The 64,028-nt window shown below is 34.4% G+C and overlaps 2 protein-coding genes and 2 long non-coding RNA genes across 4 annotated transcripts; 1 reads left to right on the plus strand and 3 right to left on the minus strand.

The window, feature by feature from the left end:
* The first annotated feature begins 2,347 nt into the window (after nt 1-2,347).
* Nucleotides 2,348-5,510, plus strand: LOC138338744 (uncharacterized). The gene is made up of 7 exons (XM_069289831.1): nt 2,348-2,439; nt 2,490-2,789; nt 2,883-3,176; nt 3,393-3,580; nt 4,063-4,126; nt 4,794-4,854; nt 5,289-5,510. Exons 1-7 carry the CDS (start codon nt 2,348-2,350, stop codon nt 5,508-5,510), a joined length of 1,221 nt encoding a protein of 406 aa, XP_069145932.1.
* A 17,805-nt stretch (nt 5,511-23,315) lies between these two features.
* LOC104649559 (uncharacterized) lies at nt 23,316-23,984 on the minus strand. The gene is made up of 2 exons (XM_010329022.1): nt 23,643-23,984; nt 23,316-23,576 (listed from the first exon to the last, which is right to left on the minus strand). Exons 1-2 carry the CDS (start codon nt 23,982-23,984, stop codon nt 23,316-23,318), a joined length of 603 nt encoding a protein of 200 aa, XP_010327324.1.
* Nucleotides 23,985-37,699: 13,715 nt separating this feature from the next.
* LOC104649512 (uncharacterized) lies at nt 37,700-40,606 on the minus strand. Its single transcript, XR_743417.3, has 2 exons — nt 39,867-40,606; nt 37,700-39,652 (listed from the first exon to the last, which is right to left on the minus strand). It is a non-coding gene; the product is annotated as an uncharacterized lncRNA (long non-coding RNA).
* A 5,207-nt stretch (nt 40,607-45,813) lies between these two features.
* Nucleotides 45,814-49,375, minus strand: LOC104649511 (uncharacterized). Its single transcript, XR_743416.4, has 2 exons — nt 48,798-49,375; nt 45,814-48,482 (listed from the first exon to the last, which is right to left on the minus strand). It is a non-coding gene; the product is annotated as an uncharacterized lncRNA (long non-coding RNA).
* Nucleotides 49,376-64,028: the final 14,653 nt, after the last annotated feature.

Below are 64,028 nucleotides of genomic sequence, written 5' to 3' on the forward strand. Positions count from 1 at the left end.
TTAAATAGTACGGTTTTTACTGTACAAAAAGGGATTTCTTCATAATTCCAGATTTATGATCTTTGATGAAAAAGCAATTGTTTTCTATGAATAATTATGCGTGTATTATTGAGTTCTTGACTTGTAAGGATGTATTTTCGTGTGAAGCATGTGTATTATCAATTTATTGGTTTCAAATGGGTTATACCCCACTTAATGACACGTAAGCATAGTGATTGGAAAATTAGACGAGAATGAATTCTTAAATGACCCTTTTTCCTTACCCTACATTATGCAGTGATCTTGTATGTGATTTGATGAGTTGTTCTTTATTATTCTATTGAGTATTTCACTAAGTATTGTTATAAATATTGTAAGATGAAAAAAGTCATTGGAAGTAAGAGGTAAGTCTTCTAAATGTGATTAATCTCCAATGTTTATGTTAGGCTATAAGTTTATGATGCTATGTTTTGGAAGTATGTATGATGTTTCTATGTGAATATGCTGGGTTATGACCATGCTAAATGTGAGATCATGATAGGAATACAAAAATACAAGATATGATATTCTCTTTTATGCTTTACACAAGATGACTATGTTATGTTTATCTCACATAAGATGAGTTATAATGAAAGAAAATTCTCATCTAATCACAACGAGCTCATGATCATGCTTATACAAGGAGTTAATCTCCTATGGACTATGATAAGTTTATGATAAAAGACAACTTAAAGGTTATTTCAAGAAAGGGACTTAAGCTAAGCACCGATGAACTAGATATGAGAGATGTTCCTTCCCGCTAACTTGAATCTCATGAGATTGAGGCTACCATGTAATGTGGAACTATGGGTCTCTAATACATCTCCTAGTTTTTTAACTATGTTGCCATCATAGGATAGTAGCTAGTGGATCCACCTAGAAATCTATGTCATGTTAGGTTCTACTTTGGCGGTAGACAACTTTTTTCGGGGTGCATTTTTATGACACCGGATTCCATGTTTAGATCACATAGTCAATGTCGGTTAAGGCGTATGTTCCCCCATGTAAAATGAAAGACGAGTAATGAACATTGGCTTGGGTGACTTGAGAAGTCTAGTTAGTAAAGGTAGGGGTATGGGACTCAACCTAGACATTGCACAAGTTGATTTGAAGGAAAGTCCTAGGAGATTGTTCTAATGAAATATGAAAACATGAAAAGGATATGTTTATGATACATGATGATACTCTTATATGATGTTGGTCATTATGAGGAATATGTTATTGGGTTATATTGATTTATAAAGGGATGACTAATTATGTTACAAGTTATATGAAGCAAATCTTTACTTATGATCTCCTATCTTATCTAGTTAGTTTGTGGGTTATGGGGCTTCACATGACCATTGCACTTGTAGGTTAGGGATAAGACCATTGGTAAGTTTCTTTGTATTCTATTTTATATGATCTATTGAACATGAAAAGTTAACATGACTCTATGATAATATGTCTTTAATTATAATCATGCTTTATGTTTATGGAATCCTTGAATTTCATTTGTTTTATGGTATGTGCATTGAAGACGTTCACATGACTTAGCATGTTTCCTTATGTAAAGATAAATGATCCTTTTTCATGCATGTACTTATATGTTATGTGCATATACCCATACTTAGTACATGTGGCGTACTAACCTCATTACTTTATATTACTACAACTATAGGTTGCGGCCATTGAAGTTAATGAGGTCGATTTGAAGAAGCTTGGAAATCTTCCTCCAAGTCTTGGTAGGTCCTCTTGTTCGGATAATGTCATTTATTTTCCCACTTATGAAGACTTTGGTAGATATTAGGAATATACCATTTCCATCACGTTTCTTTGGATTCTTTTGTATTAAGGCCTACATGGAATATTGACTATGTGTTGGCTAAGTCCAGATTTGTGCTCTCTAGATGGTTTTATAAATGTGAGACTATTTCTTGGAATATCGTATGGTTTATGAATGATAAGTATGAAGTCTAAGTATAATTCAAGTAGAATGTAAAAGTTTTTAATTTTCAGCAAATTTTAATTGATGACATGTCATGACGAATGCTAAGAGGTTTGTCTGAGTCCTCTGAAAGGACGACGACGCCGGTCTCAACAAGGGTGTACTGTTCGGGTGTGAAAAGCTTTGTAACAGAGCATGAGCTTAAATATCCTTAGGATAAATTCTCACTAAACCACTTTACCTAGTGTCTTGTTCATAGTTCTAAAGCGTACCACGATTGTGGATGAGAGGCTATATGATGGCTAGAAAACATTTCTTTTCTTGATACTCCTATGTCGTGCATTTAGAGTTTTGACAGTATTTTTCATTTAGCATATAATTCCTCTCTTGTGGTTATAGGCAATGAACATAAGAAGGACAGCCGCGAGAAGAGTAGGAGAAGAGATCGTGAATGTGGGAGTTCATCCACAAGGCAATCAAAATGCTCCTCAAGTGTAAGTTGCTGCAAATGATCAAGTTCCGCTGAATCCTTCGACTATGACAGATGGTGGGGTGAGGGCAGCCTGCTTCAAATGGACCAAGACATCACTCCCCAAGCTCAAGACATCACGGCTCAAGCTAACAGGGAGGTTGTTCCTCGAGAGAACCAACAAGCTGGTACTATGGCTAGACGTTTGAGAGACTTCACGAGGATGAATCCTTCTATTTACTTTGGATCAAAAGTTGATGAAGACCCCCAAGATTTCCTTGATGTGATATACAAGATCTTGCTTTCTATGGGGGTGAGTACTACTGAGAAGGTTGAGTTTGCTGAATATAAACTTAAGGACGTGGCTCAAACATGGTACAATCAGTGGAAGAATTATCGGGCTTTAGAAGATAGTCCCGTGACTTAGGAGATTTTTAAAAAGGCCTTTCTTGAAATATTATTTCCAAGGGGAAAAAGAGAATCTAAGGTAGAGGAGTTCATAAACCTTCGTCAACGAGGCATTAGTGTTAAGGAATACTCATTGAAATTCATTTACCTTTCCAAATATGCTTCTTCTTTGGTTTCCAATGCTAGGGATGAAATGAGCCATTTTGTAACGGGTGTGTCCGAAGAGCTTAAAGAAGAATGTCGTGCATCAATTCTTCATGGCAATATTGGTCTTTCTATGTTGATGGTTCATGCTCAACTGGTTGAGGAAAGTCGTCTAAACCAGAGGAATAGGGAAGCTAAGAGGGAAAAGTGGTTTGTAAGTGGTTTTTCTAAGAGTAGGCTTGATTTTCAAGAAAATACTAAGTTTAACAAGAGGTTTTGAAATCATATTCCTTCTAATTTCTCCAAGAATCACAATAATGGAGGTTCTAATCCTAAACCTCAAAAGGGGAGAAATGTTTATCCACCAATAGATAGACCAACTTGTGCTAAGTGCTGTAAGAAACATGCGGGTGAATGTCTTGTTAGGACTAATAGTTGCTATGGTTGTGGCAAGGGTGTCCGTATGGTGAAAAATTGTCCTAATGTGAGAATCCGAGGAAAGAGGAATGGTCAAGCTCAACCAAGATATCATAGTTTTGAAGCTTTAAAAAGGAACCGTTTCTGTGCACTCAAGACTAGAGGTGAAAAAGAAAGCTCTCCCGACGTTGTGACAGGTATGTTAGAAGTTTTCTCTGTTAATGTCTATGCATTACATGATGAAGGTGCTAATATTTCTTTTGTTACACCTTTGGTAGATAGGAAGTTTGATGTACTTCCTGATGTTTTGATTGAACCCTTTTAAGTTTGTACCCCGATGGGTGACTCTGTAGTTGGAAAAAGAGTCCATAGAAAATGTCTTGTGATGCTGCCCAATGGAGTTACTCTTGCTTATTTTTTAGACTTTACTTGTTTGATTTTGTTATCATATTGGGTATGGATTGGCTTCATATTTGTTTTGCTTTCATAGATCGTAGAACAAGGGTAATGAAATTTCAATTTCCTAATGAACCTATTTTAGAGTTGAAAGGGGGAAATTCTCTGCCAAGGGGTCAAATCATTTCTTGTTTGAAGGCTTATAAGATGGTAGTCAAGGTTTGTCTATATCATGTGGTAAGAATTAAGGACCTAAAATGTAAATTTCCTTCTATTGAGTCAGTCCCTGTAGTGAGAGAATTCCCAGAGGTTTTTCCTATTGACCTTCCAGGAGTTCCACCCGAATGGTAAATTGACTTTTGCATTGATATGTTACAGGATACGAATTCCATTTCAATTCCTCAATATAGGATGGCTTCGGTGGAATTGAAAGAGTTGAAGCTCAAACACAAAGATTTACATGACAAGGGTTTCATTCAACCTTGTATTTCTTAGTGGGGTGCTCCGATCTTGTTTGTTAAGAATAAAGATGTATCCTATAGAATGTGCATTGATTATCTCCAACGCAATAAGGTCACTATAATGAATAAGTGTCCTATACCTAGGATTGATGATCTATTTGATCCACTCCAAGGTACTAATTACATTTCCAAGATTGACTTAACATCGGGATATCACCAACTTAAGGTGAGAGTTGAAGATGTTGCCAAGATAGATTTCCGAACTTGATATGGTCACTATGAATTCCTAGTTATGTCTTAAGGGTTAACGAATGCCCCGGCGGCGTTCATGTACCTAATAAATAGAGTGTTCCGAGATTACCTTGACTCGTTTGTGATTGTGTTCATTGATGATATTCTGATATACTCCAAGACTGAAGATGAGCATGAGAGTCACTTATGGTTGGCCTTGCAAGTCCTCAAAGAATACAAACTTTATCCAAAATTTCTCAAGTGTTAATTTTGTTAAGGTTGGTTGATTTTATTGTCCTTATTATCTCTGGTGATGGTGTAGGGTTGATCCAAAGAAGACGGATGCGGTCAGAAATATGCCTAGACCTTTGACTCTCACAAACGTAAGGAGTTTCTCTGGTCTATCCTGCTATTATAGAAAATTTTGTTGATGGATATTTGTCCATTGCTTCTCCTTTGACAGCTTTAACCCAAAAGAAGGTGAAGTTTGAGTGGTCTGAAGATTGATATAAAGGTTTTAAGTAGTTGAAATGTAAGCTTACCTCCGCTGCCGTTGACCTTATCGGAGGGCTATAAAAGCTTTGTAGTGTATTGTGATGCTTCCCGAGTGGTCTAGGGATGTGTCCTCATGAAACATGGAAAGGTGACTTGTTATGATTTTAGGCAACTCAAAGTTCATGAGAAGAATTACCCAACTCACTATCTAGAGCTAGCCGTTGTAGTTTTTGCCTTGAAAATACGAAGGCATTACTAGTATGGTGTGCATGTTAATGTGCTTACTGACCATAAAAGTCTTAAATATGTCTTTACACAAAAGGAGTTGAACCTCCACCACGGCAAGGCCAATGTGGAATTGTTGAAGAATTATGACATGAGTGTCCTTTACCACCCCGGCAAGGCCAATGTGGTTGCAGATGCTTTGAGTCGAATGACTATGGGTAGTGTGTCTCATGTGGAGGAAGAGAAGAAAGAACGTGTGAAAGATGATTATAGGTTGGGTCGGTTAGGTGTGCGGTTAGAAGATTCTCCAAATGGTTGATTCTTGGTCCATAGTAACTCCGACTCATCATTAGTGGTGGAGGTGAAATCTAAGCAGCATCTTGATCCATTATTGATGGAGATGAAGTTATCGGTACTTGGTAAGCTCAATAAGTCATTCTCCCAATGGGGGGATGGTGTTATTAGGTACCCAGGGATATTATGTGTACCCCATGTTGAGGATTTGAGTAATGTAATTCTAGAAGAAGATCAGGTGTCACGACCGGAGTCTAGACCCTAGGCGAGACTAGCGTCATTGACATCTCAGAGGTCGCAGACAAGCCTACATACGTCATCGTTACTTCATCAAGGTTAATTTAAGTGGAAAAGTTTAAATTTTTTGTTACTTAACATTCGTATAATACATTCTACTTAAACTCATAAACGTTCACAATCAACCTTCTAATATTAAGATCATCAAATAAAAGAAATAGTTCCATATTGCATTAAGTGTATACTTGCCGAAATGGCACCAATACAATGTCTGAAATAAGATGACAAAGAAACTCAAGTAGAACATACTCCACCAAGTCAAACCTATATGTAAGCTAGAATATAATGGGCAAGCGTCCTCGAAATCATGAGGGCCTACAAAATCCGGATGAATGCTCCACGTCTAGATAGCTACAATGTCGTACTGTAAGCTGTAACGTCCACCTGTTCCTGCACCTAGAAGTAGATATTGTATAGGATTAGTATACACTTGTACTAAGCATGGGTATATGCAAGTACACACCAAGGACATGCATGAGTAAGAAAAGTCATGCCATAAGAGTAACATGGATCATCATACTTATCATTTTGCAACCAACACATAACATATTGCACATATCATATCACGTAGTTTAGATCATTCTTTTATATGCTATGAGACGTTGGAATCATGGACTTGACATTAGTACTTCCTAAAATGAGGCACAACATATGGGACCTCAACTAGGGAGACTTCTTTAATAAACACAGAGTCTACTTCATTCATTCATACATACTTTATTTTTATTCTTGCATATACTAGTGCAACCACCAATAAAACCTAAGATTTAGTTTAAGACTCTCATCGGGTTCGTTGTGCAGTGACCAATAATAACCTAGTGTTATTACTTAAGTATAGTTCACCTCTTGATTATCCTATCCTAACACCTTTGGTATCCATCATTTCATTATGTGCATTCGTTGAGACTGACCTCATTCTTTCTTTGGGAATTTGAACCTTAAACAACATAGATCATGTGCGTATCATGAAATCCAATGTGTAATTCCCACACCGAAAAGAGGTGTAATCACTGGCCAAAGTGAACCAAAACATGCTAGCGTATATAGGGTACTGAACCCTGCTAGATCCCTATATTGGCAGTATAGGTTCAAAGACTAAGAGATGTAAGGAGACCCATACCCGGCATGCCGGCATGCCGGAAAGTTTCATCTCATTAGAGTCACATGAACCTCCGCCCTTCCCGAAGGAAGGCATCACCGCTCATAGCTAGCGTATCAGTGCTCAGTATAAAGTTCCATTACATTACACTCACACATCATGGAAGCTGGCTTCTAGCATAAGGACGTCGTACCTCATTAGATTATTTCTCATCTCATCATTAGTATTAATTATACATTAACTTCAATACTTTCATTATAGTGTTCATAGAGACTAGTCTCTTCATTAACTTTACACTCTCAGAGGTGAGTATGTTTTGGTAACATTTACTTAGGCTCATTTGAGATTTCTCTCTTCTTTCACATTAGCCTCTTATGATATTGTCACCTCATTCATTAACTTTAACACATTTGCTTCTCATAATTACTCACCCCTTCAGGTGAATAGTAATTTATCCATATGCAAATGCACTAGGACATTTAGTGTACTTCACACTCTTACTTAACCCTTCTAGGGTTACATCATTTTATCACATACATCTTAGGCTCACTTACTTTTAAACATATGCTAGACTTATGAGTCCACAAATACAAGCCATGATGCTTTATTCATAGTTTGTCTAAGTGACACATGTTTACCCAAGATTATGTGCTACAAGACTAATGCGTCTTGTAGATATGCCAATATATTGATTTCGATCTTTAGAGAAAACACTCATTAAATGTTTTTTTACGTATGAATTATGCGTCAATACGAAATTGGGTAAGAGAACCCAATTTCTAATCCATCGAACAAAACTTAATTGTATTTTAAACTTGATAATTGCATTTATCATATATGGGAGACCCTAGTTCAATTCCCATCAACCCCATAATATTTCTTTCTTGTTCTCCTCTCCTTTTTCGTTTTAAGACAACGAGGTTGTGGGTTCAATCCCACACAAGCTCATTATTTTTTTCTTTAAATTTATCTCTTAGCTTTCTCACCTATCCAAAAGGTTGTTGGTTCAATCCTCACTCTCCACATTTATTTTCTCCTTTTATTTTCTCCTAACTCTCTTATCCATTCAAGAGGTTGTGGGTTCAATCCCCACTCTCAATATTTTATTTTCTCCTTTATTTTTCTCCTAACACTCTCATCCCTTCAAGAGGTTGTGGTTTGAATCACCACTCTCCACATTTTATTTTCTCCATTATTTTTCTCTAAATCTCTCATCCATTCAAGAGGTTGTGGGTTCAATCTCCACTCTCCACTCTCCACATTTTATTTTCTCATTTATTTTTCTCCTAACTCTCTCATCCCTTCAAGAGGTTGTGGGTTCAATCCCCACTCACCACATATATTTTTTCTTTCATATTTCTCACTTAATTTTTGTAAATTTTTCATTTGGTGATGTCATGGGTTCAATCTCCATTGATCTCACATTTAAAAAAAAATTACACGAAGTTCATTTTTTTAAAAGTTGGCCGAGACTACAATTTCCAGCAAGTTGGAAATTTTGTCTCCTCCAATCCATTTTTGTCTTAATCTTTTGTTGATTTTTTTGTAGCTTTAATGTAATGATTTTTTGCCTCAAACCTTAGTGATTTCACTTATTTTACATTCATTTTTCATTGAATTTTATACCACTTTGATTGGCCGAACCCAACCTACCTAATGCTGCAAATTTATTCACTATTTTCAGCTCCTTGTTATCATCATTTGTACATTACATATTAGAACGTTTCATGAATCATTTGAGCATTTTTAAGTATACTTTTCATGTTTATATTGAGAGAAGAATTACAATTAAATCCAGCAACATTACACTACTTTTGTACATCATGATTTACACAAACATTTGTACAAACATAACTTTTCACATACTTTCAGCTTGCATAAATTAACATGCTCACAATTCCAAACACATAATCATAAACACATTATCCGAAAATCACACTTCATAATTAAACTACAAGAAAACGTACCAACAACATTATCTCTAACCTATTTCATATTGAAATCAGAAGGATACTAGGGACAAGGTGTTCGACAAAAACCGGAACAACCCTAATTTCAAAATTCGTTGAATTAGCGGAAGGGAAATTCTCTTGGAGAAAGGAGTTCAGGAGAGAAACCATACCTTATATCAATGTTGTTCAAAACTTTAACTTTTTGGCTAAAAATTCTCCAAATTCACGTCCAATCACGACACTCGCACCTTACCCGACTAGCGTATTACATTTTACTTTCTCGTTTGTGTTTTGTGTGCAAGTTCTTCAAGTGTAAAGAACTTTTATTTTCTGATTTTTTTTCTCACGTTTGGCAGCCAGAAAGAAAGTGTGAAATGACAAAGAGATAGACGTGAAAGAGAGAGATATAAACGTGAAAGAGGTTGGTGGCTTACGATTAGGTGAAGTAGTTTAGACTTAGTCAACGAGGACTCTTTCAAACTTTGAAAATCTGATTTAATTAGTTTAGTGAAAAAACCATAATGCCATTATAAAATAAGATTATAAACCTCAATATAACCAACTTAAATGTTGCTTCCTTCGTGGTTCGAACACGTGATGTCCCCATCGCGAAAACGGGTCCCTCTGGGTTGACCCGACCCAAACCGCCCCATTAATTAATTAATTAATAATAATAACCTGATTTTCATTTTTTTAGATCAGCAATTTAAAAATTAATTAAATAAATTGATTCACCAATATAAAAAATCAAGTTAAATCATTGCTCCCACCTAGGTTCGAACCTAGGATGAGAAAGATTTTGGTCAATGGGTAATTTTCGGCCCTTTCTACCAAAAATGCCCCTCCACCTTTTTTATTAAATAATTAATTAAATATCAAGGGTAATTAAGATTATACCCTTATCATGGAAAAATACCATTTTACCCCTAGATCCTCCAAACTTATGATTTCCCCTTTTTAAGTCTGGTAAAGACTCATCCGAATAAATCTTCATATTAGGGAGCCCTACATGGATGGACCCAACCTTTCTTAGCTTAATGAACTCCCCGAGTTAGTTGGATTGGATTTAGCAAGGGTTCATAGGTCTTGTTCTACGCGTATCAATCCGTGTAAACCCAGTCTAATCGTAGGCATTCTAGACACATTAAACATTACTTAGCATATCAATTTTTAGGGTTGTTATATCATGGTTCTCGCTATTCTATACATCCGGGTCCACCAAAATGTATCATGACCTTAGACAGGTCTATTGGTGGGATAGTTTAAAGAGGGACATCGCAGAGTTTGTTGCTAAGTTTCCAAACTACCAACAAGTTAAAGCTTAGCATCTCAAACTGGGTGTGTTAACCCAAATAGTTGATGTTCCTACGTGGAAGTGGGAATCCATCAATATGGACATTGTTGTTGGGTTGCCTCGAACCTGAAAGCAAAATGATTCTATATGAGTTATGGTGGATAGGTTGACCAAATATGCCCATTTTATTCCTGTTAAGTCCACTTACACAGCTGAATGTTATGAAAGGATCTACATTAATGAGATTGTGAGTCTTCATGGGATTGCTTTATCCATCATCTCGGATAGAGGTGCCCAATTCACTTCTCATTTTCGGAAGGCTTTTAAAAAGAATTTAGATACTCAAGTGAATCTTAGTACCACTTGTAATCCTTAGAGAGATGGTCAAGCGGAATGTACCATTCAGACCCTTGAGGGAATCTTAAGAGCCTGTGTTATTTATTTCAAGGGAAGTTGGGATGATCACTTTACTTTGATCAAGTTCTCGTACAATAAAAGCTATCATTCGAGCATTTACATGGAACCTTTTGATGCTATATGGTAAAAGGTGTAGATCTCCGATTGGATGGCTTGAGGTTGGTGAGTCCTGAATCCTTGGTTCCAGAGATTATTTATGAATCTATAAAGAAGGTTCGAATCATAAGAGATTGATTGAAGGCAACCTATAGTTGGCAAAAGTCTTATACTGATAATAGAAGAAGATATCTTGAGTTTGAAATAAGTGATCATGCCTACTTTAAGATTTCGCCTACAAAATGGGTGATGAGGTTTGGTAAGAAGTGGAAGTTAAGTCCCCGGTATGTTGGAACCTATGAGGTTTTGCAACGAATTGGAAAGTTTGCCTATGAGTTGAAACTATATAGTGAACTAGCTTCAGTTCATTCGATGTTTCATGTGTCTATGATAAAGAAATACATAGGTGACCCAGTGTCTATATTAACTATTGAAGGTTTAGGGTTTTATGAGAATCTCTCTGGTTCTGGTTGAGATCCTAGTTTACCAAGTCACGAAGTTGAGAAACAAGGAGGATACCTCTGTAAAAGTTCTATGGAGGGACCATCTTGTTGAGGGTGCAACATGGGAGGCTGAAGCCAACATGATGTCCCGCTACCCTCATCTGTTTACTCCTTAAGGTTAAACATTCATCTTAATTGAGAAAGTATTGCATGATCATGAATTTGACTTGTTTTCTAAATAGGTGAAGGTTTGGTAAAAGATAGTAGCAACTAGAGTTTTAAGAAAATGTCTTCATACTCTATTCTTGCACTTATGTGAAACATGTATGCCAATGTTTTGTTGATATTTTGTTGTTTTGTTGCCATCTTGAGAAGAACGATAACATGATGACTCTTTGATTCATTTTGAGCTTATGATAAGGTTGAGAAGGAAATTCCCCATTTTGTTGTAAATATGTATCTCTTATATGTTGTGTATCATGAATTTAGTGCTATTTGTAATGTTATTGTCACATCACGGGAGCATCCCCTAGAAGTAACATGGTGTACTTGACGTCTCGGAGGTCTTGTACAACCCCATAGTTATCATTCATCGCATTGACATAGTAAATTTAGCGATAATTTTAAAACATTTCATAGAACATCGTATTTTATAAACTCAACCTCATCTATCCATAAAATATATGTCAAAATACATATTTAGTCTTGAAGTCTCATTCTCATCTTAGACTCAAAACCATTAGAATACATTAGGGACACAACCCTTAAAACGTAAGACATAACTATACAATCTTTAAACATTTTACATTATGAAATGAGTAGGAAATCCTTCGAACATAAGGACCCCTTTATTTTAAGCATCCATAACCTACACTTTGTGTAAAAAGTAGAGGAGAATTGGATTAGTACAAGAATTCACTAAGTATAGCAACCATGCCAAAACATGCATTGAAAAGTGAGATTTTCTTCATATAATACTTCATGCCTTTTTGAGTAAATCTTTATATAACCTTTAAAATATAGTATATATATCATTCACATACTTAAATAAACATATTCAACGGCCAAACATCACATAGGATCACATATAGAATTTATTGTAGTCTTAATGCACATTACAGTAAGCCCTTTTTCTCTTAACAGTGAACCATCTTCTCTTTTGTTCATTAACTTACCAAGTAACCCTTTTGTGATACTTGGTGAAATGCATTACCTTAATCCCACAAGAAAACATACATATCATCTAATCAAGACAACACATACCACAATAGAAGTATAGTACAACATAGACATAGTTAAGTTAAAACTATAAGGACATTGCAGTGAACTCCTAGTCATTATGCACATATACTTATTTCACTTCACATAGAACCTTATAAAACCTAACTCATGCCCCAATCTAAGTCTACTAGTGCAATATACATGTAAGGCCCCATAACCTAACACCTAATTAATAAACCTATTATTAGACCACAAGCCTTTACATCCATGTCATATATCAACATAGTAAGAGGAGACCACTTCATTTATGTTAAGAAAGAACTTCATCATACAGTCAACAAGATCAACATCATGCATAAAGACTCATATCATGCACATCTTCATTAAAATTAGACAAATACTACAATGTCATGCATAAAGAACACATGAAAGTGACATGCATTAGAAAGCCTTCCTATAACATCCTATGGATCTACTTTTGCAATGTCTAGGCGGGTTCATTATTTCCACCTATCGTAAGTAACCTCCCTTAAGTCATTCTAGTTAGGGTCCTAGTCATTTACTTCCATTTTCCATTTTACTATAGCCTTAACCGACATAGACCATGTGATGCTAAACATGGAATTCGGTGTCATAAAACCCCACATCGAAAAGAGTTGGTTTACCGGCCAAAGTAGAACCAAATGTGACATGGCTTTCTAGGTGGATCTACTAGCTAGTATCCTATGGTGGCAAGATTAGTCATTATAGGTATTCACTTAGGTAAACCCTATTTATGCCCATTAAGGCATTGTGGTTATCCACCTTATGAGATTTATGGTGACCTACCTTCCCACATTGGGAAGGGACACAGACTCATATTTAAGTTCACTCGGTGCTAAGCAAAGTTCCCCCTTTATTAAAAAAGCATTTATTATATTTTTACTTCATAAAACATATGTTTATGAGAGTCATCCCCTCATATGCTTAACTCATAGTTCATAGATGAAAGTTCATCAACATAAATCATGTAAAGAAACCCTTCACATGAACATAGCATATGTAAAGCATCATCTAATTTAGGGTATACATGAATACACCATTCAAGACCCCTCTCTTGACTAGATCTTCATATGTGTGTGTGTGTATACATATATGTAAGCAAACCTTTCACATAACACCTTAAGTCACATATGTTCATACATTCATATATTCATAAATATGTAAACCAAAACTAGAACTATCCTATAAAAGTAAAAATGTGCAATGCATAGGCAAAGTACCATACCCGTCCCCATACTAGTACACCTATCAAGTCATCCTAGTAAGAAATACATAACATACTTCACATACATATACTTTACATGCATAGAAGTAGACACTAGTGTATATGAGAACAACCTCTAACTAGACACTATGAACATTCACTACATTGTAAGCATGCATAATGTGTGAGTGTGAGTGTACATTGGTCAACATACTCACACTATGGCTATCAACAATACATTGAGGCAACCACGCTCTTAGACCATAATAATCTATCAAGCATAAACCACACAACACAAAATAACATAGGAGACAAGTCAACTTCATATTACACTAAAGACTCCTAACTTGTGCTATTCATGAGTTCACATAGGGGTACATAGGTAAGGGATTATTAACCATTTTACACATCAATGGAAACACCTATAATTTACCCTAACATGGATATACACATGGTCATACAATAGCCATACACCCTAGATCACAACTAGAATATGAAAGTAAGCATAATCTTCTCATAGCATCATCATAAGCACATTTTCATATATTCATCAATTTGCCTTCAAGGCCGGTCAACACATATATAATGACAATAAAGTATACCACACAATGCCATACAAGCTTCAACAATATTACTATAAACAAATAGAGAAGTAGAAGAGTACAGGAATCCTTACCAATTCTTTAGACTTTGGTCATCATTGACCATTACTACTCTTTTATCAATATATCAAGTATAGGGATGTACCTTAAGGTATCATAATCATAAATGAAGTTAAGCATAAGCTAGTACAAGGTCATGTTACAACTAGTAAAATACATTAACATACTAGAAGTTAGAAAGACATAGACCATCAACCAATTTCACTTGCTTGAGTACAAGTCATATTTCGTCAATATCACCAATCTAGGGCAGTAGCTTCAAGAAATCATAGCTTAGACGAGATGCTACTACATTTGCCAATAAACTCTAGATCATTCTAACATGCTTCATATTAGGAATTCATGCAGGATAGATTTACATATGTTAATCCTATTAAAAATTTCATGCATTAATACACATTATATCCATTACATATAATTCATAATCATATTACATCAAAGGAAGTATCTAACCATAATTTAAACATAATTAAATCTCATAATAAGCATGCTAAAATCATCAATCTATAAGCTAAAACATGTAGTCAATCTTACCAAGATTGCTTTGATTCGATCAGTAAGGGTTCATACTCACAATTTAATCAGAATATCAACTTAACACAGTATCTACAATGATATTTACCAATTTAAAATCTTATAACAATTACCATGAATCCAAACTTAGAGTGAACACATAGAACATAGGCTACTTTTGTTCAAATCTTCATACATACATTCATATGGATAATTCATTAACGATTCACAATCAATATACATACTAGAAAGTAGAAATAATAATATTAACATAATTGAATCACAAATCCATATGCATAAGATCAAGATCATAAAGTCGTACATAGGCTAAAATAGAGTTTGTGAAAGAGCATGGGTTTATCATGCAATCACATTGAAAATCACGTCCAAACAATTATATAATAATCAATACATTCATATTATTCTTTTGAAATCAATTTAAGATAGTACCCATGGATAGGTTGAAGAAGGAGAACTTTGATCATGCAAACTTGTTTGAAAGCATTGAGATTAACTCTCTAGATGGAAGGATAACTCTAGATAAAGGATCAGCATACCTTTATCTAGTTAAAAACCTCTTAAAATTTATTATTTATCCATGGAAATCCAATATCCAAGATTTTCTTGAGCTTCACCAACAATGGTGGTGTCTAGGGAGAATATTTTAGAAGGAAAAGGTTCAATTAGTGGGAGAGGATTGGAATGGGTTCTTCACGTGTTAGATGACTTATATCCACCCAAAAGTATATAAATAAACATATTAGAATCAGGTTAGGACGTGGGGTGAATTTCCCATTTACCCCTTAAATGAAACAGACGCATGCACCAGTTTACAAGCCACCATCGACGGAGCAATCGACTGGCCGTAGGTCAGTCTATTGGCCGTCCTTGGACTTCCGTTGACTGGTCCTTTAGCCAAATGTTTGTTTGAGACATTCCCAAGATAAGTACCAATCTACGATACCTCACCTAAGGGACATTGGTTGACCAACTGGCCGTCGTTTGGTCCGTCGATTGACACTGCGAAGGTAGTGTCTCGACCAGCCTTGAGTCCTTTTTGTGGGGCCTTTTGCGGGGCCTTTAAGAAGTTGTACCCGGACGTTTCCAATGTAAATACAACCCTTAAATAGTTGTAGACATTTCCAACTTACATACAAACCAAAATAATTTTTAGACCTTCCACATAAGTTTCACCCTAATAAACACTTGCAACTCGTCCAAACATACTAGGCCCCATGAAGAAACGCCTGGGACGTTCTTGGTCGTTTGATCTCCAAACTTCTCGAGACTCCATATACAATATCTAAATATAATTTTAAATAAATTTAATACTTAAGAATCTCATGACATACAATCTATAAACACACATGGACACATGAGGCACATAGGTGACTAGTCGTTGAACGTTTTCGTCGTCCCTTGACGTTCGACTTCCAAATCACTTCAAACTTTACACACTGCCTCTAAATCATATTATATGTAATTTTAGGAAAATATAAATTTAAGACAAACATGTTAGGCTCTAGACACCCTATCTTATTTATGGGTCTTACAATATCCCCCACTTGGGAATATTCGTCCTCGAATGACACTTAGGACTCTTTAACCACAACAAGGAAATAATTGCATCATATAAAATTACATAAAATTTATGACATCAATACATTTTAGAACTTAATGCACACAAGAAAGCAAAACAATTACTCACTCACTCTTTAATGCATTAAACACAAAGGCTCTTATCATGCTCATAGGAGGAACATCCTTCTCCTAATCATAAAATGGTCATTACACCTCAATTAAGTAAGAGATCATCTTGATAGTACACACATAGGCATATATCAAAAATACTCAAAACAAGTAGGCACTAATACTTCAATACACATAGACTTGAGTTAATTGCATCAACGAAGATCTTCATTAATTAGACCGAGTGCCATGAAGGTCATACTCAACAATACCATGTTTAGTGGTGTCCATGGACGAATGTCCTCATCCTCAACACACTTACATATATATATTATGAGTTCACACCTAAGCAAGGTATAAGGTCAATTTCTTCTGAAAACGAGATTTCTCAAATTTTGAACCTAGGCATGCTCGTGTTTCCTTCCTAGTGAAGATTAAATGGTACACCAAGTACATCATAACAAATTGGAAGAAATTTCGCAAAACATAAATTTCTAACGTAAAACTCACCTTCACAGTAAACATATTTCGAGAAGAATCACACAAAATATAGGCACACACATGAGCACTTATCTAAACATGCTTTCACTTTTCAAGAATGAGCCTACAATTATGCTTCCCAAACAATACAAGTCACATAATTTTCAAGAGATCCAATACATTTATTTGAAAGAGACTAAAATTTTAATTATAAGGCTAAACATTTCACCTCATAATCGAGTATTATCATGCTTCTTATCTCATCTAATGAAGTCAAATGCACAACTAGGATATCATGATGTAAATCAACACAAGAAAAAATGGATTTTATCAAAAAATTCTTTCATGCACTTTGGAATCTCTACAATATCATCAAGGTAATGCCAGTCAATACATACTAAACATATAAAGTTGATGCAATTCATACTTTATGCAAGACTCTATTCATGAACAAGCTTACTAAGAATTCATTATATTCAAGTTCAAGTTAGAATAGAAAATCAATTGTAGAAAATATCTACAACCTTAGTACTACATCACCATCCCCTACTTAGGGTAGACCCAATTTAAGAGCAACTTAACCCAACCTTAAGAGGATCTTAACTAAACAACCTTCATTTTCATCACTTAAAATTGATTACAATTTTAGAAGGAATTTATAGTAAGTCAACCAAGGTATTCTAAACCTTATCACCTAGGCAATTTATCCTCAATTATCAAGTTTGGTCATACCATTTAACCACATAAGGTTTTCATACAAAATAATGGATACCAAGGTCATATATCATTAAGGACTCTTTCTTTTCTTTCAACATTAAAGTAAGGTAACTTCTAGGTCAATCAAACCCACATCATCACCCTACAAATATAAGAGTACTACCCTTAATTCTAGGGAAACATCAATTCCGCCACATCAAGGGACTCTCAACTCAATAAGAAGTTAGAAACAATTCTACGACTCATCATGCCATAAGTCTCTCATTCTTCATTTAAAATAGAAAGTCTGATTTTACATTCATTATCATGTCCATATGTACCAATTGTATACACATTTTGACAACATCTAATCAAAGAACAGTTCCGTTGATTTCCCAAAAGTTTCAGAGTAAACTGCCTATCATTACAATGAGCATGTTTTCAAATTCCAAAAATGCAACATTTAGACAATTGATGGGAAAAGCATGACAACATGAGATACAAACTTTACCAAGAAAAGCATGCTATTATCTCATCTTGGATCAATGTTTATACAAAGAACTCTAATCCATACTAAGAAACTTATTATGGACCACATGTATACACAAGGAAATATGGAACACATTTAAGTACAAAATCTTAGGGTAGCATGCTTCCTTAGGTAGTCACTAAGAATTTCAAGTTCAAATCGTAGCTTAAGTCTACTATCATGCAAAACCATAGAGGAACAAATCATTCGAAAAAAATTTATTTTAACCATATTAACTCTTAACATGTTTTAACTATATCATGACATACATTTTTCAACATAACATTCTATTTCACATAAGTTTTCATGTATAGCCATAAATGACATCAAATCATCAAAACATGCCAAAATTCACATTCACATATACTCATTCAAACCATAAAACCAAGATAAGCATTTAAACTCAACTTTTCTCCCTCAAGCATAGGGAAAAACCTCATCCAAGCAATTAAATTTAAAATACTACGGGACAAGAAAACATAAGAGAGAGATCTTATAGAGTTGAGTTCTATGGCACGATATTCGAATGATGAAAAAGGGAAACTCTATCATCATATAGCCTCTCGTACCATTTGATGTGTCGCGACTCACCACCAATGATACAAGACTCTACTAGACGTGGCAATATGAGACTTCTTGGACCCTAAACCACTTTTAAAACCATGTGCTCTAATGTTGTACATCCACGGAGAACCCCCTAGAAGAAACATGGAATACTTGACCTCTCGGAGGTCTTGTACAAGCCCATAGTTATCATTCATCGCATTGACAAAGTAAATTTAATAGAAAATTTAAAACTTTTCATAGCACATCATATGCTTGAAACTCAACCTCATCTATCAATAAAATATAAGTCATAATACATATTAAGATTCTAAGTGTCTTTGTCATCTTAGAATCAACAATATTTAGAATACATTAGGGACACAACCCTTAAAATGTAAGGCATAACTAGACAATCTTTAAACATTTTACATTAAGAGATGAGTAGGGAATCCTTGCAACTTATGGACCCCTTTCCTTGAGCTTGGGAATCACACATCAAGCTCCTCAATCATAGACATACTTTAAGCAACCATAACCTACACTTTGTGTAAAAAGTAGAGGAGAATGGGATTAGTACAAGAATGCACTAAGCAGGGCAACAATGTTAAAACATTCATTGAAAAAGGACATTTTTTTGAAATCATACTTCATACCTTTTTGAGTAAATCTTAATAAAACCTTTAAAAATAGTATTTATATCATTCACATACTTCATATAAACATATTAAAAGGACAAACAACACGTAAGATCACATATAGAATTTATTGCATTCTTAAGGCACATTACAATAAGCCTTTTTTCTCTTAATAGTGAACCATCTTCTCTTTTGTTCATTAAGTTCCCAAGTAACCCTTTAGTGATATTTGGTGCAATGCATCACCTTAATATCACAAGAAAACATACATATCATCTACACAAGACAACACATAACATCATAGAAGTATAGTACAACATAGACATAGTTAAGTAAAAACTATAAGGACATAGTTAAGTAAAAACTATATGTCTACTAGTGCAATGTACATGTAAGGCCCCATAACCTCACACACACTTACTAAACCTATCATGAGACCACAAGACTTTACGTCCAAGTCATATATCAACATAGTAAGAAGAGGTTTATGTCAAGCATGACCTTCATCATATAGTTAATGATATTCTCAAACTATACATCCCTAAAGAAGTATAAGTGGTCGTATCAAGTAAAGAACCCAAATGTTAGGTTGGGGTTGATCCCACGAGGAAAATGGTTTAAAGTTTATTTTAATCTACGATTAGTTCTAATAGTCAAGTCTTTTCCAGAAATAAACAATTAAAGGTAGGATTTTGTGTAACAAAAGTAATTAATTAAATCTAAGTAAACAAGTAGCTAGTTCAAATATTTAATGTTTATCAAATAATGAGAGAAACAAGGGTTTAAGTGTTTCCCATAGGTTCATAACACGGTAACCGCAATTATAACAACTCTTTACTGGTATCTTGCATGCAAAGTCGTAATTTATCATTCCCTAATTCCTTGGTCCGACAACTAGTGATTTTCACTCCGCACCTTGGTCCGGCTACGTGTGTGTACTTTACTAAAACTTACCTTTTAGCTCATATTAAGAATCATAATCGATGTATCGTTTAGTTATTACTTCTCACCAATCGACACTAGCCTATTACATAGTGTATACTAAATCTATGTTGATAATTCCTTTCTTATTATCTACCTCCTTGGTTTATAAAGTAGCAACAAAGCGATTTTGAACATTGGACACCGTTAAAAAGACTTCTAAATGAAAGAATTATCAAAACATGGAAGACATTATTCTAGAATTTTTATTTTAGCTATTCTACTTTGTTAGTTACCCATGGTTCCCATAGTAGTAATAATCAATTATAGAAAAATGATGTATTTTCCAAAATCCAAAGTTCAAAAACCAACAACACAAATCTCAAAATTAACAAAGAGTCTCACACCAAAAATGAGGTTTTTAGTCCTATTTATAATAAAAGAGTCCTAAAACTAAAGGGGAACCAAAATAAGGAAAACTTCTATCCAAAATGCATCTCGAGTCGACGACCGCACCGATGGACCGTCGAGGGAATGATGGACTGTTGATGCCTCCGTCGGTCAATACTTGAACTCTTTTTTAGCTGCTATCTTTTCCAACATTCTGTTACAATTGAAGGACCAAAATAACAGTCTGTCGATGGCCTTCGTTGCTCCATACTTATAATCTTTTAAAAATCAGATAAATACTACATTCTATTAACAACAATGGTTTGCCAAGACAGTCCGTCGATAAGATGATGGACCGTTATCCCTTCCGTAGCCCCACACTTTGTCAAAATTACCCGATCTTTCCTTAGCAGCATAACTCTTCAAAGTACGGTTGCCACTTACAGACCGTTGATGAGTCGACGGACCGTCGATGGCTCCGTAGATCATTATTTCTGCAATTTTGAGCACAGTCTTTAGCGTCTTCATTCTGGACAGTTTTCCTGCAAACACACTATAAAAATACATTAAAAGTACTTCAAAGAGGCCTTAGACACACACAAAACTTAAGGAGAAACCATTTAAAGTACCGCGAAACCACGGTAAAGCAACACCCTCAACTTAAATTTGTTGTTTGTCCTCATGCGACATACTATGACTCATCACAAAAACCATTGTACAAAAATATCCTTAGTTTAGTTTTCGCAATCATCTCAGTATCAATCCCGATTATTTTCATTATGTTTAGCATGATATCACTATTAGGATCTCTCATGTAGATCATACCATGACACAAACTCACCACGCACCGACACCTCTCCTCTTTTATTTGTAACTAAGGTGCCAAATTTCCAGTATTGCAATTTGTGTCCTTTCTTTAAAAACAATATACTCTTTTTTCACAAACTTATTTCAGTTTGAGTATAAGGATTATTTTTTCAACACTCACTCTAACAGCAACTTCTCATCTCATTGGTACTTTGTCGCCATAGGCTTACCCTTATATTCACTGCTTTAAGTTCACCATATTAGACTCTCAGTATCACAATAGGACTTTCTTAGCTTTTCACGTAGGTTCAGGGTCAGGTAGGGTATATTTGGATGCATTTTAATGATTTTTTCTCTCCTTGACATAACGTCTAAGCGTCCTATCTTTTTGTCATTTATTCCGTCCTATTGTTAATTTTTTTATATTCATTTGCCTTGATTTTCTCCTTTATTTCTTCTTTTGTGTAAATGACTCTTCTTTTAATTTTTTTTATTTTCTTTTCGAATTTTCACTTGATTTGAACTTTACTTGAGTCACTTTTCTTTTCTTCTTTATCTCTCTTTATTCTTTCAACCCCACTTTCGGGAGGTTTCCTTATAATGCCACCCTCAACTCATGGCTTTGCCATGAGTCAAGGTACACAATACCCAAGGTTGGGTCAGGGCCAAGACGAGGTTGTTCCACCCTCAACTTATGCTTTTGGTATAAGCTGAGGTACACATGTCCAAGGAGGGACCAGGGCCAACACATTGTTCACATAAAAGATAAATTTGGGTGGAAAAAAAAGGTCCATTTTAAGCTTAAATCATTTGGATCAAGAAGGGATTAATTTGATTTTGTTTTCTTTTATTTGTGCTAAATATTTGCTAACTTTGAAAAGGGCCTACGATCCTTTTCTAATTGTCTATCATTGATTACTTTTAGCAGGACTAACCGGGCAAGTTCTAGATCCATACCAACGGTGGAATATTCAACTTTCGTGAGACTTACTTAATACCTCATTACCTTACCTGATTATCAAACACCTAGTTCGAGCTTTTAGATTCAGGTTCATGCAATGGTGTATCTCTATGCTATGTCTAGAGCTACAGATTCATCATTCACCATGCCTAATCGTGCTTCAGATGTCATAACTATATAATGTACAAGAGATACCAGTGTGTCGTTTCAACATTAAAATAACCAGTCTCTTGGAGAAAAAGAACACAGGCAAGAAAACAACAAAAGAGGATCGTGAGTTTGGCTATTCAGACTTCACCCTAGCACTCTTTTTCAATTTACCCCACCCCCAACAAAAGATCATGAAATTGTTTCCAATGCATAAAAAATATAAAATAGGTTGGTAGGTGAAGCAAGCCTGGGATCTACGGACACTACCGATGGTCCGTCGACTTGATGACGGTCCGTCGATTGGTCCGTCAATTAGTGCACAAGACCAATTTCTATAGATTTCTGGAGATTTGGTCTCTGCACATTGAACACCTAATAAGCTAATCTTTTGTATTTTCTGGACACTTTTTAAACACGGTCCCTAGTTTAATCTCTACCCAACACTTCTAAAAAACTAAATAAGAGAAAATTCATATGTGACATTAAGGTAGAAAAACAGAAATAATGCAGCTACGCTTATAAAATCACAAAAAACCTATTGTTGGATAAAGGATACATATTAGGTTGCCTCCCAATCAGCGCCTTATTTAACGTCGCGACACGATGCAGGACTCTTGATTACTCAAACTTAAGAGATATGGTATGTCTCGATCACTTCATTCTCCTTCTCAGCATGCCCAAGGTAGAACTTGATTTGTTGACCGTTCACATCGAACCTTACACCCTCCTGATTCTCCAACTAAACTGCTCTATGAGAGAAAATTTGGGTGATTAAGATAGACCAGTTCATTTGGACTTGAGTTTGCCCGAAAACAAGTGCAACCTAGAGTTGAACAAAAGAACCATATCCCCAACCACAAAATCTCGCTTCTCAAACTTTTTGTCATGGCACTTCTTAATCTTTTCTTTGTAGAGGGATGAACTTTCATATACCTTCAATCCAAACTCATCAAGATCATTTAACCCATTCAACCTTTGTTCCGCTGCTTCATTCCAATCCATCTTCAGTTTCTTCATTGCCCACTTGTCCTTATGCTCTAACTGAACCTACAAGTGACAAGCCTTCTCATATACTAGTTAGTATGGAGACATACCTATGGGCGTCCTTTAAACTGTCTGGTCCACCCAAAGATCATCATCAATCCTCTTTGACCAATCCGTTCTACTAACATTCATAGTTTTTATAAGAATCTGCTTGATTTCCCTGTTAGACACCTCTACTTGCCCACTAGTCTGAGGATGGTATAGCGTGGCCACATTGTGACGAACCTCATATTTCTCGAACAACCCGTTGAACAACTTGTTGCAGAAGTGTGATCCCCCATTACTAATAATGGCCATTGGGGTGCCAAATCTATAAAATATGTTCTTTTTCAAGAACGCGGTGACACTCATCCCTTCATTATTTGCAACTTCTATGGATTCCACCCATTTTAACACATAATCAGCCACCATAAGAATATAGTTCATTCCATGAAAACACAAAAAGGGGTCCATAAATTCAATACCCCACACGTCAAACAACTCAATTAGAAAAATGGGATTTAAAGGAAGTTCTTGCCGTCTAGAAACACCTCCATCTCATTGGCACGTATCACATGCCTTGGCGAACTCATGAGCGTCTTGGTGGATTGTTGGACAATAGTAGCCACATTGAAATATTTTATGGGCTTTCTGAATACCACTATGATGTGGACCCACAGGCGAGGAGTGTCATGCTTCCAAAAACTAATCATCACGACTTCCGGCACACAAGCCGAATAATCCCATCGAAAAAACTCCTATATAAATATGGCTTATCCTAAAAGAAATTTGTCACATCATGCATGAATTTTTTCCTTTGATGAGAGGACAAGTCCGATGGGACGATATCACTAGCCAAGTAATTTGCAAAATTAATGAACCATGGAATCAAGTCTTGAGAAGTGGCCAATACACGCTCTTCAGGAAAAGTATCATCAATTTCAGCCTTTTCACCCAATTCTTGCATATCTTCATCCTCTAGTTGGGACAAGTGATCAGCAACTTGATTTTCGGTCCCTTTTCTACCTTTCACTTCAAACCAAAATTCTTGCATCAGTAATACCCAACGAATCAACCTTGGTTTTTCATCCTTCTTTTCCATCAAATATCTCAAGGCAGAATGATTTTTATGCACTATAAGTCTTGTTCCAAGAAAATAAGAGTGAAATTTCTCGAAAGCAAAGACCACCACAAGGAGATCTAATTTCGTCACAGTGTAGTTATTTTGGGTTTCATTAAGGGCTTTAATGGCATAGTAAATGGGGTGAAGGATTTTATCCCTTCTTTGACCCAAAACTACACCAAGCTCAACCCCACTAGCATCACACATCACCTCAAATGGCTTACTCCAATCCGGGGAAATAATAATGGGCGCAGACACCAATTTCTCCTTCAACTCACCAAACAATTTACAGTCTTTGTAGAGTAACTTGCACAGAGGATGTGCAATTTTTTAAAAATCCTTGATGAACCTCTAGTATAAACCCACATACCCAAGGAAACTCCTCATACCTTTTACAGACATGGGTGTAGGAAGTCTCTCTATCACCTCGACTTTAGCTCAACCTCTATACCCTTCTCCGAGATGTAATGGCCCAATATAATACCCTCTTTCACCATAAAGTGACTTTTTTCCCAATTTAGCACAAGGTTGCAGTCTTCACCTCTTTTGAGAACTTTGGATAAGTGATTCAAACACTGATAAAACAAGTCACCAATAACAGAAAAATTATCCATAAATACCTCAATGATATCCTCACCCATATCACAGAATACGAACATCATACATCTCTGAAAAATAGCCGATGCAGTACACAACCCGAAGGGTATCCTCTTGGACACGAAATTTCCATAAGGATAAGTAGAAGTGGTTTTATCTTGATCTTTTGGTGCAATAGAGATTTGGTTGTAACCGAATAACCATAAAGAAAACAATACCACTTCTTTTCTGCCAGCCTATCCAACATTTGATCCATGAAAGCCTTTTTCAGTCCATGCATTCAATTTCAAGTAATCATACACTTTCCATCCGGTCTCCGGCCTCATTGAAACTATTATGCCTCGTATTTTTTTATACGTAGTGCGCATCATGATCTAGTAGACGTAAGTCCGGGGAATGAGATTTTTTTTTAAGTACCAAGTGATTAAAGAAATATTTGGCAAGGATGTTATTTTCAAATGTGATATTAAGTATGAGTTGGCTAATGTAAGTGCCATTAACTTTAAGTGAGGGATTAATTAGTGACTAATTAGGATTAATTTAATCCAATGATCCCCACCACTCATAATTGGTGGCTGATTAGGATTAATTTAATCCAGTGGGCCCCACCACTCAAGGCAACAATTAAAAAAAGGGATCAGATTGTAAGTTGGCCTTAGTGGACAGGTGTAGAGGGGGGTTGCCTCCACTTCATACTATTAAATGAGGTGAGAAATCCCATCCGCGCAGCTGACATGCAGTGGGAAAAATTCTAGCCCTGCGACGCGGGGCTGTCACGAACCATTTTGTCTCAAAATTTTCAAGAAATAAGATTTGAAAATTCTTTTGCAACGCGCACATGTGTTTGTACGAATTTCATGCTTTTATCTATCTCTACAATTATTCATTAGTTAAGGTGCTTTTGGGAACGAAGCTTGGACTATAGGATCTTTCAACCAAGTTGAAGTATGTCCTCATTTGACTCGGGTCGTGACAGTATCAAGTTCTACCAAGTCTACTATAGTAATATCTGTTGGGCAACATTATAGGACAATTCTTGTAGACTCTTTTAGCAATAACCGAGTCACCCATCGGGGTAGTAACCAAAAACGGTTCAATTAAGATATCGAGCAATGTATCAAACTTCATGTCTAATAAAGGAGTCACAATGATAATGTTGCACCAAGATCAAGTAAAGCATAAATATTAATAGTAAATACTTGTAACAGACCGGTGACAACATCAGGAGATTCTTCGTGATCCTCCCCTAGAACGGAGAGCATAGAAGCGGTTCTTTCTTAGAATATAAGAATTAGAACCACTTGCTTAAGCTTGATCACTTCCCTTCTATTGACCCCTTACATTTTGACAATCCCTCATCTTGTGTCCACTCTTACCATATCTAAAGCAATTATTTGTTCCAACTAAGCATTCACCTACGTGCTTCTTACCACATTTGGTACAAGTAGGTTTCTTGCTTGGGGAATTGCCACCTCTTCCCTTTTATGTCTTAGGGTTAGACACCCTATCATCATGAGCCTTGGGAAAGTTAGCAGGAATTTGATTGGAGAACCTCTTCTTGAATCTAGGCTTGTCTTGAATTTCCAACCATCCTTTAGAAGAACCACCTTCATTAGACTTGGCCTTCCTTGCATCCTTAATCTTCCTCTTAACCCTACTCTCTTCCACTTGTTGACAATGCACCATCAACCGAGAAATATCCATATTGTCATGAAGCATCGTCGAATGACACTCTTCAACCAAATCATCGGACACTCCCATAACAAAGAGGCTCATTTCATCCCTCGGATTTGCAACCAAAGAAAAGGTATACTTATACAACTTAGTGAACTTCAAAGAGTATTAAAGTACACTCATACCTCCTTGAAAAAGTTCAATAAATTCATCAAATTTTTTAGCCTCCCTTTTCTCCCTTGGAAGAAGTTACCAACCAAAGCTCTTCTAAACACCTCCCAACTAATGAGACCCGCTCTCAAAGCCTTATTGTCCCTCCATTAAGAATACCAAGTTTGAGCCACATCCTTGAGACGATAAGTGTTCATACCAGCCTTCTCATTTGAACTCAACCCCATAGCATATAAAATGTTGTATATCTCACCAAGGAAGTCTTGGGGGTCTTCATCTTCCTTTGAACCATAGAACATTGGATGGATCATCCTAGTAATGTCCCTCAACCAAGAAGTCATGGTACTAGCATTTTGGTTCACACAGGGTCTAACTTCTCGGTCTGCTTGGTCCATCATGGCTTGAGCTTGAGAAGCTATGGTTGGGATTGAGTAGCCAAAACTTTAGACAAAGTCAAAAAATCTTACCTTATCTCTCCATCTATCGTAACTGGAGGAATGACCAAGCTTGGCCACCCAAAGGAACTTGTTCTTGAGGAGGTGCTTTATTGTATTATGGAGGAGCTCCCGCATTAGCAATTTCTTCTTAGACTCTTCTAGCGGATGCCCTTCTAGTAGCCATAGCTTATAACCACAATAAAAGGATTACATGACAAGGACACATAGAGTTAAGACTCTTGAGGTACAACATAGGATTACCAAGAAGATTAGAGAATTTCCTAAGCATCATATAGCCTCTCATTCATAAGTGTGGCACGCTTCACAATTATCAATAAGATTCTACATAGACGTGGTTTAGTGAAACATCAATCCTAGGTTTACTTAATCTCATGCTCTAATACGAAGTTTGTCACAACCAGTGAGCACTCCCTAGACGTAACTGACGGCTTCGTCCTCATAGAGGACTTAAACTTGCCCTTGGCATTCTTTATTACATGTCGTAGGTCAAAAATGCGGAAAATTTAAATGTTTTACATAGTGATGTGTACTTAGAATTCTCACATATCATATATGAATTTTACATAGACTCCTCGTTTAGTAAGTATACATAGACTTCTCATTCAGCATAAACATACATATAAGAGTCTAATATCTTGTCTCACATATAAACTATCTAAACTGATTACAACATTTGGTCATAGCCATTACAAATACAATATGCCGTTACAGGCTTACATTAATAGTCTCAAATGATAAAGGAAGGAAACAAATGTCTTTAGACATAACAACACTACTAGGCTAGATAGATGGCACCATCCTCGAACATTGAGGACTCACCAATAACTTGGGAAAGATGTCCAAGTCTTCTTGCAAATGACCTCAAATCACTTTAAAGGTCCGAACCTACATATTAGTAGAAATACAAAGGATATGGGTTTGTACAACCATTTGTACTAAATATGGATATATGCACATAAAACCATTTGAATGCATGCATGGAAAGGACCATTTCCTTAAAAACATGCTATATAATTTTTGAAAGCCTTCATGCACACAAGAGCATATAAAAGTAAATAAGCAATACATCATTTAAGACAAGTTCATATCCACCACAAGACACATTATCATAAAGCTATATCAACATGAATAACATCATCATTATCACAACATGAATAACCTCAACATAAAGTCATAACCACAATTCATATAGTAGCGTTCATAAGATCAACATACAAGACCCTTACCAACAATCCCATTCCAAGACTACAAGTGTAATGCTCATGTGAATCCCCATAACCTCACATAATCAAGTAAACAAGACAAGGAATCATAATTAATGCCTTGCTTCATATAACCCAATCATCATGTGTAATCATCTTCATATATAGCAACTTATACCACTATCATGTTCATCAATGAACCAACATCATATAAGAGACACATCATAGAAGATCAACATATTTTCATTTCATGATATCATAAATGCGTAGTAACATAAGAACAACCTCCAAGGACTCCCCTCAAGGCCAACTTGTGCAATGGATACCTACATTAAGTAGAACCCCTTAAGTAACCCTAGTTAGTGTTCAACTTCATTACTTCAATCATTCATTTTACGTTTGAGAGCAATTGCCTTAATCGATAATAGACCATGTGACCTAAATATGGAATCAGTGTCATGAAATCCTACACCAAAAGAAGGTGCTCTACTTGCCAAGGTAGACAAAAACCCTTGGAATTATTCATAGGTAATCACAATTCATGATAATCAATCATTAATTTCAAGTTTCGAAGAAAACCCATTTGTAGAGAAAAAACCTTCGAATTGGGTGATTTAAAAATCAACTTTAAATGGAGCTCTTGAGGAAAGGAATCCCAAGAGTAAACGAATACATACCTTATAGAGACTTTAGTCACAAATTTGAGAAGAAACTTGGGGATTTATGTCTTCTTCAAGCTTCTTGGTTTCTACAATAGAGGTTGAACAGAGAGAGAAAGTAGAGAGAGGTAAGTGCTTTTGGGTTTTTATTTGAGTGATTGAATGTGAGGTAAAACTAACTGAAAATCAATATATAACCCTCCCCTAAAAATACCCAAAATACCCCTCACTTAAGTTTACCTTTAAGTGAAGTCAAACTTGAATTCTAAATTTCAGATTTTTGTCGGGAAACAAGTTCGTGTAGCGGAGTTGTTCCCATAAGATTTCTGAAATTGATTTCTGAGACAGAGGAGTATTCTACATGGTCCGCGATATGGACCATAAATTTGTCCCATGTGGAACCATGTTTGCGACGTGTACTACTTTCATCACACTGTAGTTTCTTGTTGCGTTAGGCAACTTATTTGGCCAAAGGTGGGGTCTCTTCAAGGACCCCTAGAGTGGTCCTTCAGGGGTTGTACCTGGACGTTTTGACCCTATATACATCATTTTACCTATTTAAAGTATTTTTACAAGTTTTATACTTCATACAACACACTAAATACTTCATAAGACCTAAGGACGTTTCTAGTTCAATTGTAGTAGTTTTTTGACGTAATGGTCGTCCCTTGACGTTTAGGCTCTAATAATTCTGACTTAGCTTCCATACATTAGTTTAAGCTTAGAAACATTATTGTAAGTCTTAATTAATCATGTGAGGCTCTAGACTAAGTCATGAACTTTTGGAGTGTTACAGATGTTATGACTCTGGTTTAAGAATTTGGAAGACCAGATCTATTTATCACCATGACATGTAACCCTTAATGGACAGAGAGAGAAAAAGCAGCTATGTGTCACAACTTGAGAGCACACCCTAGAAGATATGGCCCTCTCGGGTCGTGCCACGGCGTACTTGACCTCACAGAGGTCTTGTAGAAGTCCTTTGACATCATTCATTGCATACATGTATGAAAAGTAATGTGGAATTAAAACTTTTCATACGAAATAGTAAAACTTCAAAATATCTTTAATAGAAAATCATAAGGCTAACTCTCAAAGTCGCCATCTTGTACACACGAATATTTTGGGACACAGTCCATACATGAAAATATCAAAACATCTAAGTCTATTACAATACTTTCAACAAAGAAAACTAAACATAATGATGTCCTCGAATCTATTGAGGACATACCCCAACTTTGCTTGAATGAATAGTAATTCAAGCTTCCACTTCAAAGAATCATCTAAAAGGCCACCTACACCTTTAGAGACAAACAAAATATATGGAATTAGTACATTAGAATGCACTTAGTATGGCGACATGCAATTAAAATCATGATAAAAGGACATTTGTATAAAACATTCTCTTTTTGAGTAAAACTTCATAATACAAATATAAGAACCCTATATGAATGTGTAATCAAAGTATGGTAGGAATCTTCTATTCTAATGTTGAATGTGTTAGTGTCTCCTATGATGTAATGTAAGTGTATGTAGTCTATAGTTCTTAAATACTCTCTGTGTGTTTATGACTTGAGATTTGAGGAAAGGTTGTACATGCGTTGTGATCTTCAGAGGTGTCTTCCTCAATGCTATGCGATAGCCATTATGTGATCATGTTGACAATGTACACACACACTTTATGCATGATTATAAATATGATAGATTTATGATGACTAAGGAATTGATAGTTCTCCTATGCATCGTTACATATTTTATGCATGTAAGTATATGACTAATGAAATTATGAACATGTGTGATTAGAGGTGTTATGTGAAGGTATATCTCACATGGTATGCACACACACATGATATATGGTTGTATGATGATGTGAAAGTATATTATCACATGAATTAGGGTCTATGATGAAAGGACATGCTAATGTTTGAATCCTTTGAGTTATATGTTGTATGAATGAGAAATCTCCTAAAGCCTTCTTTATGAATTAATAAATTAAAGGATTAAATATATTTAAAAAGGGATTTAGAGCCTAGAACCGAGTGAACATGACAAATGAGAGTTGGAGCTTCATGTTAGTGAGTTCGGTTTCCCGCAAAGAGAACCTTCACGTTAGCAAGTCTGAGTTCCCAACATACATATTGTCTCATGAGATGGAAACATCCACGCTAGTAAGTAAAGGTTTCTAGAACCAATCTCCATGTTTCATAACTACGTGCCCCCATAAGTTAGCTTGTGGTTTCCACCTAGATAAGCTATGTACGATTGGTTACACCTTAGGCAAGTGTTAACCCTCTCTTTTTCGGTGTGGGAGTAGAACACTGGATTCCATATAGCTCACATGGTCTATGCCGGTTATGTCTAAGATAAGATGATGGAGTCTAATCATAACTCCTTGAGAAGGTTACTGAGTATAGGTAGGACTATGGATCCTATCCATGCATTGCACTAGTGAACTTCAAGAAAGGGTAAGTTCAGTACATGTATGAAAGTAAGACTTATATTATGTATGTATGAGTTGCATGGATGCATGTTAAGTAATTGTGTTATGTCAAGACATGAATTTGTGTATGAGTGTGAATTGCACTTAGCTTCTAAATGATCTTACTTAGTATATGTGGAGGTATGGGACTTCATGTGTACATTGCACAAGTAAGATTGTGAAGGAGTTATGAGGGTTGTTTACATATGATATGAACTAAATGATTTATGACTAAGGTTGTAGTAAAGGAAAGAGTTGCTAGTTTTAAATGAATATGTTATACTTGTTGAATATGTTACGCCTAGTATAGGGTGACTTCTTAGGTACACTTAGTGGATGTAGCATTATGGGAGGTTACCTACACATTGCACTAGTGTGACTTAAGAGTTGTCTTAGGTGATGGTCTTAATGTGAAGTTGATGTTTGTGATGTGTTTATGACTTGTGAATATATGTGGTTGTGTTTATGAAGCATATTATGAAAGACTATGGTAATATGACCTTAAGGTGATACATTGCACTATGTACACTTGAGGTTTACTTAAGAAAAGAAGTAAAATAAAATAGAGGTAATGTATGGTGTGTATTGAATATTCTTATAAGTATGATAAATAGATTTATGTGCCAGTATGAGTATTATCCATGTCTATATGATGTACATGAACTATATTGGGCTTATATGTGCCTATGTTTATGAAGTTTACTAAAATGACATGTTGCATGATTTCAAAAGAAATGTCCTCCTTAAATGCATGTTTTTGTATGGTTGTCATACTTAGTACATTCTTGTACTCATATCATTCTTCATCATCTTTTTGCACAAAGTGTACGCGTTGATGGCTAGAGGATGTCTCCTAAGTGAAGATCTTGGATAGATCTCCCAAGTTCAAGAAGAGGGATCCTTATGATTCAAGGATTTCCCTATGTCATGTCATGTTTTTATTCAAATTATGTAATAACTTAGATATTATTTTTTGTTGTTATCGGTTGTCTCTCTATTCTATTCTATTTTATTGAGTTGTTATCGGTTGTCTCTCTATTGTGTCTTATGATATTATATATATATATGTATATATATATATATGTGTATATATATATATATATATGTATATATATATATATATATATATATATATATATATATCTGTGTGTGTGTGTGTGTGTCTATGTGTGTGTGTGTGTGTGTGTGTGTGTGTGTATACATGATTCTAGCATATGGTGTGCTATAAAAAGTTTTAAATTTTCTGCTGTATTTACGATTATGCAATGAAAGATGTCTAAGGGCTTGGCTTAGACCTCCTAGAGGTCTAAGACGCCATGTTAAGATTTGAGGATATCATAACTTCTAGGGTGTACACTCGGGTTGTAACACTAAACTTCATAGTACTCATCAAATACTAGCTTATATCCCACATGATGTGAATAGGCAATAACCTACATAGACCATACTAGCTAGGCATGGAATCTAGAGTCAACCTTACTCCGATAGAGGGTGTTCTACTTGCCAGTGGTAGACTAGGACGCATCCCATGTAGGTACATGGTTAAGGAATATCAAGGGTTTCTTTGTACTCTAGTCTCAAATTAAATAGAGCTACTACCCAAGAATACTCATTTGGTGCTAGCCTTTGTTCTCATACATTAATTCAATAAAGGAGCATATGAAGAGGTACTATATCTTAGTCATAACCCAATCATAATATGCCTTACCAAAGAGAGTCCACTAGGGCCTTACAATGTCATTCCAGCCAACCAACCCCTAAGTCCATCATTCACACAAGAAAGATATCGTTACGTCTTTAAACTTCAAGGATATCATAACCTCCTTTCTAGAAGGTTACACATAAATAACCTTCTTAGATATATTCAAGATCATATTCCATCATACGTATACACTCATGACAAAGCTGATTTAGCCTACAAAGTCAAGAATCATATTCATAGCCTTCATCTATCAAGCAAGGGACATAGGTCTAACAAAACAAGACACAATTTATTATCATCTTATCACATGTACAATATCATTCACATACTTCATGGGTTCAACTAAGTATACTTGCAAGTCACCCTACACATTCTTATAGAAACATCACTATAATCCATCACAAGACACAAATAGTCAACTAAGAAGATTCACACTCCAACATCAAGTATACATATATAATAAATCACTATAGCCTATCATAATTACATATAATCAAATAAGAGAACACATGCTTTCACTTCACACATATACATAATCAAAGTAATAATTCACTTTATCAACTTCACAAGTCATATCATGATAATATCACAATTCGTAAAAGTAATGTCGACAAGACCATGTTCTTCACAAGTATAACACATAAGCACCGCCACCATAAGTGGACTATACCAAGCAACACAATTCAATACTTATACTACACAATATAGAGAATGTTAGGTCAACATACCACCATTCAAACCACAACATCTCCAATCCATAGCCAATTCAACCAATTCAAGAACCCAGACTTGACTTCAAAATAGAAGAATTCATGTTTTTGATCGTCTTTGAAAACCATTGAAATTGAATACTTGAAGAAAGAGGGTTCAAGGATGAAGAACCATACCTTAATTGTTAAGAAAATCCCACTAAATTGGTGGAAAAAAACTTGGAAAATATGTCTTCTTCCTTGGAGCTTCAAAGTTTCATCAATGGAGATTTCTGGAGAGAAAGAATATAGAGGTTTTGTTTTGGACTTGAGGGTTTTATTTAAAGTATTAGGGTTTAAAACCTCCAATAACTAGTCCCCAAAATACCCTAAAGACCTATGCACTTGTAGGACCTTTTAACCAAGTCAAACTTAACTTAAATTTTGTAAAATCAACGTCGTGAAACAAGTTCGCAACGCGGAGCTGCTCCCACATGATCTTCAAAAATAAATTCCGATATAGTGGAGTCCGCGACATGTACCAAAATTTGGCCCTCTATGAACCAAGTCTGCGATGAGGACTAGGTCCTACTAAAAACAAATATTGCTACATTGGGCAGCTTGCTAGCCCAAGATTTTGGACCTCCTCAAGGACCGTTATGGCAGTCCTTCGGGAGTCATGCAAGGACGTTTTTGAAATCAAATACCTTCGTATACAAGTTTGTAACCTCCCACATTAATTTCAATCAAAACGAACACGTAAAAGATGCAAAGGCACACCTAAGCATACAAGCACATTTCAAGCAAAGTCTTTCGAATATCTTGGACGTTTGACCTCCAAACATCATCAAACTTTAGATAATGTCTCAAAACACTATTATAGACCATTTTAACACTTTAAAACCTTATGACACACGTTTTAGGCTCTAGTTTCACCTAGTTCATTTCAGAGGTGTTACACTATGTGGGGGGAAGTTGCTCAAGATCGGCCAAATTTGACGACCAGAGTTGTTAGAGCAAAATTACATGACCTAACAGACCAAATATTTAAAAAAGGAAATTTTTCTTCCTACGGCAGCACATACTTTTGTGTTTGAATTCCAGAAGAGAGGACTACCACATATACACGTACTACTAATATTTAAAAAAGGTCATAAAATAAGATCAGCATATCAGTATGATCGATATATTTCAATAGAGATGCCTGCAAAGGATAATCAGCTAGAAATACATGAATTAGTTATCAGACATATGATTCACGTGCCTTGTGGTATAAAATGACAATCAAATCCATGTATGAAGGATGGACAATGTAAGTTTCACTATCCCCGAGCATTCAAGAACAAAACAATACAACGGAGGGATGGATAATCGATTTACCGAATAAGAAATGATAAAAGGACAAGTGAGGTTTGAGGTATAAAGATGAATAATCAGTGGGTTGTCCCTCATAACATGTACTTATTGAAGAGATATGATTGTCAAATTAATGTAGAGGTTTGCTCTAGTGTTAAAGCAATAAAGTACATGTACATGTATGTGTGTGTGTGTGTATGTGTGTGTGTGTGTGTGTGTGTGTGTGTGTGTGTGTGTATATATATATATATATATATATATATGTATAAGGCATTATAAATGTGTAGTTTACATAGAGTTACATGATGGTGAAAAGTTCATAGATGAAATGCGCAACTTTCAAGATGCATGTTGGGTGTCACCACCAGAAGCGATGTGGAGGATTTACGAGTTTACTCTAAGGGAAATGCAATCGGCTGTTATAAACCAAAAACTAAATCTACACGGCAAACAAACAGGTACTCCTAAACATATTCGCACATATATATAGTATAAATAAGAGACAGATTTCTCAACCAATGCCACTAATATTAATAAGAACCTTATTTTTTATAATGTAGTCTACTATTGGAAGAAGAAAAATCTTCAAAATATTGCAGGCTCCTAGTTTTTTCAACAAACTATGCTTGCTGAATATCTCGATGTGCTTGAATGACAGTGAAGTTTGCAATTATCTATATAGAGAACTCGCAAAACATTATGTTTGAAATTCCCAATCTAAAGTATGGACTAAAATAAAAATGCGCTGATCGGCAACATAAATATTGGTAAGTATTACAATTTTATGTGTTATTTAAGACTTGTGGTAAACTAACTAGGCTTTCAGAACACAGCTAATCCTAGAGAAGGTGAAAGGTATTACGAGAGATTATTATTGAATCATGTTCGAGGCCCGACGTTGTTTGAAGACTTCATCATTGTTAATGGGTTACATTGTCATACTTGCGAAGAAGCTTCCAAGAAAAGAGGCTTATTAGAATCAGATGATAGCATTTCAGAATGTTACACGAGGCTGTGATCTTTAGTATGCATGTAGCTCTTCACTGTCTATATGCGACAATTTTAGTTCATTGTAACCCAACAGATATGAGACGGCTATGGGAAACGTATTATAATGATATGTCAGAAGAATTTCAGAGGACCCACGACAAATCACCAGACGCAAAACTCCAGAGTACATTGCGAAGTTTAAATTCATACTTGGAGAGTATGAGTCAGAGTGTTGCAAAATTTGATATGCCATAAATCCAAAAACAATTAAATAAGTGTGACACTTATGAATGCCGAGAAATAATCGAATAAATGTCAGTGAAGGTGTGATGACATTCAAATATACTTCTTGAAAAGAAATATAAACGATCTTATGCAATATATTTACCCAACCATGAGTTGAAGTCGATCCAACAGAGAATATGGAATACTATTATCAATAGAAATATTTAAATCGATAGTCATTATATAAAAGTGGGGGGATTTAAATTGAAATAAAAATAAAAGAAATAAAAAGAGCTTTGAACTAAGTATTTATTTATATCCAAATTGATAAAAATAAGTAGGAATGTATTTTCCATAAGCTCATAACGCGGTAATCCTAGTAATAGCAATTTGTTTCGAGTGTATTACATAAAAAGTGATAAGTTAGGTATCTCTAATTCATTAGTCCGGCAACTACAGAATTTCACCCCGCACCTTGGTCCGGCTACGTTGTATAATTTACTAACCCTTACCATTACCTCATATTAGACATCATAAATGATGTATGTCTTAGTCATTACATTGCACAAACCGACACTAGCCTATTAGATAGTATCACGCTAAATCTATGTTGATAATTCTTTTCTTATTAACTACCTCCTTGGTTCGACAAGTAAAAACTAACCAAGTTCTAACGCGTGCACTCGTTAAAAAGACTTCTAAATGAAAGAATTATCAATGCCTGCAACAACACTATTCAAGAATTGCTTAGTTGTTGTTCATACTTTATTTATCATTTATGGTTCCCACAACCCTTGCTATGAAATTTAGGTACTCACTATCTCAAAAACACAAACAAAATTTATTAAAATAAATGTGATTGTGTTAATAATAAAAATTTAAGAACAATAGCTACAGTATATTTTATTGATCACGAATATAAATAAATAATAAAGAAGAAGAAAGAATAAACAACAATTCTTCGACCTTCACGGCGGCTCTATCAAAGTCCCAAATCTAAAAACAAACATATATTGTGGCTTGTTTCTTGATTCTTGGCCTCCTTCAAATAATTATTCCTCTCTACTATTTATATATGTAAGAAACCCTAAATAAAATAATTGAATCTAACTTAAGTTAGGAATCGAAAACCAAAAAGAATTGGATTCCTTCTTTTTTGTCACCGCGTATGTTGTCCGCGTGATAGTTGTAACAGCCTCAAATTATAGATTGTTCCGGTCATGCATCGATTGGCTAGTGATTTTTGAGATTACCAGGTGGCAGCTTAGTCCACCAACTTGCAGTTCGCAACTCGCAGAAATTGGCAGCATTATGCCCCCCCCCCCCCCCATATAAAAATATATATTATTTTATTCACTTTAATCCATTAAATTTTCTGCTTGATTTCCTTTTTCAATATTTAATTTTTAGTTTGTTTTAGCTTCAAATTCCTTTATTTTTTCACCAATTTAATCCTACAAAATAAGTACATAATTTAGCACAATCCATAAAATTTATGCTAGAAAAGGGCAAATATAAGTTATAAATATGAGGTAAATAATGGTAAAACATTAAAGCTCATCTAAAAAAATCATACTAGCAATGTCATCACTTTGATTAATACAAACAATTAGGCAATATACTCATTTTAAAATATCAAGTAGACTTCTCAATCATATGCAAGACATTCAACTAAACAACAAACCTCTAACCTCCTAACTCCAAGAAAGGACTTTGAACTCATCAAATTTATGTTTGCTCACCTACTTTCATCAACGAAAGATAATAAAATCATCTATCTATAATGAAACAAGCCTTAGAAGAAGAAATAGTCCATACACTCAATTCAAAAGACTAAATATAAATTAAAGACTTCATATCAAGAACAACTCTCAAACTCACAAATAAAATTCACATGTATGCACTGTTTTATTAAAAAAAACACTACTGCTATTATTTGTTTATAAAAAATGAAAAAAATATTGACTAGGTTTCGAAAAATGAATTAATCTTATTATTTAAGAAAAATAGACTTTTCAAATTACGGAGTCGCCACTTGATTTTGATAAAATAAAGAAAAATTTCAAAAGATTTAAAAACAGATAAAATCGATTGAAAAGGTTCAAAGTTCAATGTACATCCCGAGAAGGTGTTAGGCCCTCGGGATGCCCGCTAACTTGCGGTTGACCGGCGATTTGACTAAAATGACTTTAATATACATTTTTTATTTTTAACTTAGTAAGAAATCGTTTGATATATTCTTTAATTTTTAAATTTTTGTTTCCTTATTACTTCTAAAGGAAAATATTTAAAAGAAAACTTAAGGAAAATGGTGACAAAAATAAAACAAAAATAAGCAAATAAAGTGGTAAATTTTAAAATAGTGAAGATTGGCTACCCTTTAGGAGGTTATTAAAATTCTACCACACATTAATCAATTCAAGCAAATAATAAATAAAGAAGAGAAAAAAAATTGAAATTAGGCCTTATTGCCCAAATTCATTCCATTGGGCTTTAGCCCACCTGTCCTAGACTAATTCCAAATATGGACTTGGGCCCTTTCAACAAATTAAAAATCTTGCAAAAATATTTTGGCCCCTTGGGCCTGTTAAAAAATTGTTGAAGGGCCCTGGCCCATTCCTAAAAAAAAGGATCATGAAGGGTATACAAAAATGTATACATACTGTATACAGTATATATTTGACTCATTTAGGACCTCTTGAGCCCTGCACCTGTTCGAATACATATTTTCCGTTATTTTTCCCTGTATTTCCTCATTGCTCTACGTATTTGTACCTGCATCATTTTTAAAACTTACTTAACAAGTGTATATCGTTTCCCAATAATGTATACTAATTTATACGGGCTGCACCCTACGTCCACATTATTTTCCTAATCCCGAATTTTAATTAAAATAAGCGTCCCTGTAGGTTCCGCTGCCAATCATATTTTTTAAGCATATCTATAGTATATCGTCTATGTATATCAGTGTATAAAGGATGTATATCACCTGTTTTTCAACTTTCGAAAGTTGAAAGTCCTTTTTCAACAGATCATCTTCACTGGTACAAACCCATATTTCAAACTTGGATTTACTGTGCATTTTTTTACCTGTATATCAGTGTATACACTGTGTATATAGCTGGTATACAGCTTTTTGCAAATTTGATTTTTCAGCACCGAAGCTGCTGGTTTCGCAACCTGTACACCAGTTTTGAGGAATCTACGACTCGAGGAGGATGTTTTGAGCCTTCATGGCTCAGCCAGGAATGCAAGAATGTAATCCAAAGTGGACTCGAATCGATGTCACAAAAGAAAACAAAACAAAAAAAAATTAGCAAGGTTGAATGACAACATCTAAAAAGAAGAAAGAAAAAAAAGGACTTCACCTTCTTCGGGGCAGCGAGCTGGAGACGAAACGAGCAGGGGGGGGCAGCGAACACCCAAGCTTGACGTTAAACTCGGACATCTACGTATATCCTATATGTGTGTGTTCTATGCTATCAATATTTCTTGCACAAAATTTTCTAAGAAAAGGATGAAATTTTTCAAAAAAAAGAAGACCCTCCTCCTCCTTTTCTCTTCTCTCCTTCTTCTCCCAAATTTTCTCCCAACCAATCCTTTTCTTTCTCTCTTCTTACTTCTTTTCTCACAACCAAAAAAAAAAACAAACCCCTTCTCTCCTCCTCTTCCTCCTCTTTTATAACCCAAATTATGGCCAAAAAAGGGGGAAAATTGTTTAAAATTTGAATTTTGAATTTTGAATTTTAAAAGGGGTAAGGTGTGGAGGGAAAGGGAAAAAGGGAATTGGGTTTGGAATTAATTAAAATGGAATGGGCCATATAATTGGGCTTGGGTGTCTGAAAATAAAGGTGGGATAGGCTGCTGAAATCATTGGGTTTGGGAAAAATTGTTGGGCTTGAAAGGGAATAGAAAGGAATGGGCTGGAAGGGAATGAAAGTGGGCCTGGATTTTTAAAAAAAATTGAAAATGGCCCAAAATTGAATTGAAAATTTAAGATGGGTTAATTTAATGCATAGCCCAATTGAGTTAGGAGGATAAATCTGGCTAAACCTTAAATAAAATGAATTCGTATTAATTAATTAACGAGCTTCTTATTTAGTAATATAATTATTTAAATTGTAAAATAGTGATTCAAAATATAATTATAATTTAAGCTAAATTAGTTAAATAGAATACTTACTAAAATTTAAAATATTTTGAGAAATAATCGCAAAATATACAACTATATTATTTTATATTGTTTGGAAATTTAAGAAGCTCGAGAACTAATTTATACTGGGGAGGGTCGAAATTGGGTGTCAACAGTTGTCCCTCATTTTACTTGGGTTGATGCAAGCAACTCGAGAAAAATGAAATTGACCAAACCAATTTTGACCAACCCCATTCATCTTTAAGGGAAGGATTTGGTAAAAGGTTTAGGAATTATGGCCGAACCCTTGAAACGGGTTTCCTACATATCTCAGGCTATATGAGAATTTAGGTCACTTGTAGTTTGATAAGTTTGATTTAACGCACGATTTTTGAAAGAAATCAAAAGCCGCCTCGATACCAAATTATGAAGGTACCGAAATGCTCGAGAATAAAATTCGAGAGCGAATGTTGGAATACAACCGAGTTTTCAACATTGAATCCGCCTACATATCCTTAAACCTTTTAGGAATCAAGTTGTGTGTAGTTTGACTCGATCGATTGAAAAGGATATCTATTATGCTAGATAACATTCGGTTTTGGACAAGTGACAAATTAAACGAGTATGAAAAGGAGGCTTGACTATGTTTCCAAAGCTCTTGGTGCATTGTCACTCAGATTGGCAACTTGCTTACGACATATACTGAAATTTTTGGATGCGAGACTGAAACTGACAAAACTAAAGAAAAAACCCACATGCCTTTTAATAGGGGTGTGGTTTGATTGTGGTGGAAGTTGCTCCTCTGCTCGCGTCCTAAGAGTTTGACATTTTTCTTTGGGTTGTGTCCTAGTTCGCTGCTAAGAAAAAGTTCCACGTTGTGCTGCATCCCTTTTGATATCGTCCGCACCTGTGGTTTTGTTTGACAATTCATCCTCTTGGATGCTCTTGACAAAGATTGACATAAAAACTCGTAATCTTAAAAAAGGCAATCAGGATGGGACATAGTGTCTTTTTACCATGTCGACACTTCATTGTTCTCCTCAATATTCGACGTCGACTCGATCAGTCTGACGTACAGCAAATAAAGCTTACGTCTGACATTTGCAATATAATCTTCAATGTACTCTTCATTTGATGTTAAAATAAATAAATGATGATATGATGTTGGTATTTCTTTTGACGTCGTCTTTGATGTTTTTTTTGATGTCTACTCTTATCAAAATAAAAGAATGTAGTTGAGGCCAATGGATAAATATCCTTCTTGGGATAGACGATTTCCCTTTCTTTATCCGTGTATGTCTTCTTGAGGGGCATGAATATCTTCTCGCAATGCACAACTTTCGGCGAGGCATGAAATCCTCTCGCGATGTATAAATTTTGACAAGGCATGAAATCTTCTCGTCGTGCATAATAATAGACTCGCGATGCATGATTTCCACGATGCATGATTTTTTGTGATTCATGATTTTTAACGAGGTATAAAGTATGTCCAAATTTCAGCGAGACATGAAATCTTCTCACGATGCATAAATTTTGACGAGGTATGAAATCTTCTCATCGTGTATAATTATTGACTCGCGATGCATGATTTCCGTGATGCATGATTTTCCACAATGCATGATTTTCCGCAATGCATGATTTTCTGTGATGCATGATTTCCGCGATTCATGATTTTTCGCAATGCATGATTTCCGCAATGCATGATTTTTCGTAATGCATGATTTTCTTGATGCATGATTTTCCGCGATGCATGATTTTCCACAATTCATGATCTTCCGCAATGCTTGATTTTTCGCAATGCATGATTTTATGCGAGGTATAAAGTCTTCTCGCTATGTCCAAATTTGACGAGGCATGAAATCTTCTCGTCATGCATAATTATTGACTCGCGATGCATGATTTCTGCGAGGTATAAAGTCTTCTCACAATGTATAAATTTGACGAGGCATGAAATTTTCTCGTCATGCATAATTATTGACTCGATGCATGATTTCCGTGATGCATGATTTTATGCGAGGTATAAAGTCTTCTCGCTATGTCCAAATTTCAGCGAGGTATGTAATCTTCTCGTCGTGCATAATTATTGACTCACGATGCATGATTTCCGCGATGCATGATTTTCCGCAATGCCTATTTTTCCACGATGCATGATTTTCCGCGATGCATGATTTTCCGTGATGCATGATTTTCGTGATGCATGATTTTTGCGAGGTATAATGTCTTCTCGCTATGTCCAAATTTCAGCGAGGTATGAAATCTTCTCGCGATGCATAAATTTGACGAGGCATGAAATTTTCTCGTCATGCATAATTATTGACTCGCGATGCATGATTTTTAACGAGGCCTGGTTGGCTCGATAATGTTCCAACTGTAACGAGGTGGATGTCTCGATAATGTTCCAACTGTAACGAGGTGGATGGCTCAATAATGTTTCAATTGTAACGAGGTGGATGGCTCAATAATGTTCCACTATAACGAGGTGGATGGCTCGATAATGTTCCAACTGTAACGAGGTGGACGGCTCGATAATGTTCCAACTGTAACGAGGTAGACGGCTCGATAATATTCCAACTGTAACGAGGTGAACGGCTCGATAATGTTCCAACTGTAACGAGGTGGATGGCTCGATAATGTTCCACTGTAACGAGGTGGATGTCTCGATAATGTTCCAACTGTAACGAGGTGGATGGCTCGATAATGTTCCAACTGTAACGAGGTGGACAGCTCGATAATGTTCCAACTGTAACGAGGTGGACGGCTCGATAATATTCCTGCAAGATAAAAAGAAACTTGTTTAGAAATCACTTGAGGCAATATAAAGGAATAGAGATAAAATAAGGTGGAAGATTTTCTAGGTTTTGTTGAGGAGTCCACGATGGGTGCAAGTGACGCCTTTTGTCATTCTTGACAGCTTTATATAGCCATTTTTGTGACTTCAATGTTCCTGCATCCAAAGAAAAATTCTTAGTTTGAAAGACTGATTTGTGTTGGTTTTGTCTCCATGCTCCTTCTTGCAGTTGGCTTGCACGCTCGCCCATTCTTTATATGACATATTTGATGTATTCTTTGAGGACCCTCCTCAAAAATTTGTCCCAATCTAAAATATATAAGAACTCTCATAACTTGCTCTGTTAACTTTGAGGTTGCTCATTCTGGAATTTTGAGGCCCCTCCTCAAAATTTTGTCCCAGTTTACCTCAATAAGTAACAAATGACATTTGTGGAATTTTTTAGATCATCTCAAAAATTCTGTCCCAGATGCAAGCTAGATTGTCGTAATTTTTGAGATCCACCCTAGGCTAATCTCCGTAGAATTTTGGTCTTCTGTTTTGACTTTGTTAAAGAAGTCCAACTTCCAATGAATTTTTGAGATCCTCTCAAAATTCTGTCCCAGTTTCCATTATGAAGAGAAATCGAAATCTTCTGGGTATATGACCGAGCCGTTTTGGCGCCTACGTATCTCGTTGGAGCAGGAATCATGTCAAACGTAGTTTAGACCGTATAATTTTGGTTTTCTGTTTTGACTCGTTAAAGAAGTCCAACTTCCAATGCATTTTTGAGATCCTCTCAAAAATTCTGTCCCAGTTTCCATTATGAAGAGAAATGGAAATCTTACTGGGTATATGACCGAGCCGTTGTGGCGCCTACGTATCCCGTTGGATCAGGAATCAGGTCAAACGTAGTTCCCCTCTTGAGGATTAACCAAAATAGGAAGTTTTGATAAAGAAACGACCGAGGCCGACATAGGCCGCCTACGTATCTCATTCTTGAGAAATCAGGTCGAACGTAGTTCGGACCGTAGAATTTTGTGATACATTTTCAAAAGAAAGGTAACAAAACTTCATATGCAAAATTTTGGCCAATGTTGGGCATTCTTCTTTTCGACCTTTAATGATGAATATCTTCAAATGACTCAGTTCAGAGATGTCTTGTACTCATTCTTGAGCATCAAATATGTCATCCATTCAGGTGGTTTCCTCAATATTGATCAAGTTGTTGTTGATCATGTTTTGTATCCTGTGCTTTAGAGTTAAACAATTCTCTGTGTTATGTCCAACAGCTCCTGAATTATAAGCACATCTGTGGTCAGCTCTGTAAAATTTTCCCAAAGGATTGGCTGGTCTTCCTTCTATAGGATAGGGTATACCCATTGATTTCAACCTTTCATAAAGTTGAGTTTGAGATTCCCTTGATGGTGTAAATACTTTAGGGGCCTTCCTAAATTTTGGGTGAGGAAATTTTTTCTGGTTGGCATATGGTTTTGATATTCCCTTTGAGAAGCTGGCCTCATACAGGTAGCCGTGACCATACTCACCTCCTCCACTTTTCCTTTTGATTTATCCATATCACTAATTCTAGTAGATTTTTCATTAGATTGCAATGCGGTAAGTTTGGTGAGCTTTCCAGTCTTGAAACCGTCTTCCATAGCTTCTCCCACTTTGACAATCTCGACAAACTTTTGTCCCATCATACACAACATTCTTTCATAGTACTCAGGCTCTTGAGTACGAATGAACATTTCAGTGATCTCACGTTCAGACATTGGAGGTTGAACTCTTGCGGCCTCTTTTCTCCAATGAAGAGCGTATTCTCGATAATTTTCTGTTTCTGTTTGATCTTCAACAAGTAGTAGCGATCTGGGGCATCTTCTATGTTATTTCCAAATCTTTAAGTGAAATCCTTTGCGAGTGCATTCCAATTTTTCCATTGTTTCAGCTCTTGTGATGTAAGCCACTCTAGAGCTTCTCCACTTAGACTTCGATTGAAGAGACGCATCAATAATGCTTCATTTTTGCCAACTCCCACGAGTTGATCACAATAAACTTTCAGATGTGCTAGAGGATTTTCTGTTCCGTTAAAAGTAACAAACTTTGGCACTTTGAACCCTTCTGGGAGGTCGAGATTCGTATGGATGCATAAATCCTTATAGCTCAATCCATCGACTTCGAAAATATAGTGCAACTCCTTCATGACTTTCCTGATCTCTTCTTTCATATTCAGCTTGACTGCCTCTTCTTTTGACCTCCACTCTCTTGGAGGGTTGAAGGATGAAATTGGATTAGACACATCTTGCATTCTTTGCATTTCGACCCTCATTTCGGCAATCTGTTGCATCAACTGCATAATCAATTCATTTTTATCAGCTTCAGCGGGTTGAGCCACGACAACATCATTCATGTCAATCTCGTCATTGTTATCCCCCATTGTTGTCTTTGCAAATTTGATCGGGGGAGGAATCTTTATGGGCCTTAGACCTTGTGAAATACGGATGATCAACCAACACAGATCAGTTTTAAATACCTGACAAATGAAAAAAACTCAAAAGACCAATATGTTAGTGTCTGGAGGTGGTAAATAATACAAGATATCACATATAGGTGAAAACACATAAGAGTTGTTTTATCCGGAGATAAACTAGCTCACCAACATAGAGAAATGATTAAATAGACAGGAATTTGTCTACTTGACTTTGGGATTTAGTAAATAAAAATGTCGACTTGAGTCGAGACAAAATTGACGGTATCTTTCATTACCGTACTTTGATTTTTGATTGAGATGTAACTCTAATTTCCTTGTAAGAGTCGAAAAAGATAAAATTTCGCAAAATTCTTTTGATCTGAAAGAAAAAGTGAAGTTCAATATTTTTTTATTTTTTATTTTTTTTAGGAAACTAAAGACTCGAAGAGTATTTGGACGCACTTTTGATAGTGACTTGATATTTGTGCTTATGGGTATCTAAAAGTATTTGAAGAAGAGTGAGCTAGAACATCTCCAAATAAAACAACATATTCACATAAGCAGTTATAACACATAAACAAATATTGCGCGTTCTAAACAGATATGTGACCCTTTTGTGCCAAGGGTGGGCCTAGCTATTTGAGGGATGTATACGTTATTTGAAATATTTCATTGCCCCAACATTCAAATTTATACAAATAAAACTTAATGGGAATACATAAGGGTACGACCCTCGTCATCATTTTTCATCTTTTTTTTTTGCAATCTTCGGGTGTCAATGTCTTTGGATGGACCAGTAGCTTCTAAAGTTTTTTCGTTAACTTATACAAACTATAATATAATCCTTACCCTATGAGACAATGATTTTTTTCAAGCAACGTATACATCCTTCAAATTTAAACACATAAGTATGAACGTCCGTTTAGGCCATGGGCCGATTTGGACTCAAGGTGGTCTTCTAATGGGCCCAACACGCCTTGAGTATTGGGTCATCTTAGTTCAAATTCTCTTAAATTCGGAATTTGGCTCAGCTCTACGCTAGTTGACTAGGAGTGGCTTTGAAAGGACCGGGAATCCAAACGGACAATTCGGGCTGAAACTCGCGACAACCATTGGACGCCTAACAAACCAATAAATTGCCGCTAATTTCGAAAAAGGGTGAGTATAAAAAAGTCCGGTTGCGGTTCCGCAAACCGTCCTTTAATATACTATACATATATATTGAAAATATGCCATGAATGCAATGACAATTTATGAAAAATTTAATCATATTCAGTACAAACAATATTTTAACAATTAAAAGCGGTTAGTCAAATAGTCAAATTTTATGGTTAGAACTTAATTAATCCCCAGCAGAGTCGTCATTTCTGTTTTATTAAAAAAAAATACTACTACTATTATTTGTTTAAAAAAATGGAAAAATATTGACTAGGTTACGAAAAATCAATTAATCTTATTATTTAAGAAAAATCAACTTTTCGAATTACGGAGTCGCCACTTGATTTTGATAAAATCAAGAAAAATTTCAAAAGATTTAAAAACAGATAAAATCGATTGAAGAGGTTCGAAGTTCAATGTACATCCCGAGAAGGTGTTAGGCCCTCGGGATGCCCGCTAACTTGCGGTTGACCGGCGATTTGACTAAAATGACTTTAATATACATTTTTTATTTTTAACTTAGTAAGAAATCGTTTGATATATTCTTTAATTTTTAAATTTTTGTTTCCTTATTACTTCTAAAGGAAAATATTTAAAAGAAAACTTAAGGAAAATGGTGACAAAAATAAGACAAAAATAAGCAAATAAAGTGGTAAATTTTAAAATGTGAAGATTGGCTACACTTTAGGAGGTTATTAAAATTCTACCACACATTAATCAATTCAAGCAAATAATAAATAAAGAGGAGAAAAAATTTGAAATTAGGCCTTATTGCCCAAATTCATTCCATTGGGCTTTAGCCCACCTGTCCTAGACTAATTCCAAATATGGACTTGGGCCCTTTCAACAAATTAAAAATCCTGCAAAAACATTTTGGCCCCTTGGGCCTGTTAAAAAATTGCTGAAGGGCCCTGGCCCATTCCTGAAAAAAAGGATCATGAAGGGTATACACAAAGGTATACATACTGTATACAGTATATATTTGACCCATTTAGGACCTCTTGAGCCCTGCACCTATTCGAATACATATTTTCCGTTATTTTTCCCTGTATTTCCGCATTGCTCTGCGTATTTGTACCTGCATCATTTTTAAAACTTACTTAACAAGTGTATATCGTTGCCCAATAATGTATACTAATGTATACGGGCTGCACCCTACGTCCGCATTATTTTCCTAATGCCTAATTTTAATTAAAATAAGCGTCCCTGTACGTTACTCTGCCAATCATATTTTTAAAGCATATCTATAGTATATCGTCTATGTATATCAGTGTATACATTATGTATATCAGCCTGTTTTTCAACTTTCGAAAGTTGAAAGTACTTTTTCAACAGATCATCTTCACTGCTACAAACCCATATTTCAAACTTGGATTTACTGTGCATTTTTTACCTGTATATCAGTGTATACACTGTGTATATAGCTGATATACAGCTTTCTGCAAATTTGATTTTTCAGCACCGAAGCTGCTGGTTTCGCAACCTGTACACCAGTTTTGAGGAATCTACGGCTCGAGGAGGGTGTTTTGAGCCTTTATGGCTCAGCGAGGAATGCAAAAATGAAATCCAAAGTGGACTCGAATCGATGCCACACAAGAAAACAAAACAAAAAAAAATTAGCAAGGTTGAATGACAACATCTAAAAAGAAGAAAGAAAAAAAAGGATTTCACCTTCTTCGGGGCAGCGAGCTGGAGACGAAACGAGCATGGGGGGGGGAGGGGGGGCAGCGAACACCCAAGCTTGACGTTAAACTCAGACATCTACGTATATCCTATATGTGTGTGCTTTATGCTATCAATATTTTTTGCACAAAATTTTCTGAGAAAAGGATGAAATTTTTCAAAAAAAAAAAAGAAGACCCCCCTCCTCCTCTTCTCTTCTCTCCTACTTCTCCCAAATTTTCTCCCAACCAATCCCTTTCTTTCTCTCTTCTTTCTTCTTTTCTCCCAACCAAAAAAAAAACCAAAAAACCCCCCTTCTCTCCTCCTCTTCCTCCTCTTTTATAAGCCAAATTATGGCCAAAAGAGGGAAAATTGTTTAAAATTTGAATTTTTGAATTTTGAATTTTAAAAGGGGTAAGGTGTGGAGGAAAAGGGAAAAAGGGAATTGGGTTGGGAATTAATTAGGGAAATTTTTCAAAATGTCAATATTTTAGCATTTAAGAGGACTCATTAGCAACAATTTCAATATTTAGTAAAAATGTCATTTTAGTTTGTTATGTATCTTATTTATGTTTTTATTATTTATTTTTATTTAAAGAATATAATTATTTAATAACAAAAAGGAGAAAATTAAGGGGGGGAATATTTCAAAAAAAAGGCAAGCATCCTTAATTTTCTCATCAGTTACATTTTCAAATAAAATTTAAATTTTGTTTTTTTTTCTCCAGAATTTTTATCTTTTTAAAATTATATTCATTCCACAATATATTCTATTTATATTTATTATAGTTTTTTATTAGTTTGTATTCATTCCAATAGGTATGCCGATTTTATCTATATAGTCATTTAAGAAATATATTTGTATTTTCATATATTTTTTCCCTATATAGTTATTTTTTTCTTCAAAAATCCTGTATGTATTCATTTCAATATGTATTTTATTTGTATTTCTATTTATTCTAGTTTTTATTTAGAATTTTGTATAATAATATATAAAATGCAAAAAATTAGTATGATGAAAAAGTGAATGAAATATAAAACTGAAAAGAAATAATTGAATATTTGGTGTACTCATTCTTAAATAAAATACATAACTAGTTAACATACCTTTAGAATAAATATAAAAATGTCAAATTCAGTTGACATACCTTTATTAGTTTGTATTCATTCCAATATATATGTCAAATAAAATGTAGCTATTTAAGAAATATATTTGTATTCGTATATATTTTTCACAGTGTATTTATTTTTCTTTTCAAAATCTTGTTTCCTTTTCTAAGTCGTATTTATTCCAATATGTCTATTATTTGTATTTGTATTCGAATACAAATAAACTAATAGAAAGTTGTTCTTCTTATAAATAAAATACATAACTAGTTGACATACATTTGGATGAATACAAAATAGGGACAAATACAAGATTCATAAACCATGCAACATGAAACTTTTAGTAAATACAAATATTGATAGTATATATAGTGATTTGAATACAAATTAAGAAAGCATACCAAATTCTAAAAAATAACTATAAATACAAAACAAACTAATAGAAAATTGTTCGAAAACTATCTGATCTTCGTCGTCTTTTTCAAGATCCTCACAAGTAGACAAAGATTCTACAGCAGCGGATCATACATTATACACTATTTGTTAAGTAATAAATAAATTAAAGGATGAAAAATCACCAGAAATTGGTTGATTAAGATGAATACCTCCAGTAAGCCTCTTGGATTCAGCCATTGGATAGTAAATCATAACGGAAATTGAAAAATACAAACAACATTTTTTAAGATTTAAACAAAAATAAAATTAGAAAAAAATCTGAAAATAGGATAGAGATTAGAGATACCTTAATCAAAGGGATTCTTGTTGATTTAATTTTGGATTAAAAAAACAACCAAAATATATGGCAAAAAAAATATTTGCAACTTGAATGTTGGAGGAAAATCAGAAAAGATAATCACGAGAGAGAGAAAAAATTAAATGGGAGAGAGAATTAACAATTTGAAAAGATAAATATGAGTGAAAATGATTTTTTTTAATAAAAAGGATATATAGAATTAATTGAAAAAGAGAGATAAAATAGGAAGAAAATTGGGACACATAAATTTTTTAAAATAATGACATTTTTGACATTATTGCTAATATTTATAAAGTATGAATATTTTTACTAAATATGTTATTTATTTTGACTAGTTTACTAATTTTCCCTTAATTAAAACGGAATGGGCCATATAATTGGGCCTGAGTGTCTGAAAATAAAGGTGGGATGGGCTGCTGAAATCTTTGGGTTTGGAAAAAGTTGTTGGGCTGGAAAGGGAATAGAAAGGAATGGGCTGGAAGGGAATGAAAGTGGGCCTGGATTTAAAATTTTTTTTGAAAATGGCCCAAAATTGAATTGAAAATTTAAGATGGGTTAATTTAATGCATAGCCAAATTGAGTTAGGAGGATAAATCTGGCTAAACTTTAAATAAAACGAATTCGTATTAATTAATTAACGAGCTTCTTATTTAGTAATATAATTATTTAAATTGTAAAATAGTGATTCAAAATATAATCATAATTTAAGCTAAATTAGTTAAATAGAATACTTACTAAAATTTAAAATATTTTGAGAAATAATCGAAAAAATATACCAATTATATTATTTTATATTGTGTGGAAATTTAAGAAGCTCGAGAACTAATTTATACTGGGAGGGTCGAAATTGGGTGTCAACATGCACAAATAATCATAAGCTTGCCCGTTATGTACATCTCTAGTAATTAAGCATGATTGAATAGAATCAAATAGGACTTTAACAAATTGTAATGTGGGCTACATCACGGATAGAAAAACTATATAATAGTGACTTACATTTCCTTAAGCACTTGTCAATTTTTAGACTTCATCTTCTCTTTATTGTTAGTTCTCTCTTCAACAATTATTTCACAAGTAATTTTCATCTTCTCAAGAATGTTTAAATTATTATTCTATTTTTTCTCTTTTTTTTTGGGTTTTTCTTCATAATAGTCACCCTCAACTTACGTATTTTACATGTATTAAGGTGCACAGTGTCCTTGGAAGGACCAGGGCCATCATCAAGGTAACTTTTTTTCTTTTTTTTCTTTTTTTATGTCACATTTCTTTTTTTTCATGTCACGTTCTTTAATAGAGGAATTTTAAGAACTTTGTAGCTATCAATGATTACTTTTTCACTCATTCATCCTTTTTTTTCTCAAAATTGATAATTATAATAAGTTTATCCTATGATGCTCAAAGAAGCAAGGTGCAAAAAATATGGATTGAACAAAATAGTTTAAGGCAAAATATGGCTACCAATAAAAGGCTACAGGCTCAAAAGGGATAACCAATGATAAAATAGCTGACAAGGGCTCAAATTTAAAAGACAAATCAACAAAAGCCTATTATCATCTCCTAAACAAAGCAACACTTTTTTATTTTGCTTCAATAACATGCAGGGTAAGTTCTAGACTAAGATGCAAAACATGGAATAAACAAAATCTCACCACACGTGGCACAACTATCAATCAATATGGATCAATTCTACTTCTAAGAGAGACAGTGTCATAACAAACTACAAAATAAATAAGTTATATACAAAGTAACAACCATGAACCTAGATGTCAAAAGGTTTGCAATTTCACTAGCAATCAAGCATTCGCAAGAAGCATTACTTAAAATTACGCTCAAATAGTAAGTATCACATAACTCAAAAAGTCTTTCTTTTTTTTCCAAAAAAATTATAATTAAAAAATAAAATTTATTCCAAAAATAATAAATTAAAGACACTTGGTTCAAAGGGACTATCCTCAGGAAAAGAACCAAAAACAAAAGCCAAGGAACTCATCCTAAAAAAAAGACTCAATAAAACAATAAAAACTAGGAATTCAATCCTCCACCCCACTCTTAAAAAGATTTTATGTCCCCAAAACATTAAATTAAATATAAAACAAGGGTTACGAAAACTTCCTGAGTCCTTAAGGCCTAGCTAGTACCATGTTCTCAAAATTTATTTCAAAGGTCGTCACACCATACTTAAGCTCAAATATGCTCCTTTGTCTTTTTTTGTACTTACTCTTCCCCTTATCTGAAAAACAAGAAAAAAAAGAAGAAAAAAAGTGATACTAATTATAAAAAAAGAACAAAAAAGTTACACTACTAGTTGGGTTGCCTCCCAATAAGCGCTTGATTTAACGTTGCGGCACGACATAATCAATTTTATTATTTTTCTTTCCACTTTGAAGATATGAATTGCACCCCAAAATTTGAATAAATTTTTCTATTACGCTCAAGGGGTTGTTCCGATGTTGGAACAATAAATTCAAGAATACAGACACAATTTTCCTCGTCCGTACAGTCTTCTATAGGCTCAGATGACTCAATGAATTTCTCATCATCTAAACATAATGTGGAAAAGTGTTTGGAATGAGGTCCAATGCACCCTAAATCATGAATTTTATTATTATTTACACCCTCATATTTACACATACTAGCATTTTAAAAATAATATTATCTACTTTTTTGCATCATTCTAGTTCACTCTTCTCAACACGGATAACATCATAAAAGTATAATCAGGCAATTAGCTCTCACCTTTTAGTTCTTCAAGTTGATTTATAAGTATTTTTTCTTCCTTACACATATTATTTTCAAATTGTTGGGTGTCATATGATTTAATCTTTGCACTCAACTCAATGTCTAAATAATAGAGATCAAATTCAAAGGCGTATTCACCGAGGCTCCTACAAATTGATTTAATGGAAAGTGTTAACGAATCTTCCATGTCCCCATACAACTTATCTAGTTGAGAAAAAAATTATACCCTATAAGAACACATAAAATTAGTTAGGCAAGAATTGCAAGGATACTCATCCCTACATACTTTTTCAGATGACATCTCAAGAAGAATAGATGAAATATGATGATGATGATGATGATGATGATGATAATAATAATAATAATAATAATAATAATTATAATTATAATAATAATAATAATAAAATAATTGAAAAATAATCGTAAGAGACTAAAAAAACTACAAGTTAAAATAAATACTAAAGACAATTTCTAAGCCATATTCCCCGGTAGCGGTACCATTCTTGATAATGTTCAAATATACTTCTTGAAAAGAAATATAAACGATCATATGCAATATATTTACCCAACTATGAGTTCGAGTCGATCCTACAAAGAATTTGGAAGAATATTATTAATAGCAAATATTTAACTATAGTCGTTATACAAAAATGGGGGAATTTAAATTGAAATAAAAATAAAAGCAATAAAATAGATTTGAACTAAGTATTTGTTTATATCCAAATTAATAAAAATAACTAGGAATATGTTTCTCATAAGCCCATAATGTGATAATCCTAGTAATAGCAATTCTTTCCTAGTGTATTACATGCAAAGTGATAAGTTATGTATCTTGGTCTGGCAACTAAAGAATTTCACTCCGCACCTTGGTCCGGCTACGTGGGTATTATTTCACCCCGCACCTTGGTCCGGTTACGTGTGTATAATTTACTAACTCTTACCATTACCTCATATTATACGTCATAATCGATGTATGACTTAGTTATTACATCGCACCAATGGACACTAGCCTACTAGATAGTATCACACTATATATATGTTGATAATTCTTTTATTATTAACTACCTCTTTGGTCCGGAAAGTAGAAACAAGGCAAGTCCTAATGGGTGCATTCATTAAAAAGACTTCTAAATGAAAGAATTATCAATGCTTGCAAAACACTATTCAAGAATTGCTTACTTATTATTCATACTTTGTTAATCGTTTATGGTTCCCACAATCCTAGTTATGAAATTTAGCTACTCATTATCTCAAAAACACAATCAAAATTAATGAAAATAATATGCTTGTGTTAATGATAAAAAGTTAAGAACAATAGCTAAACTATCTTTTATTAGGAACGAATACAAATAAATAATAAATGAGAAGAAAGAATAAACTACAATTCTCCAGCCTTCACGGCGACTCTTTCAAAGTTCCAAATCTAGAAAAAAAATTATATTGCATCTTATTTCTTATTCTTGACCTCCTTCAAATAATAATTTCTCTCTACTATTTATAGATATAAAAAACCCTAAATAAAATAATTTAATCCTAACCTAAATTAAAAATCCAAAACTAAAAAGAATTGAATTCCTTTTTTTCAGCACATAAGTTGTCCACGTCATAGTTGTAACAACCTCAAATTATAGATTCTTCCAGCCATGCATCGATTGGCTAGTGCTTTTAGAGATTGCCGTGTCGCAGCTTAGTCCATCAACTTGCAATTCGCAATTGGCAGCATTATACCCCATATATAAAAATATATATTATTTTATTCACTTTGATCCATTAAGATTTCTTTTTAATTTTCTTTCTTCAACTTTTCATTTTTAATTTATTTTAGTTTTAAATTTATTTATTTATTCATCAATTTAATTCTACAAATAAAATATACAATTTAGCACAATCTATAAAATTTATGTTCAAAAAGGGCATATATAAATTATAAATATGAAATAAATAATGATAAAAATTTATATTTTGACTCACATCAGGTGTCAGTGGAATATATGGAGTTACAATCGAACTTGAATGAACAACGAGCATAAGCTTTCAAGACTACCTTGCAAAGGACCGACTCTGGAACACCAGGATTATTCTTTATAGACGAATCGGTAATTTTGGAAAAACATATCTATATTACGCATTGTTGCCATATATGATAGCATTGGTATCCGCCAGCAGTGAAGTAGTAGCAGCAATCTTACCGAGAGGTCATATAGCTCACTCGCAATTTCAAATAACTCTACAAGCTAATGATCAACATTGACAAATATGCCAAAACAAAGTTGCAGAGCTAAGCTTATTAGACAAGCCAAAATAATAATATGGGATGAAGTGCCAATGTCTAAGAGACACACTATTGAAACGTCGACAGAAGCTTTCGTGATATAATGGACAAGAATGTATCTTTTGGTGGAAAAGTAATGGTCTTTGGAGGTGACTTTCGACAAGTGCTACTTGTGGTTCCTAAATCAACACGAGCAGAGACAGTGGATGCAAGTTTGGTGAGGTCATATTTGTGACCTTTGATGGAAAAAATTCATTTAACGTCCAACATGAGAGCTAGAGCAGATCCAAAATGTAGTGACTTCTTGCTTCGAGTTTGAAATGGGGAGGAAACCACAATACGGGATAATTTAATACTACTGCCACAAGAAATGGTGGTCTACCCAAGTGGTCAGGGTAAGTCAGAAGAATGTTTGGTAAGGGACTACAACAAAATTTCAGATCGTCAAAGCTTATAGCTGAAAGGGCAATCATAGCTAGCCGAAATGAATTTGAAGATAATATAAATAAAATGATGATCACTCGATTCCCTGGAGAAACCAGAAAATATATCAGCTTTGACTCGGCAAAACACGATACCACAATTATTATCTAGAAGAACACTTGACTACATTAACTCTGAATGGTATACTACCACATAGGTACATTACTATACTCAATCTATTGTTATCTGTGTACCATCTCAACAACACATGTTTTGGTAAAATACATAACATATTATATCTTTGAACTTAACATATTAGTTTAGTTTTGAAAGACAATGCGCCTATCATGAGGATGAGGAATTTAGACCCATCAAATGGTTTATGCAATGGGATATGATTAATTTATAGAGGTTTTGACAACAATGTCATACATGCCAAAATAACGACAAGAGAATTCGCAACAAAATAAGTTTTAATACCAAGAATCCAATTATCGTCGCCTGAGAATGAAGAATATCCTTTTAAGTTTATTCAGAAGCAATTTTCAATAAGTTTATGTTTTCCAATGACGATAAATAAGGCTCAAGGTCAAACAATTCGTATTGTTGAATTGTAGCTTCAAAAACATGTTTTCTCGCATGGGCAACTATATGTAGTATTATCATGAGGAATCTCAATGGCAACAATAAAGGTATTGGTTATGATTGAACAACCAAATATGAGGACAAGGACATATACAAGAAATATCGTATACAAGAAAATATTAGGTTAGACATGTTCTCAATCTTTTTTACCGTGATGAATTTGCAACAAAACTAACACATGACATGAAACTAACCAAAATGTCTTTGCTCATATTTATTGATTCGGTTGTTAAAGAGATGACATAACCATCAAAAGGCAACTTGTGAAGGAGATGCAACTATTGTGAAAAAATTTATATTGTTAATTAGGATACAAATAAATTCATACTCCTGGAGCGTATCCTATATTTTGGAACAATGTCATAACATCAAACACATGAGGCTTCGTGCAATATTACATATCAGCTTATGTAAGAGCTTTGGCACCATTAAATGCATCTAATGCAAACCAATTAATTGGAATTAATGGAGTATTATTTTTAAACAAATATTCAATAAATAAGAAACATCCATACAAAAAAAATCCCTTAACACATAGGTCATATATTGAACACCGAGACTGTGCATGCTTTACTGCTTCACAATTGTAGGCATAAACTAATATTTAGTAACTGAGAAACATCCATCCAACAAATCTCTTAAGTGACATATAACATATATTGAACAAATGGAGATTTCATGATTTAATCATTCACTATCGTAGGCATCACGAGACTAGGCAGCCACGTGCAAAGCGTGTGCGGTAAAGCTAGTTATTAATTATAGAGATGATGGACATTTAAATTTTTTCCTTGAAAATTTCTATGTTTACAGATTTCCATTAAAAAAAAAAAACCATTTTCTTGTAAAAAAATTCTTTTGGCTAGAAAATTTGGTCAGAATATGGTAATAATGATATTTACCTATTTTATTTAACCTTTTTGAATATTTTTACTTTTTTAAATTTAATACATATTAATATAAAAATAGAAAAAATATTATTTTATTTTAAAATAAAAATAATATTATACTCTTTTTAGATTTTTGGACGCTAAATTTTCTGCCTATTTAGCATTACCCTTTCTTGCAACTCTTTCATAACAGAGATAATGGAATATTTAAAAATAAAATTAATCCTATTAGAAAATCAAAAGTTTTTATCACAATTTGTAACATGTAAAAAGAGGTTTAGAGTAAATTAAATTAACATTGACGGAAGACCAAAAAAAAGAAGAAGATGAGAACACACTGAAGGTGAATCATGTATCAATATGTTATGCAATAATAGAAAACATGGTATTATTTTATGTTATTTTTCATTTTGATTTTTATTACTTTAGCTGACATATCCATATTATAGTATGACTTTTTATTTCTTTTAATTACTTTTTTATAATATGTTAGTGAAAAATTTACTAGATTACAATTAAAAATAAAAAAAAAAAGAAAAATCTATTCAACACTGAGGGACAAAAATATAGCTCTCTTTAAGAAGATTTAAGATCACTGCAACAAATATTTTTCATCGCTTCAATAATAGACCTCTTGACTTGTCCCCTCCAAGATACAACAGTCAATAACAAATATGACTCAACAACTCTAGACAAGAGTTGAATCCAAAGCTCCATAAAAAGAGCACCTCCCTTTAATTAATAAGAACTCTCTTTTGACTAACTTTTATGCACTTTATATTTTCTTGTGTACTATGTATTACAAACCAAATGAAGACTATGACTATTTATACTAGAAGAAATTTTCCTAGCAATAAATATGAAGATAATGATATAGTAAATAGCGAAGATAATAATATTAGAAGTTACATAATTTACAAAAATAATTGTGGAGTAAAGAATAAAATAAAATTGAGGGCAACAAATGCACTAACGTGCAGATGCCAACGTTCCATCGCCAAAATTCACAGAGCAATATGTCTTATGCCTCTCGTCATTAATTGACCATGAGTAATTAGGCACAAATGTCATAAATTTCAGCAAAAAGAGATAGTGTGGCAGTGACAATGTGAACATGGAACAATTTGTAAAATATTAAAATGGTCATACCAACAATCTCCCACACATTTAAATATTAGACAAGAGAGTATAATAGTTTGATGGAAGATTATCATGCATAATGAAAGTGTATCTTGTATTGAACCTTCATTTAGTGAAATGGTAATTTTGACTTCAGAATTATAGTGATCTCAGATTTGAACTATGACTATTTAAGGGAAATAAAATATTACCATTCACACATAATAAACAAGGTGTTGACATGAGCTTTAAAGCCAGCACGTTAGGTCTTGTGCTATTACGATTTCATGAATGCATTTGAGAATAAACCTTGAAAGCTTAACACTCCACCCATACAGGCTACAAATACTCATTAAGATTTTTATCAATTCAACCTTCACAAATTACTACAGGAAACAATATGCTCACATCACAGGGGGGAAATAAAAATGATGGTGCATTTTTCACAACAAGTCATCATATGATTAGTTTTTTCCTTTGAAAATAGTTATAGGATCTATAGTTTCCATGTTTAGTTTTCTCATATATGACTCGAGGATTTATATGCTTCAATCTCATCTCCCTCAATGTGCTACAGACTTTTTCTCTCTTTAAGGTCTTAGTAAGAGGATCTGCAAAATTATCACAAGATTTTATATATAATTAACATTAATGGTACCATTTGTCAAATATGATCTTACATTACTGTTTTCATCCTTATAGATGTGGATTTACCATTGTAATAACGATTTTGCACTCTACCAATTGCAGCGGTGCTATCCAAATGATTTTTAATAGGAGGAATTGATTTTTCAAAATAAGAAATTTGAAATAATGAATTTCTTAACCAATCTGGTTTCTCACTAGTTGGAGCTAAGCCTCCATGATAGAGTTAGTAATTATAGTTTGCTTTTTTGAATGCCAAAAAATAGCACCACCACACTAAAGTAAAGACATAACCAATGGTAGAACATGAATTACCTGATAAAGTGTTTCTATCTGCAACACAAAAGTGTTCAAATACAGCAAAATATTTTTTATAGAACAAATCACAATTGTTTGATCCAATTAAATATCTCATAACTCTCGTAATAACATGTCAATGTTCATTACCTGGCTAGCTTGTATACCTGTCAAGTACTCCTACTGCATATGCAATATCAGGCCTAGTGTAATCAGTCATATATCTCAAACCTTAGATTATGCTAGCATATTTCCTTTGATTTATTACATCATTTTTATTTTCAACAGGAAATAAATGAACACTTGAATCAAAAGGAGTAGCAACATGCTTGCAATCAAGAAAGTTATATTTCTTTTCAAAAAAAATCCCACCATGTAACTGATTAAGGAAAATTCAATCACATGTTCTTGTTATTTTTATTCCAAGAATAAAATTTGACTCACCAAGATTTTTTCTATCAAAATGGCTTCTAAAGAATGTTCTTAGCTTTATCAATAACATTTATGTTAGAGCCAAAGATCAATAAATCATCAATATACAGGCAAATAATCACATGTGAATTATTTCAAGACTTATGATATATGCATGTATAACACTCATTTGTTTTAAAATTATTTTCAATCATGCAGGAATAAAATTTGTCATGTCATTGCTTTGGTGCATGTTTCAAACTATATAGGTAGTATGTTTACATACTTTGTTTCCTTGGCGTACTTCAAAGAAATACTTGGGTTGATTCATAATAATTTTCTCATTTAGGTCTCCATTTAGAAAAGCAGTTTTTACATCTATATTTGATGAATTTGTAAATAAAAAAATTGCATCCGTAGCATTAAAAGTCTTATGGATGTAATTTTTGTTACCGGTGAAAAAGTATCAAAAAGTTCTAGGCCTTCTAGTTGTTTAAAATCTTTTGCAACCAATATAGCTTGATATTTATCAATAGATCCATCCGATTTCAATTTTTTCCGTAAGACCCATTTACAACCAATTGTTTTACAACTAAATCAACTAACTTCCAAGTTTTATAAGAAATTAGAGTATCTATTTCATTATATACGACCTCTTTCCAAAAAAAAAAAGAATCATATGATGATTAGACTTCTTTCAAAGTGAGAGGATCATCTCCAAGATTAAACACATAAAAATCAGGATCAAAATCTTTTTCTACTCTAGCTCTTTTACTTCTTTTTAACTCAAAATCATTAACTTCTTTATTTTTCAAAGTAGGATAGAAGAACTAGGTAGTGACAAAATATTTTATTCAATCTCTGACCCTCACTATTTTTGGTCAAAAGGATATTTATTTTCATGAAAAATAGCAGCACCCGATTCTATCACAAATATTATCTTCAATATTAAAAAATATATAGATTGTACTATTTGAAACACAACCAATAAAAGCACAAGTAGTATGTTTTTTACCCAAGTAATCTTGGGATCCATTAGCCTCACAAAGGCTATACAACCCACAAACTCTTGGATATACCAAACATGGCTTGTAACCTTTCCACAATTCAAAAAGTATCAATTTTGACTTTTTATGAGGCACACGATTCAGCACATAACAAACAGTCAATATAGTTTCACCCAAAAATTTAAAGATGCATGTAACTCAATAAGCATGACATTAATCAATTCAACCAAAGTTCTAGTTTTTCTTTCCGTTACACCATTAGATGAAGGAAAATAAGGAGGAGGAGTTTCATTAATTATTCCAATGAACTACAAAAGAATTAAACTCATTTGATTCATATTCACAGTCTCTATCACTACTAATTCTTTTTTTTTCTTCCAAAATGATTTTAAATCTCATGGAGGTACGTTTGAAATTTTAAAAGCATCACTTTTATTTTTCATGAATTAAACATATGTAAACTTAGTAAAATCATCAATAAAAATGATAAAATATATTACCTCCACGAGTTAAAATTTCACCAAGTTCACGAATATCAGTATGAACTAATTCTAACAAATTAGTTTTTCTTTCAACTTGAGAATTTGTCACGACCCAAATCGAGCCGTGAGTGGCACCCACATTTATCCTCCTAGGTGAGCGAACCAACCAATCTAAACCCCATCATTTCAAACATAATGAACTAAATACATTGCGGAAGACTTAAAACTCATTAACAAAATAAATCAAATAACTTCTAAAAACTCAAACACTTATTATTATCCCCAAAATCTGGAAGTCATCATCACAAGAACATCTATCCTCAAATTACTAATCTAAGAGTATCGAAGAAGCTAAAATAAGTAAAAAGCTAGTCCATGCCGGAAGTTCAAGGCATCAAGACATGAAGAGGAAGATCCAGTCCAAGCTAGAAGCATTAGCTCACCCTGAAATCCGGTGTAATGAAGACTGGCTAGAGTTGCGGTTGAGTTGAAGACGACGGCACGTTTGCTGCACTCCACAATTAAATCAAGAAAACAAATACAAGTAGGGGTCAGTACAAGGTACAAGTACTGAGTAGGTATAATCGGCCAACTCAAAATAGAAAATAGTATATATCAGATCATATCATAAATCAACTACAATACTCAATCTGTAGCAACAACATATACAAGAATCTTTGATAAATAACGTCAAGTACACTCATAAGGACTCAAGCATCCATATCATACTCATTTGGAAAATAGGTTCTTTTCATTCGAATTTATTAACATAATTTCAAGATTCATTATCTTTATTCCTCTTGTGTCGGCACGTGACACTCCGCTCCCCTACTACTATGTGTCGGAACGTGACACTCCGATCTCCTAATTCTACGTGTCGGTTCGTGACACCCGATTCCCTAATTGTACGTGTCGGTTCGTGACACCCGATCCCCTAATTCTACGTGTTGGTTCGTGACACCCGCTCCACTAATCTCATCTGTTAATTCATCAATCCTTCTTTTATACCAAGGCATCATCAATCTCATTACTTTAGTTCATCAAGCCTTCTCTTATACTAAGGCATCATCAATCTCATTACTTTAGTTCATCAAGCCTTCTTTTATACCAAGGCATCATCATTAACAAGAGGTTTTCAAGATTTAGATTCAATAGCTTCATCATGCTTATTTCATCACAATTATATCATCGCATCATGCAAACACACAATTAAGCATATAGAAGGGTTTTACAACGAATAATGTAGTTTCCATCCCCATGGTATCTTTTCAACATAGACACATGGAATACCGGATGCACTCCGGACAGTCCTGGGGGCAAGGCTAATTCATAAGATACCTCCCCCACGCGCTTCAGAACTTCAAATAGACCAATATACCTTGGGATTAGCTTACCTCGCTTACCAAACCGCATCACCCCTTTCATGGGCGACACCTTCAGCAAGACTTGCTCACCCTCCATAAACTCCATGTCTCTAACCTTTCGATCCGCATATTCTTTCTGCCTAATTTGAGCCGCTAAAAGCTTTTCTTGAATGCATTTTACTTTATCTAAAGATTCCCTCAGAAGATCAGTACCCCAAGGTCTAACCTCAAATGCATCAAACCACCCAATGGGAGACCTACATCTTCTCCCATACAATGCCTCGAATGGGGCCATATCAATACTTGAGTGATAGCTATTGCTGTATGAGAACTCTTCTAAGGGTAAGAAGTTATCCCAATGACCAACAAAGTCTATCACACATGCATGAAGCATATCCTCCAACACTTGAATCGTTCGCTCAGACTGACCATCGGTCTGAGGATGGAACGCAGTACTAAGGTCCAATCTAGTACCCAATTCCGCATGCAATGTTTTCCAAAACTTAGAAGTAAACTGCGTACCTCTATCTGATATAATGGAAAGTGGAACTCCATGCAATCGCACAACTTTCGAAATGTAAAGTTTGGCTAACTTCTCTGCATTGTAAGTCACCTTGACCGGAATGAAGTGAACAGACTTAGTTAACCTATCAACAATTACCCAAATGGAGTCATACTTACCCAATGTCTTTGGAAGACCAACCACGAAGTCCATTGCAATTCTCTCCCACTTCCATTCAGGAATGGGCATTCTTTGAAGTGTTCCTCCGGGCCTCTGGTGTTCATACTTTACTTGCTGACAATTTG

Source organism: Solanum lycopersicum, chromosome 10, assembly GCF_036512215.1.
Source record: "Solanum lycopersicum chromosome 10, SLM_r2.1".
NCBI lineage: Eukaryota > Viridiplantae > Streptophyta > Magnoliopsida > Solanales > Solanaceae > Solanum > Solanum lycopersicum.

Excerpts from the sequence above, each read along its gene's own strand:
- LOC138338744 (XM_069289831.1), top strand. The coding sequence starts at position 2,348 with ATGAACATAAGAAGGACAGCCGCGAGAAGAGTAGGAGAAGAGATCGTG. Across the intron at positions 3,177-3,392 it reads GAAGCTAAGAGGGAAAAGTG|GACTAATAGTTGCTATGGTT; the intron begins GTTTGTAAGTGG and ends ATGTCTTGTTAG. Across the intron at positions 4,855-5,288 it reads GACCTTTGACTCTCACAAAC|GAGTTGAACCTCCACCACGG; the intron begins GTAAGGAGTTTC and ends TTTACACAAAAG.
- LOC104649559 (XM_010329022.1), bottom strand. The coding sequence starts at position 23,984 with ATGGTGGCTGATTATGTGTTAAAATGGGTGGAATCCATAGAAGTTGCA. Across the intron at positions 23,577-23,642 it reads ATCTTTGGGTGGACCAGACA|GTTCAGTTAGAGCATAAGGA; the intron begins GTTTAAAGGACG and ends TGTCACTTGTAG.